The sequence below is a fragment of the Canis lupus genome, chromosome 12, assembly GCF_003254725.2.
Source record: "Canis lupus dingo isolate Sandy chromosome 12, ASM325472v2, whole genome shotgun sequence".
In the NCBI taxonomy this organism is placed as follows: domain Eukaryota; kingdom Metazoa; phylum Chordata; class Mammalia; order Carnivora; family Canidae; genus Canis; species Canis lupus.
This window is the reverse complement of record NC_064254.1, coordinates 72,750,881-72,820,849: the sequence shown is the minus strand read 5'-3', so window position 1 is coordinate 72,820,849 and position 69,969 is coordinate 72,750,881. Positions and strand designations below refer to the sequence as shown.

General features: G+C 44.9%; 4 protein-coding genes across 9 annotated transcripts; 3 read left to right on the top strand and 1 right to left on the bottom strand.

Annotated features, from left to right (window-relative positions):
* The first annotated feature begins 21,497 nt into the window (after nucleotides 1-21,497).
* Nucleotides 21,498-27,462, top strand: PDCD2 (programmed cell death 2). Its single transcript, XM_035698018.2, has 6 exons — nucleotides 21,498-21,802; nucleotides 22,264-22,506; nucleotides 22,847-22,975; nucleotides 24,204-24,307; nucleotides 25,982-26,095; nucleotides 26,873-27,462. Exons 1-6 carry the CDS (start codon nucleotides 21,520-21,522, stop codon nucleotides 27,029-27,031), a joined length of 1,032 nt encoding a protein of 343 aa, XP_035553911.1. The 5' UTR covers nucleotides 21,498-21,519; the 3' UTR covers nucleotides 27,032-27,462.
* Nucleotides 27,463-30,824: 3,362 nt separating this feature from the next.
* LOC112658264 (TATA-box binding protein) lies at nucleotides 30,825-50,998 on the bottom strand. Of its 6 annotated transcripts, none has more exons than XM_025444354.3 (8): nucleotides 50,859-50,998; nucleotides 48,314-48,519; nucleotides 44,447-44,844; nucleotides 41,482-41,569; nucleotides 35,479-35,570; nucleotides 33,689-33,856; nucleotides 32,682-32,776; nucleotides 30,825-31,586 (listed from the first exon to the last, which is right to left on the bottom strand). In XM_025444354.3, the coding sequence occupies exons 2-8, from the start codon at nucleotides 48,365-48,367 to the stop codon at nucleotides 31,507-31,509; spliced, it is 975 nt and encodes a 324-aa protein (XP_025300139.1). In that variant the 5' UTR covers nucleotides 48,368-48,519; nucleotides 50,859-50,998; the 3' UTR covers nucleotides 30,825-31,506. The 6 variants fall into 6 exon arrangements, with proteins under 6 accessions (XP_025300139.1, XP_025300138.1, XP_025300141.1 ...); XM_025444353.3 differs by having other exon boundaries at nucleotides 48,314-48,516; XM_025444356.3 differs by lacking the exon at nucleotides 50,859-50,998 and adding an exon at nucleotides 50,233-50,352 and having other exon boundaries at nucleotides 48,314-48,516.
* On the top strand, nucleotides 50,088-51,137 carry LOC125752251 (translation initiation factor IF-2-like). Its single transcript, XM_049092294.1, has 3 exons — nucleotides 50,088-50,096; nucleotides 50,155-50,305; nucleotides 50,386-51,137. The coding sequence occupies exons 1-3, from the start codon at nucleotides 50,088-50,090 to the stop codon at nucleotides 51,135-51,137; spliced, it is 912 nt and encodes a 303-aa protein (XP_048948251.1).
* Nucleotides 51,138-53,644: 2,507 nt separating this feature from the next.
* PSMB1 (proteasome 20S subunit beta 1) lies at nucleotides 53,645-69,739 on the top strand. The gene is made up of 6 exons (XM_025444357.3): nucleotides 53,645-53,821; nucleotides 56,094-56,201; nucleotides 59,691-59,772; nucleotides 62,144-62,273; nucleotides 68,345-68,451; nucleotides 69,458-69,739. The coding sequence occupies exons 1-6, from the start codon at nucleotides 53,709-53,711 to the stop codon at nucleotides 69,641-69,643; spliced, it is 726 nt and encodes a 241-aa protein (XP_025300142.1). The 5' UTR covers nucleotides 53,645-53,708; the 3' UTR covers nucleotides 69,644-69,739.
* Nucleotides 69,740-69,969: the final 230 nt, after the last annotated feature.

Sequence of the window (69,969 nt, the reverse complement as noted above, 5' to 3'; positions counted from 1 at the left end):
AACCCTAACCCTAACCCTAACCCTAACCCTAACCCTAACCCTAACCCTAACCCTAACCCTAACCCTAACCCTAACCCTAACCCTAACCCTAACCCTAACCCTAACCCTAACCCTAACCCTAACCCTAACCCTAACCCTAACCCTAACCCTAACCCTAACCCTAACCCTAACCCTAACCCTAACCCTAACCCTAACCCTAACCCTAACCCTAACCCTAACCCTAACCCTAACCCTAACCCTAACCCTAACCCTAACCCTAACCCTAACCCTAACCCTAACCCTAACCCTAACCCTAACCCTAACCCTAACCCTAACCCTAACCCTAACCTAACCCTAACCCTAACCCTAACCCTAACCCTAACCCTAACCCTAACCCTAACCCTAACCCTAACCCTAACCCTAACCCTAACCCTAACCCTAACCCTAACCCTAACCCTAACCCTAACCCTAACCCTAACCCTAACCCTAACCCTAACCCTAACCCTAACCCTAACCCTAACCCTAACCCTAACCCTAACCCTAACCCTAACCCTAACCCTAACCCTAACCCTAACCCTAACCCTAACCCTAACCCTAACCCTAACCCTAACCCTAACCCTAACCCTAACCCTAACCCTAACCCTAACCCTAACCCTAACCCTAACCCTAACCCTAACCCTAACCCTAACCCTAACCCTAACCCTAACCCTAACCCTAACCCTAACCCTAACCCTAACCCTAACCCTAACCCTAACCCTAACCCTAACCCTAACCCTAACCCTAACCCTAACCCTAACCCTAACCCTAACCCTAACCCTAACCCTAACCCTAACCCTAACCCTAACCCTAACCCTAACCCTAACCCTAACCCTAACCCTAACCCTAACCCTAACCCTAACCTAACCCTAACCCTAACCCTAACCCTAACCCTAACCCTAACCCTAACCCTAACCCTAACCCTAACCCTAACCCTAACCCTAACCCTAACCCTAACCCTAACCCTAACCCTAACCCTAACCCTAACCCTAACCCTAACCCTAACCCTAACCCTAACCCTAACCCTAACCCTAACCCTAACCCTAACCCTAACCCTAACCCTAACCCTAACCCTAACCCTAACCCTAACCCTAACCCTAACCCTAACCCTAACCCTAACCCTAACCCTAACCCTAACCCTAACCCTAACCCTAACCCTAACCCTAACCCTAACCCTAACCCTAACCCTAACCCTAACCCTAACCCTAACCCTAACCCTAACCCTAACCCTAACCCTAACCCTAACCCTAACCCTAACCCTAACCCTAACCCTAACCCTAACCCTAACCCTAACCCTAACCCTAACCCTAACCCTAACCCTAACCCTAACCCTAACCCTAACCCTAACCCTAACCCTAACCCTAACCCTAACCCTAACCCTAACCCTAACCCTAACCCTAACCCTAACCCTAACCCTAACCCTAACCCTAACCCTAACCCTAACCCTAACCCTAACCCTAACCCTAACCCTAACCCTAACCCTAACCCTAACCCTAACCCTAACCCTAACCCTAACCCTAACCCTAACCCTAACCCTAACCCTAACCCTAACCCTAACCCTAACCCTAACCCTAACCCTAACCCTAACCCTAACCCTAACCCTAACCCTAACCCTAACCCTAACCCTAACCCTAACCCTAACCCTAACCCTAACCCTAACCCTAACCCTAACCCTAACCCTAACCCTAACCCTAACCCTAACCCTAACCCTAACCCTAACCCTAACCCTAACCCTAACCCTAACCCTAACCCTAACCCTAACCCTAACCCTAACCCTAACCCTAACCCTAACCCTAACCCTAACCCTAACCCTAACCCTAACCCTAACCCTAACCCTAACCCTAACCCTAACCCTAACCCTAACCCTAACCCTAACCCTAACCCTAACCCTAACCCTAACCCTAACCCTAACCCTAACCCTAACCCTAACCCTAACCCTAACCCTAACCCTAACCCTAACCCTAACCCTAACCCTAACCCTAACCCTAACCCTAACCCTAACCCTAACCCTAACCCTAACCCTAACCCTAACCCTAACCCTAACCCTAACCCTAACCCTAACCCTAACCCTAACCCTAACCCTAACCCTAACCCTAACCCTAACCCTAACCCTAACCCTAACCCTAACCCTAACCCTAACCCTAACCCTAACCCTAACCCTAACCCTAACCCTAACCCTAACCCTAACCCTAACCCTAACCCTAACCCTAACCCTACCCTAACCCTAACCCTAACCCTAACCCTAACCCTAACCCTAACCCTAACCCTAACCCTAACCCTAACCCTAACCCTAACCCTAACCCTAACCCTAACCCTAACCCTAACCCTAACCCTAACCCTAACCCTAACCCTAACCCTAACCCTAACCCTAACCCTAACCCTAACCCTAACCCTAACCCTAACCCTAACCCTAACCCTAACCCTAACCCTAACCCTAACCCTAACCCTAACCCTAACCCTAACCCTAACCCTAACCCTAACCCTAACCCTAACCCTAACCCTAACCCTAACCCTAACCCTAACCCTAACCCTAACCCTAACCCTAACCCTAACCCTAACCCTAACCCTAACCCTAACCCTAACCCTAACCCTAACCCTAACCCTAACCCTAACCCTAACCCTAACCCTAACCCTAACCCTAACCCTAACCCTAACCCTAACCCTAACCCTAACCCTAACCCTAACCCTAACCCTAACCCTAACCCTAACCCTAACCCTAACCCTAACCCTAACCCTAACCCTAACCCTAACCCTAACCCTAACCCTAACCCTAACCCTAACCTAACCCTAACCCTAACCCTAACCCTAACCCTAACCCTAACCCTAACCCTAACCCTAACCCTAACCCTAACCCTAACCTAACCCTAACCCTAACCCTAACCCTAACCCTAACCCTAACCCTAACCCTAACCCTAACCCTAACCCTAACCCTAACCCTAACCCTAACCCTAACCCTAACCCTAACCCTAACCCTAACCCTAACCCTAACCCTAACCCTAACCCTAACCCTAACCCTAACCCTAACCCTAACCCTAACCCTAACCCTAACCCTAACCCTAACCCTAACCCTAACCCTAACCCTAACCCTAACCCTAACCCTAACCCTAACCCTAACCCTAACCCTAACCCTAACCCTAACCCTAACCCTAACCCTAACCCTAACCCTAACCCTAACCCTAACCCTAACCCTAACCCTAACCCTAACCCTAACCCTAACCCTAACCCTAACCCTAACCCTAACCCTAACCCTAACCTAACCCTAACCCTAACCCTAACCCTAACCCTAACCCTAACCCTAACCCTAACCCTAACCCTAACCTAACCCTAACCCTAACCCTAACCCTAACCCTAACCCTAACCCTAACCCTAACCCTAACCCTAACCCTAACCCTAACCCTAACCCTAACCCTAACCCTAACCCTAACCCTAACCCTAACCCTAACCCTAACCCTAACCCTAACCCTAACCCTAACCCTAACCCTAACCCTAACCCTAACCCTAACCCTAACCCTAACCCTAACCCTAACCCTAACCCTAACCCTAACCCTAACCCTAACCCTAACCCTAACCCTAACCCTAACCCTAACCCTAACCCTAACCCTAACCCTAACCCTAACCCTAACCCTAACCCTAACCCTAACCCTAACCCTAACCCTAACCCTAACCCTAACCCTAACCCTAACCCTAACCCTAACCCTAACCCTAACCCTAACCCTAACCCTAACCCTAACCCTAACCCTAACCCTAACCCTAACCCTAACCCTAACCCTAACCCTAACCCTAACCCTAACCCTAACCCTAAACCCTAACCCTAACCCTAACCCTAACCCTAACCCTAACCCTAACCCTAACCCTAACCCTAACCCTAACCCTAACCCTAACCCTAACCCTAACCCTAACCCTAACCCTAACCCTAACCCTAACCCTAACCCTAACCCTAACCCTAACCCTAACCCTAACCCTAACCCTAACCCTAACCCTAACCCTAACCCTAACCCTAACCCTAACCCTAACCCTAACCCTAACCCTAACCCTAACCCTAACCCTAACCCTAACCCTAACCCTAACCCTAACCCTAACCCTAACCCTAACCCTAACCCTAACCCTAACCCTAACCCTAACCCTAACCCTAACCCTAACCCTAACCCTAACCCTAACCCTAACCCTAACCCTAACCCTAACCCTAACCCTAACCCTAACCCTAACCCTAACCCTAACCCTAACCCTAACCCTAACCCTAACCCTAACCCTAACCCTAACCCTAACCCTAACCCTAACCCTAACCCTAACCCTAACCCTAACCCTAACCCTAACCCTAACCCTAACCCTAACCCTAACCCTAACCCTAACCCTAACCCTAACCCTAACCCTAACCCTAACCCTAACCCTAACCCTAACCCTAACCCTAACCCTAACCCTAACCCTAACCCTAACCCTAACCCTAACCCTAACCCTAACCCTAACCCTAACCCTAACCCTAACCCTAACCCTAACCCTAACCCTAACCCTAACCCTAACCCTAACCCTAACCCTAACCCTAACCCTAACCCTAACCCTACCCTAACCCTAACCCTACCCTAACCCTAACCCTAACCCTAACCCTAACCCTAACCCTAACCCTAACCCTAACCCTAACCCTAACCCTAACCCTAACCCTAACCCTAACCCTAACCCTAACCCTAACCCTAACCCTAACCCTAACCCTAACCCTAACCCTAACCCTAACCCTAACCCTAACCCTAACCCTAACCCTAACCCTAACCCTAACCCTAACCCTAACCCTAACCCTAACCCTAACCCTAACCCTAACCCTAACCCTAACCCTAACCCTAACCCTAACCCTAACCCTAACCCTAACCTAACCCTAACCCTAACCCTAACCCTAACCCTAACCCTAACCCTAACCCTAACCCTAACCCTAACCCTAACCCTAACCCTAACCCTAACCCTAACCCTAACCCTAACCCTAACCCTAACCCTAACCCTAACCCTAACCCTAACCCTAACCCTAACCCTAACCCTAACCCTAACCCTAACCCTAACCCTAACCCTAACCCTAACCCTAACCCTAACCCTAACCCTAACCCTAACCCTAACCCTAACCCTAACCCTAACCCTAACCCTAACCCTAACCCTAACCCTAACCCTAACCTAACCCTAACCCTAACCCTAACCCTAACCCTAACCCTAACCCTAACCCTAACCCTAACCCTAACCCTAACCCTAACCCTAACCCTAACCCTAACCCTAACCCTAACCCTAACCCTAACCCTAACCCTAACCCTAACCCTAACCCTAACCCTAACCCTAACCCTAACCCTAACCCTAACCCTAACCCTAACCCTAACCCTAACCCTAACCCTAACCCTAACCCTAACCCTAACCCTAACCCTAACCCTAACCCTAACCCTAACCCTAACCCTAACCCTAACCCTAACCCTAACCCTAACCCTAACCCTAACCCTAACCCTAACCCTAACCCTAACCCTAACCCTAACCCTAACCCTAACCCTAACCCTAACCCTAACCCTAACCCTAACCCTAACCCTAACCCTAACCCTAACCCTAACCCTAACCCTAACCCTAACCCTAACCCTAACCCTAACCCTAACCCTAACCCTAACCCTAACCCTAACCCTAACCCTAACCCTAACCCTAACCCTAACCCTAACCCTAACCCTAACCCTAACCCTAACCCTAACCCTAACCCTAACCCTAACCCTAACCCTAACCCTAACCCTAACCCTAACCCTAACCCTAACCCTAACCCTAACCCTAACCCTAACCCTAACCCTAACCCTAACCCTAACCCTAACCCTAACCCTAACCCTAACCCTAACCCTAACCCTAACCCTAACCCTAACCCTAACCCTAACCCTAACCCTAACCCTAACCCTAACCCTAACCCTAACCCTAACCCTAACCCTAACCCTAACCCTAACCCTAACCCTAACCCTAACCCTAACCCTAACCCTAACCCTAACCCTAACCCTAACCCTAACCCTAACCCTAACCCTAACCCTAACCCTAACCCTAAAACCCTAACCCTAACCCTAACCCTAACCCTAACCCTAACCCTAACCCTAACCCTAACCCTAACCCTAACCCTAACCCTAACCCTAACCCTAACCCTAACCCTAACCCTAACCCTAACCCTAACCCTAACCCTAACCCTAACCCTAACCCTAACCCTAACCCTAACCCTAACCCTAACCCTAACCCTAACCCTAACCCTAACCCTAACCTAACCCTAACCCTAACCCTAACCCTAACCCTAACCCTAACCCTAACCCTAACCCTAACCCTAACCCTAAACCCTAACCCTAACCCTAACCCTAACCCTAACCCTAACCCTAACCCTAACCCTAACCCTAACCCTAACCCTAACCCTAACCCTAACCCTAACCCTAACCCTAACCCTAACCCTAACCCTAACCCTAACCCTAACCCTAACCCTAACCCTAACCCTAACCCTAACCCTAACCCTAACCCTAACCCTAACCCTAACCCTAACCCTAACCCTAACCCTAACCCTAACCCTAACCCTAACCCTAACCCTAACCCTAACCCTAACCCTAACCCTAACCCTAACCCTAACCCTAACCTAACCCTAACCTAACCCTAACCCTAACCCTAACCCTAACCCTAACCCTAACCCTAACCCTAAACCCTAACCCTAACCTAACCCTAACCCTAACCCTAACCCTAACCCTAACCCTAACCCTAACCCTAACCCTAACCCTAACCCTAACCCTAACCCTAACCTAACCCTAACCCTAACCCTAACCCTAACCCTAACCCTAACCCTAACCCTAACCCTAACCCTAACCCTAAACCCTAACCCTAACCCTAACCCTAACCCTAACCCTAACCCTAACCCTAACCCTAACCCTAACCCTAACCCTAACCCTAACCCTACCCTAACCCTAACCCTAACCCTAACCCTAACCCTAACCCTAACCCTAACCCTAACCCTAACCCTAACCCTAACCCTAACCCTAACCCTAACCCTAACCCTAACCCTAACCCTAACCCTAACCCTAACCCTAACCCTAACCCTAACCCTAACCCTAACCCTAACCCTAACCCTAACCCTAACCCTAACCCTAACCCTAACCCTAACCCTAACCCTAACCCTAACCCTAACCCTAACCTAACCCTAACCCTAACCCTAACCCTAACCCTAACCCTAACCCTAACCCTAACCTAACCCTAACCCTAACCCTAACCCTAACCCTAACCCTAACCCTAACCCTAACCCTAACCCTAACCCTAACCCTAACCCTAACCCTAACCCTAACCCTAACCCTAACCCTAACCCTAACCCTAACCCTAACCCTAACCCTAACCCTAACCCTAACCCTAACCCTAACCCTAACCCTAACCCTAACCCTAACCCTAACCCTAACCTAACCCTAACCCTAACCCTAACCCTAACCCTAACCCTAACCCTAACCCTAACCCTAACCCTAACCCTAACCCTAACCCTAACCCTAACCCTAACCCTAACCCTAACCCTAACCCTAACCCTAACCCTAACCCTAACCCTAACCCTAACCCTAACCCTAACCCTAACCCTAACCCTAACCCTAACCCTAACCCTAACCTAACCCTAACCCTAACCCTAACCCTAAACCCTAACCCTAACCCTAACCCTAACCCTAACCCTAACCCTAACCCTAACCCTAACCCTAACCCTAACCCTAACCCTAACCCTAACCCTAACCCTAACCCTAACCCTAACCCTAACCCTAACCCTAACCCTAACCCTAACCCTAACCCTAACCCTAACCCTAACCCTAACCCTAACCCTAACCCTAACCCTAACCCTAACCCTAACCCTAACCCTAACCCTAACCCTAACCCTAACCCTAACCCTAACCCTAACCCTAACCCTAACCCTAACCCTAACCCTAACCCTAACCCTAACCCTAACCCTAACCCTAACCCTAACCCTAACCCTAACCCTAACCCTAACCCTAACCCTAACCCTAACCCTAACCCTAACCCTAACCCTAACCCTAACCCTAACCCTAACCCTAACCCTAACCCTAACCCTAACCCTAACCCTAACCCTAACCCTAACCCTAACCCTAACCCTAACCCTAACCCTAACCCTAACCCTAACCCTAACCCTAACCCTAACCCTAACCCTAACCCTAACCCTAACCCTAACCCTAACCCTAACCCTAACCCTAACCCTAACCCTAACCCTAACCCTAACCCTAACCCTAACCCTAACCCTAACCCTAACCCTAACCCTAACCCTAACCCTAACCCTAACCCTAACCCTAACCCTAACCCTAACCCTAACCCTAACCCTAACCCTAACCCTAACCCTAACCCTAACCCTAACCCTAACCCTAACCCTAACCCTAACCCTAACCCTAACCCTAACCCTAACCCTAACCCTAACCCTAACCCTAACCCTAACCCTAACCCTAACCTAACCCTAACCCTAACCCTAACCCTAACCCTAACCCTAACCCTAACCCTAACCCTAACCCTAACCCTAACCCTAACCCTAACCCTAACCCTAACCCTAACCCTAACCCTAACCCTAACCCTAACCCTAACCCTAACCCTAACCCTAACCCTAACCCTAACCCTAACCCTAACCCTAACCCTAACCCTAACCCTAACCCTAACCCTAACCCTAACCCTAACCCTAACCCTAACCCTAACCCTAACCCTAACCCTAACCCTAACCCTAACCCTAACCCTAACCCTAACCCTAACCCTAACCCTAACCCTAACCCTAACCCTAACCCTAACCCTAACCCTAACCCTAACCCTAACCCTAACCCTAACCCTAACCCTAACCCTAACCCTAACCCTAACCCTAACCCTAACCCTAACCCTAACCCTAACCCTAACCCTAACCCTAACCCTAACCCTAACCCTAACCCTAACCCTAACCCTAACCCTAACCCTAACCCTAACCCTAACCCTAACCCTAACCCTAACCCTAACCCTAACCCTAACCCTAACCCTAACCCTAACCCTAACCCTAACCCTAACCCTAACCCTAACCCTAACCCTAACCCTAACCCTAACCCTAACCCTAACCCTAACCCTAACCCTAACCCTAACCCTAACCCTAACCCTAACCCTAACCCTAACCCTAACCCTAACCCTAACCCTAACCCTAACCCTAACCCTAACCCTAACCCTAACCCTAACCCTAACCCTAACCCTAACCCTAACCCTAACCCTAACCCTAACCCTAACCCTAACCCTAACCCTAACCTAACCCTAACCCTAACCCTAACCCTAACCCTAACCCTAACCCTAACCCTAACCCTAACCCTAACCCTAACCCTAACCCTAACCCTAACCCTAACCCTAACCCTAACCCTAACCCTAACCCTAACCCTAACCCTAACCCTAACCCTAACCCTAACCCTAACCCTAACCCTAACCCTAACCCTAACCCTAACCCTAACCCTAACCCTAACCCTAACCCTAACCCTAACCCTAACCCTAACCCTAACCCTAACCCTAACCCTAACCCTAACCCTAACCCTAACCCTAACCCTAACCCTAACCCTAACCCTAACCCTAACCCTAACCCTAACCCTAACCCTAACCCTAACCCTAACCCTAACCCTAACCCTAACCCTAACCCTAACCCTAACCCTAACCCTAACCCTAACCCTAACCCTAACCCTAACCCTAACCCTAACCCTAACCCTAACCCTAACCCTAACCCTAACCCTAACCCTAACCCTAACCCTAACCCTAACCCTAACCCTAACCCTAACCCTAACCCTAACCCTAACCCTAACCCTAACCCTAACCCTAACCCTAACCCTAACCCTAACCCTAACCCTAACCCTAACCCTAACCCTAACCCTAACCCTAACCCTAACCCTAACCCTAACCCTAACCCTAACCCTAACCCTAACCCTAACCCTAACCCTAACCCTAACCCTAACCCTAACCCTAACCCTAACCCTAACCCTAACCCTAACCCTAACCCTAACCCTAACCCTAACCCTAACCCTAACCCTAACCCTAACCCTAACCCTAACCCTAACCCTAACCCTAACCCTAACCCTAACCCTAACCCTAACCCTAACCCTAACCCTAACCCTAACCCTAACCCTAACCCTAACCCTAACCCTAACCTAACCCTAACCCTAACCCTAACCCTAACCCTAACCCTAACCCTAACCCTAACCCTAACCCTAACCCTAACCCTAACCCTAACCCTAACCCTAACCCTAACCCTAACCCTAACCCTAACCCTAACCCTAACCCTAACCCTAACCCTAACCCTAACCCTAACCCTAACCCTAACCCTAACCCTAACCCTAACCCTAACCCTAACCCTAACCCTAACCCTAACCCTAACCCTAACCCTAACCCTAACCCTAACCCTAACCCTAACCCTAACCCTAACCCTAACCCTAACCCTAACCCTAACCCTAACCCTAACCCTAACCCTAACCCTAACCCTAACCCTAACCCTAACCCTAACCCTAACCCTAACCCTAACCCTAACCCTAACCCTAACCCTAACCCTAACCCTAACCCTAACCCTAACCCTAACCCTAACCCTAACCCTAACCCTAACCCTAACCCTAACCCTAACCCTAACCCTAACCCTAACCCTAACCCTAACCCTAACCCTAACCCTAACCCTAACCCTAACCCTAACCCTAACCCTAACCCTAACCCTAACCCTAACCCTAACCCTAACCCTAACCCTAACCCTAACCCTAACCCTAACCCTAACCCTAACCCTAACCCTAACCCTAACCCTAACCCTAACCCTAACCCTAACCCTAACCCTAACCCTAACCCTAACCCTAACCCTAACCCTAACCCTAACCCTAACCCTAACCCTAACCCTAACCCTAACCCTAACCCTAACCCTAACCCTAACCCTAACCCTAACCCTAACCCTAACCCTAACCCTAACCCTAACCCTAACCCTAACCCTAACCCTAACCCTAACCCTAACCCTAACCCTAACCCTAACCCTAACCCTAACCCTAACCCTAACCCTAACCCTAACCCTAACCCTAACCCTAACCCTAACCCTAACCCTAACCCTAACCCTAACCCTAACCCTAACCCTAACCCTAACCCTAACCCTAACCCTAACCCTAACCCTAACCCTAACCCTAACCCTAACCCTAACCCTAACCCTAACCCTAACCCTAACCCTAACCCTAACCCTAACCCTAACCCTAACCCTAACCCTAACCCTAACCCTAACCCTAACCCTAACCCTAACCCTAACCCTAACCCTAACCCTAACCCTAACCCTAACCCTAACCCTAACCCTAACCCTAACCCTAACCCTAACCCTAACCCTAACCCTAACCCTAACCCTAACCCTAACCCTAACCCTAACCCTAACCCTAACCCTAACCCTAACCCTAACCCTAACCCTAACCCTAACCCTAACCCTAACCCTAACCCTAACCCTAACCCTAACCCTAACCCTAACCCTAACCCTAACCCTAACCCTAACCCTAACCCTAACCCTAACCCTAACCCTAACCCTAACCCTAACCCTAACCCTAACCCTAACCCTAACCCTAACCCTAACCCTAACCCTAACCCTAACCCTAACCCTAACCCTAACCCTAACCCTAACCCTAACCCTAACCCTAACCCTAACCCTAACCCTAACCCTAACCCTAACCCTAACCCTAACCCTAACCCTAACCCTAACCCTAACCCTAACCCTAACCCTAACCCTAACCCTAACCCTAACCCTAACCCTAACCCTAACCCTAACCCTAACCCTAACCCTAACCCTAACCCTAACCCTAACCCTAACCCTAACCCTAACCCTAACCCTAACCCCTAACCCTAACCCCTAACCCTAACCCTAACCCTAACCCTAACCCTAACCCTAACCCTAACCCTAACCCCTAACCCTAACCCTAACCCTAACCCTAACCCTAACCCTAACCCTAACCCTAACCCCTAACCCTAACCCTAACCCTAACCCTAACCCTAACCCCTAACCCTAACCCTAACCCTAACCCTAACCCTAACCCTAACCCTAACCCCTAACCCTAACCCTAACCCTAACCCTAACCCCTAACCCTAACCCTAACCCTAACCCTAACCCTAACCCCTAACCCTAACCCCTAACCCTAACCCTAACCCCTAACCCTAACCCCTAACCCTAACCCTAACCCTAACCCTAACCCCTAACCCTAACCCCTAACCCTAACCCTAACCCTAACCCTAACCCCTAACCCTAACCCCTAACCCTAACCCTAACCCTAACCCAACCTATCCCTAACCCTAACGGGGCAGGGTTGGTGTTGTTCTGGTTGCTGGCTCACCACCTCTGCAGTGTGTCTTGAGGAAGCTGAACTTCTGTCAACGTGTAGACACGGACCCACCCCCTCACAGGGGGGCCTGAGGAGGCTCCTGTCATTGTGGACTCGGACCCACCCCCTCACAGCGGGTTCTTATGGGGGCTCCTGTCAGTGTGGACGCGGACCCACCCCTTCTCAGCGGGTCCTGAGGAGTCTCCTGTCAGTGTGGACCCGGACCCACCCCCTCACAGCGGGCGGGGGGGGCGTTAGAAGGGCCAAGTTAGGGACGCGCGGGTCGCCCTGGCCGGGAAGCTGGGCTCGGGCGCCCCCCGCGGACGGCGGAGGCCGTGCAGGATGGGGCACCCTCCATTCCGTGGAGGCTCCTTCCCGCCCAGGTCCAGCTGAACCCATAACATTTTGAAAATTCAAACTGAAATGCAGCCCAGTATCCCCTGGCATCTCCAGAAAGAGGAACAATTAACTGGAAACTATATGGAGTTAAGTGAAATGCAGATGCAAACTTTACAACTTATAACAAAATTCATTCAAAATTGTGGATACACTTAAAATGGAAAACTTTCAAAATGTCTAAAAGAAAACATAAAGGACATGACCTTGGGTTTGGCGAGGAATTTTAACACACAACATCAAAAGTCAATCCACAAAAGAAAACATTGATAACATTAACTTCCTATAATTAGAACTTGTACTCTGTGAAAGACCTCGCTCAGAAAACTAAAAGACAAGCCACACCCTGGGAGACAATATTGGCAAAATTTACAAAACACATATCTTATAAAGGATTTGTATTCAAAACATACAGAAAACTCTCTACTCAGTAAAAAGGAAATAAGCTAATCGATAATGGGTAAATATCAGAGTAGATGCCCGGACAAGGAAGATGTACAGATAATAAATAAGCAGACAAAATATGCTCAACGTCCACTATCATTAGGAAATTACAAATTTAAACAACAGTGAGATAATGCTGCACACCTATGAGAAATGCTAAACTACAAAACAAACAAACAAACAAACCCAAGAATACCGATTGCTGGAAGGTGAGAAATGACAGCAAGTGTCCTCCACGCTGGGGGAATGCATGTACACCACTTTGAAAGACAAATTGGTACATTTTTTGCAAAGCTAATTAAGTCGCACCTTAGGATCCAACAATCGTGCTTTTGGTATTTAGACAACTGCTTTGAAAAGCTATTTGCAAGCAAAACTTGTGTGCAGTTATGAACAGCAGCTCTGTATCTAGTGGTTAAATTCTTACAGAAATCAGGATTATCTCAATAGATGAATCTCTAAGCCAACTGGGGTGCATCCATGTTAGGTAAGCAGAATATGCTGCCCCAAATATGCCTCTTTGGCACAAGGATTATTTGAGGCTGATTAATCTTAAGACACAGCAGTCATAGGAGAATCTCTGAAAACAGAGCAGAGCTTGCCACTTGGTGAGTGAAATGTACCCTCGTAGAGGAAACTCCGTTTCTAAGCGTGTCATCCTCTCCGTACCAGGGACAGAAGAATGACTGAATCTCAGACACCCTTTTACCAAAAGAGAAGGAACAGACTTATATCTGCATAACAGCCACACTCTCCTTTACTGTGCTTGGCCTGTTAATGTCCCCTAACTGGCCTTCCCACCACCCAAAATCTTTTTGTCTTTAGCTGAAGATGGCATTTAGGGTGGAGGCTTGGGCCACTTTGGAGAGTTACTCAGTTTCCCTGGAATGTATGCATTTTATTAAACTTCCATTTGTTTTTCTCAAGTTTATTCAGCAATAACCATCACTCTCTAGATGGATGAATCTTAAGTGCATTTCGCTAAGTGAAAGAATCCAGTCTGAAGAGGTTAAATACTTCATGACCCCATTTACAGGACATTCTAGAAAAGGCAAAACTACAGAGATGATCAGGACATAGGTGTTTGGAGTATTCTGCACGATACTTTAGTGCTGGATACCTGCCACTGTGCAAACATTTTCACATTCCAAAGAGTAAGCCATAATCTACTCGAGTTATTTAGGATGTGCACAGTACAGTGTAGCGGCCAAGGGCAGGCTGCCCCAAATGTGCACTTTGCCATACTGATGATTTTGAATAAAGGTTACTTAAGAGACAGTCTCTACAATGAGGACACTTAGACCCTCTTCTTTCCGCCATGCAAGGAGGAAATCAATCTCCCATATGAGGATCCCCCTGTACCAGGAGGTAAAGAGAAAATGGGAAATTTAGAGGAGAGAAGGCTGCATAAGCAATCCTTACTTTTTACTAATTTACCACCCCAGCCCAAATTCTGTTTAGAATTCCTTACTAACTGAAGTCCTCAAGGTTGTTTTCTTTCTCCTGTGAATTCCTCACAGGTTTATTTTCTCTTTGTCCACAAAATGGAAAAACTGTCTGTCTTGGGTCGTTTCTTTGGGTCTTGATTTCATGGTTCCATGGGCACGTGATTAGACTTTGGTTTTTCTTCTCCTTTTCATGTATCTCAGGACTTTTTAATTCTTAGCCCAGCTGCAAGAACCTTGGACTGAGGAAAATTTCTTTGTCCTCTTCAGTGGAATACAGGATGTGACAAATAATATAACTGGACAGGAAAGACTCACTGTAGGTTGTGTGGCAAAAGGTGTTGACCTAAGTAACTCTGGAAATCAGTGGAATCTGTAGACTAAAGGAAAAATGTACTGTACATAAACAGTGGATTTTATAGTTCTTTCCCATCAGGGTAGTAGCTAGCAGTTCTGAAAACACCACATCTGTAATCTGGACAATGAATTAAATCAATGAAAAGTGGTGGGAGCCAGGTTTCTCAATGCTGGAATGGGAGTTATACAGATCAGCAAAGGGACAAGATCACAATATCCATGACATGATGGGCCAGGTTGGAAACATCAGTATACACTTATCTTTAGTTTAATCTGGATATAGACAGCTCCACATAGAAACCTTCACAATTAGGTGTGTTTACATGGGTCGGAATACATGCATATATTTCCTTGCATTGTCTGCTGAGCATTTTTGGCTCCCATGTAAGACTTTAATACCTTTCTCTAAAGAAGGAACCAGGGTCTTTGAAGAAATTGCTGACATCAGGACACAGACAGAAAATACAGGATCCAGGATAATCTTGAAGTAACAGAACATAATGAAGTTCCAAGCAAAAAACCCACAAAGATGGAATGATATCAAAGGGAAAGTGAAGCCAATGGAAAGCCCTCTCAACAGCCAAGCAGGAATGAACCGGTGACCAAACACAGTAGAGCTGGAGTTTAACCAACAGCCTAAAGTGACCACCCTGTTGTCCACACTAATAAATGATTAGTTAAAAAGGAAATCATAGGCCCCAAAGTAGAGTCTCTTACGTTGAGACCTAGGTCAGCAAACCAGGACTTACTACCTAACCTAACTGCAGTTTCTCTCTCTCTCTCTCTCTCTCTCTCTCTCTCTCTCTCTCTCACACACACACACACACACACACTCCATGTAACCCTGTAACCACTCAACCTGAAAAATGATTCCTCCTGGTCCCCTCAGGATGGTGACCTTGCCTAAAACAATGCATCCTTTGCTAATAATATCCTTTTTTTAAATTCCCTCTCTGTCTTTAAAAACAGATCAGAAACAAAACAAAACAAAACAAAACAAAACAAAACAAAACAGAGATCAGGTCACAATCTCTGGGTCGTGAGACTGAGCTCCATGGCGGGCAACACGTTCACTGCAGAGTCTATGTGAAAGTCTATCTCTCACTCTTCCTCTGTGCCTCTCCCCTCTCACATGCACTCTCTCTCTAAAAATAAACAAATCTGCAAAAACCTTGCCTTCCCTGCAGCTCAAAGGAACTCCTTTCTATTTGCTAGATAAGATGCTACTGATTCATTAATTGTTCAATGAAGCCAATAGGATTGAGATCTTTTAAATTACTTGGTTTATTAACAGATCACATAGGATTTTACAAATGAATTAAAAAGACCTTGCCTAACAGAATTCCACATAGCAGATGCAGACACTCAGCCATCCACCAAGGGAGAGGCGCTAACTTCCTCTCCGCCAATGCGGGCTTCGCGTGGTGCTTCCTGCTCAGGACGACACGTTGCGAGCCCACGGGAATGAGTAAGTCGCGGCGCGGAGTCCTGACCAACACTGCCGCAGCCAGGTGACCGTCGTTAACATAGACAGTGGCGAGTGGCTTCCAGAGCATGCTCCCCTGGTATCAAGTGATGACAGAGGACTTGACCTCTGTGACCTGCTTCCTCAAAACCCATAACTGCAGTCTAATCATGAGGAAAACATAAATCCCAGTGCAGGACTTTCTATCAAATACTTTACCTGGTCTCAATACTGCCAAGGCCATCAAAACAAGACAAGCCCCAGGGCCTGTCCCAGCCAAGGAGAGCCTAAAGAGACACCATGACCACATGTCACGTGGTGCCCTGTATGCAACACTGGAGCAGGAAGAGTTGGAGCAGAGGGAACCTGAATAAAGTAGGGACTTTAGTAAATAATAACACACCAGTATCTGTTCATTAATTGTGACAATTCTGTAGAAAAACAGAGTAGAAATTAAAGGGCAAATAAGACAAACCAATTGCAACAGACTGGAAACCCAGAGGAGATGAGTGGTTTCCTAGTAAAAATACACTTTAACAAAATGGACACTGAAATAAGGAAATTAACTACCCAGGGACCTCCTGCTGCTGCCGGTTCTCCTCTCACTGTTCTGGAGTTTTCCTTTCCAGGGACAGAGAAAGAACAGGGCCCCGGAGACCTGACTCCCCCAAACTGCCTCTGCCCCCCACCCCCTGAGCCATGGCCCACCCAGGACACCGTGCACAGGGAGCCTCAGAAACTGTTGATCCTAGTATGTCAGCTAGCATCTTCTGGATGGCAAGGGACTGGACACATTTACTAAAGTAAAACAAGTTAATATTTTTAATGGTAGAAATAAATACTTGTGAGAGGCAACTTAAGACTGTTTTTGGACCTGGCAGGCTCAGGGGCTCACACTCTCACAATATGACCCTGAGCCATCTCCACCCTTCCATCCTGCTAAGTGCCCTAGGGTGGCCCCATTCATAGGCACAGTCTCTCCCAGCATATGGGGTCTCCAGCAACTCCAGGCTGACACCCATTCAGTGTCCATTCTACTGGGAAGAGTTTCTCTTTCCCTTGGGTTCCGTGAAAAGTCATGGCTTTCAGTGTCTTTGGCCTGGCTTGGATCACATTCTCATCCTTGAAGCCATCAGAGCACCCAGAGAATGAGCATGAGGTTAGGCGCACTTGGATCATACGCCCATCTTCAAGATGGGTGGAATGTGCGGTCTGAACCCTGGACTGTTTGGATGAGAGGCCAGTGAGACGTGGTTCCCAAAGGTAAGCTGAGGTGCTGGATGAGGACATAAGAACAGATGCTGGGCTGGAAAAGCAGCAGATTCTGCATCACTGGCGGCTGGCTGCACGGCTGTGGACTCTGAAGCCCAATGAAGGAAGGGGTTCACTTAGGGTCAGGGGCTTCAGCCGCCCATCCAGTGCTCTTGCTATCCTCTCTGATTATCAAGAAGCTCTTCCACTTGCTAAAAAAGCAACTTTGCTATTGATGGGAAACTCAAGGCTCCTACCTTGGGCTTTGGGTCCTTGTGTCTCAGAGATTGGAGCCATGCAGACCTCAGTCATCTCCCTCAGAGGAGGGAACCCAGGAGTCACACCTGCACCCTCCCTTCCGCCACATCAATCACCTATCCCCAAAGAACAAACTGGCTCATTTTCCAGTCTCTTCTCTCTGCTTTACAAAGAGCAGAGACCCAATGCAAGGATGGTTAGGAAATTATTGCTCAGTGAAGCAGTGGGAAGCTCAAAGGTTATTCCACAGCACAGAATCCACATATGGCAGACTTTCTGGAGGCCACAGCCCCTGCTTCATGCATGCAGCTCTCTGAGACCATGCAGCCTGCTGAGAAGACACATTTGCTCCTATATCTGGATTCCTAACAAGTACGCATGTCCAAAGGTTATATTACAATCGGGAGGCCAAAGGACTGCAGGGCCAGTCTGCTGTACGGCTGCTGTGGTCAGGGCCACATTCTATGCTTGGAGGGCTATTAACTCTCTTGATAGGCTAGCAGGCTGTGAGGCAGGAAGCACTTGTCTCAACCACACAGATGTTGGGAATGGCGACATTCAATGGGGCTGTCTACACTGCTCATGGAGCTGTTACATTGCCAGGAGCACAGTCAGCTCAGTAATTGGCCGTGGGGGTTATTAGGACCCAGGCTGGCCAGAGCTGGAGGACCACAGATGCCTGCCTGGATGGTCAGAGGCCAAGGGCTGTCCCATCTGAGACATCGTTGTCTACTGCTGACCACTTGGATGGGATGAAACATCAAGCCAATGTCAGGAGGGTACCCCTAGCACCCAAGGAAGCTGCACACAGGAGTGGGTAGGCCATACCTCACCCTGTATAATCCACGCAGGTCTACTCAGTGCCCTGGGCTGGAACCTGGGAATCCCCAGGCAGAGTGAGGCCAGCAGCTCCCTTTCCGTGATTGGGGTTGAGTTGGAGTCGAAACAATCAGTGACCAGGCACATATTTTACTCTTCTTTTAGAGCCAAACACTGAGGGGGATAAAAATAATGCTCCCCAGACCGACTTCTGATGCATATGTGACCATGAGAGAGTCCTGTCCATTCTAGACACTGCGAAAGAGGAAGATAGGGAGGGGGGCCACTTAGGTTAAAGCCAAAACTTGACCCTAACCCTGACCCAGGCCCTGACCCAAACACTGACCTTAATGCTGACCCAGAATGTGAGGCTGACCTGGACCCAGACCCCATCCCTGATCCTGATACTGCCCAACAAATAAGAAATAGCAAGTGAGAATAACGAGAAACTAGAGTCCAAAGACAAGTCCAATATGGGATGTCAAGCTGAGCATTTGGGGCTGTGATGACTGAGCAAAACCACCAAAGACCATAAACAAAGGTGAGGATATGTAATTTGCCAATTTTTCATCCAGGGCTGGGTGAAGACTTGGCCCAAAGAGTCCCTGTGCTGGGTGGCTTCCAAAGGACAAAGTAGCCATTCCCAACATCATGCAATGACTGTCCTACTGTTGTGACCTGGGGCAGTTCTGCTCAGCCTCATTTTCTCCTCAGTGGTTTTGGGAAAACATTCTTTGCTCTTTATAGACCAAAAATTATTAAGTGGTCCTTGTAAATTCCCTTCCGTGGGTGGAAGATTCTAGTGCCTAGGCAATCTGAGGCAAACAGCAGTGCAGGGACGCATGTGTTCAGCAGCAAAATGACTCATCCTCACTGGGGCTCATTCAATGCAGAAATTCTGCAATATTAGCAACTCATAAGGGACTGAGCTGCCAGCTTGCTCCCTTTACGTGGGGGTGAGGAAGTGGACTCAGAGGCATCGGCTGAACCTCAGCTAAACAAACTCATAAAAAATGCATTGCCTTGAGATGACAGTTTGGGAGGAGCTAGAGCACGTCCAGAGGGGAGGTGTGTACCTCTCAACAAAGGGGTGTGCGGAAAGCACAAGGACCACAAAGGTCACACTGGAGACTTAGTAAGAGAGAGGAGTGGCGGCGGTATCCGTCTCCAAAATGCAAGCCGATGCTTTCAGACTTATGGCAATAAGGACAGAATCGAAAGCTGAGCCACAGGCTACAGCTGATCTGACAGTGAGTTAGGAGAAAGGGCACAGAGCAATTTGAACGCTCGTCCACGAAAAATACGGTAGAACTCATAATAAATGGATTCCAGGTAGAAAGCAGAGGGATCCTAGTAGGAGCCGAAGCAGATTTCCCAAACGAGTTTTAGCTTTGAAGGGGCGCTCTGGGACGCCTGGGGGGCTCAGCAGTTGAGCCTCTGCCTTGGGCCCAGGGCGTGACCCCGGGGTCCGGGGATCGAGTTTCGCATCCGGCTCTCTGCATGGAGCCTGCTTCTCCTTCCTATGCCTCTGCCTCTCTGTGTCTCTCATGAATAAATAAATAAAAATCTTAAAAAAAAAAAAAGAGGCACTCCGGCTTTACCTCCTCTTTACATGTTTGGATTATGTGTGTCATAGAGAAAACAGGATTGCACAGGCTTCAGGTGTGAAAAGTCACTGGATTCTCTAAGAAGTCTGGGATTCCACTGCTGGGAAGGAAAATCTGAGCAAACCAGTGGACAGAGAACGCAATTCACATCCACAATCACCCCATCTGAGAAGGGACGACGTATGTTTACCCAAGTTCCCGAACTTAGTTTTCAAAAATAAATATTCTCATATTGTTTTCCCTTCAGTAAAATAGAACTTACTTTGGTTGCTTAAGAATCTACGAACGGGGGCGCCTGGGTGGCTCCGGTCCTGGCCCCAGGGCCCAGCCCCAGCACCGGGTCCTGCTCATCGGAGAGTCTGCTCCTCCCGCCCCCCCTCCCCCCTGCTGGTTCTCTCTCCGAGAAATAAATAACATGGTAAAATAAATTTTTTTTTTAGAATGATTAACATGTGCTTATGGAAACACCACCAGAAAACAAACACTAAGATGAAAGAGAATGTTACTGTGTTTTAATGCTACGATTTAAGTGAAATTAAAGAAACTTGTTTTCAAAACGAAGGACCTGGTGGATGTGATCCGGGGTAAAACAGATGCGGGAACAGCAGCACGAGGTCCACGTGGGGCCGAGCCCGAAGCAGAGCGGCCGGTCCCGGGTCCTGGGTCCTGGGTCATGACCGCGCGGGGCCTCGGGGCCTCGGGGCCTCGGGCCGGGGCTCGCCCCGCGGCAGGTGCGCGTGCGCGGTGGCCCCGCGGGCCGGGCGGGGGCTGCGGGACCGGCCGCGGGAAGGACGGCGACATCGCCGACGCGCGTCAAGTTTCACTTAGAAAAATAAAGCTCTCAATGTCGGACGTAACGAAGGCTGCCACGTCCACAAGGCGGGACAGGGGAGGGCCCCAAACGAAGGACCCAACTGAAACCCTGGGAAGGGCTGGCGAGTCGCCCCGCCCCGCGCCCGCTCCCTAAGCGCCGCCGCGCCCCCGTGACCCGGAGTTAGGGACGCGCGGCGCCCGCGGGGGGCCGGCCGGTTCCCTAGTCCCGCCCCCTCTCCCTGTAGCCCAATCGCTGCCGAGCCGCCGTCGCGTGCTTCCGGTGGCCGACTTCCGCCTTCCGGCCGCCGAGCCCCGCCGCCGAGCCCCGCCGCCGGCTCGCGCGCTCCATGGCGGCCGCCCGCGCGGGGCCGGTCGAGCTGGGCTTCGCGGAGGCGGCGCCGGCGTGGCGGCTGCGCAGCGAGCAGTTCCCCAGCAAGGTGGGCGGGCGGCCGGCGTGGCTGGGCGCGGCGGGGCTGCCGGGGCCCGAGGAGCTGGCCTGCGCGCTGTGCGGCCGCCCGCTGGCCTTCCTGCTGCAGCTGTACGCGCCGCTGCCCGAGCGCGCCGACGCCTTCCACCGCGGCCTCTTCCTCTTCTGCTGCCGGGCGCCGCCGTGCTGTGCGGGTCTGCGCGGTGAGCGGCCGCGGCCCCGGGCCTGGGGCGGGCGGGGGCGGGGCCTCGGGGTGGGCGGGGCTTGCGGGGCGGGGGGCGGGGCTCGGGTGGGCGGGGCCTCGGGGGCGGGCGTCGCGCACCTGCTCCGGCCCCGCCCCCCGCAGCCCCCGCGTCGCCCTGTGGCCCCGACAGTCCGACAGTCCGAGGGAGCTGGGCCCGACAGCGTCTCCATATCCCTGCGGTCAGTGCGACTTGGCCGGCAGAGCCTTTGCGTTATTCCCGGCGAGCTCGAAGACCGCATTCAGTGGTCGTGGATACCCAACTAGTTTGTTGTTTTCCACGTGGTGTTTTCTCCTCTTTCAGAAAATAAGATCCCTGACATCAAAATTTCCCTCTTTTCAATTCTGTGTGAACCGGAGGCCCCAGTATTTCGGTTGCTATATTGTTTTACTAACGATGCTTCATTTCTCATTTCCTCGTAGTTTTTAGAAATCAGCTGCCCAGAAAAAATGACTTTTACTCCTATGAGCCACCGTCTGAGGATCCTCCTCCCGAGACAGGAGAGTCTGTGTGCCTCCAGCTCAAGTCCGGTGCTCACCTCTGCAGGGTTTGTGGCTGCTTAGGCCCCAAAACGTGCTCCCGCTGCCACAGGGCCCGTTACTGCAGTAAGGAGCACCAGGCTCTGGACTGGAGGTGTGGGCACAAGCAGGCCTGCTCGCACCCAGGTGAGGCACCTCTTCTGCAGTCCGGGCTCGGTTTCATAGTCTCTCTCCACTTCTGAGGTTAAAAGTTAAGATTAGAGAAGGTATCATACTTTTCAAAATTTTGGTAACTGGTAACAACACCTAGGAAGGAGGAACCATGAGGTCTTGCCTGCTCAGTTGTGTCTCAGACTTGCCTTAATACGGACGATTAATTTATTATCTAAACTGCTGAACTCTGTGTATTATATTTACTAGGGAAAACTGTTACTACATAGAATACACTTTACAAATGGAAAATTATTGGACCCTCTTTAAAACTAAAGGATTAGTAATGATGCTTAGTTACCTTTTCTTGTTTCAGATTTAGATGGAACAATTCCAGACCACAACTTCCTTTTTCCAGAATTTGAAATTGTAATAGAAACAGAAGAGGAGATTACGCATGAAGTTGTTGAAAAAGAAAATGAATCCGAAATTGTGGGGAGCATGGGTAAGGAGTTAGCTTTAGAACGTTATGTGATTAAATGTAATGCTAGAAAGAAAAGGCTCAGTATGTCAAGAAGAGAGGAGAAGTATGGCTCAGTATGATAGGAGAAGTCAACTCACTTTGGAGTCTGTAGCCTGTAATTTTCAAATACTGTACCTCCCCACATGGTGTATTTATCAGATAGTGGTTCTGATGAAGACCTGTCTGGGCAAGTATCCAGTATCCGGGTGGTCGTGGGATAAGGCTCCTCCACTGGATAAGCTCATCTGGACCCAAGATCTGTTTCTCAGTTGTAGTTGGAGCATGTGAGTGTGTGTAGTGTAGTGTTGCGGGGGTGGGGGTGACAAGGGCCCTTTAAATGTTTCATTTAGCTGGTTTCAGATTCCCAATTTTACAGGTTACCTGGAGATGATGGTATGGGACTCTAGTCCCAGGGTCAGCCAGGTACTTAAGAGAAGGATGCGTAGACAGCATTTATCCAGCAAAGGCTATTTGTGCATGATCTCCTCTCAAGCAGTACAGTGAGTTAGGAACTACCTCATTTTGCAGTGAGGAACTTGAGGTTTTCTGTGTAACTTGGTCATGTAACCAAAGTTTTAGAACTGCAGTTAGAGCTCAGTGTTGTTGACTGCAGAATTTCGGTTCCTAACTGCTACAAAATTAGGTTTGAGAGTCTAAATCAGACTTCAAAATAGGTTACCGTCAAGTGCTGTCATAAATATGCTTTGGTACATGTAACACAGACTAAATCCCATTGAGGACAGCAGTGGTTTGGAGCTGGGATTCCAGGATGGGAGTGTGCAGAGAGAACAAGCCAGTGGGTCTACAGGGAGTGAGCGTACCAGCCAGGAAGGGACGTGTGAGACAGGAGATTGGTGGGACGGTCCAGGCAGCGGAAGGGCAGTAGTGAGAATAAAAGGCTGTGTTTGCTGGGTGTCCTTGCATCTACTGGGCACAAGTCCTAAACCCAGGACTTGCGTCTGTGCTTTTAATTGACAGCTTTCAAGAGAAGCACTCACTAGGAACCTGCCCAGCAAAGTGGGGTACCTGGAAAATAAGATGGTCCTGAAGTACTAACTTTAATGAATTAAAATAGGGAAAGCCTACGGGAACATCTGACTGATTTAACTCTAAGTTGGTGGTTTGAAATTTCCTGCCCTCAGCACATGGGGAATGTCAAGTCATGGGGATTAGTCCTCTTGCCTTAACAGTTACGTTGATGACTTTTCAGGTGAAGCACCTGAGGAAGAATTGGATTCTATGGCCAAACATGAATCCAAGGAAGATAAAATTTTCCAGAAGTTTAAAACTAAAATAGCGCTTGAGCCGGAACAGGTAAACTAGAACTCTTACAACTCCTTCTTGTGTTCTTTTCAGGCCGTGTTTTCCGGGTACAGTCCCTGAGAAGTAACTACAATAAAGCTAGTCTCTTGTTACAGGAATCCTTTCACACAGTGGTCCTGCTGATCCTGTCAGTAGTTTCTGAGACTGCAGGTTATACTGTTTATCACCTAGAGGGTCCGTGTTTTAAAGAAAGCATTAGAGACCGATGAGTAAGGTGTGTTGCCTATAATACAGGAAGTTTGTACCAGTTGAAGGAAGGAGGGAGGGAGGAAGGAAGGAAGGAAGGAATAGATATTTTTGCCCATTTATCCAACAGGAACCTTTTGCTTATAAAACCAACATGACATGTTACCGCAGACACTAGTTTTGTGAAAAGAAAAATGGGCTTTGGTATTGGGAAGAATCCTGGATCCTGGAATTAAACAATGAGCTTTGATGTCATTGTATCTGCAGTGTAAAAAAATCAGAGGGTAGTTGTGAGCATGAAGGGAGAATGTAGGCACATAGTAAGTGCTCAGCAAATGTTTCCTGTCTTCATCTGTTTTGTTTTTTTTTTTTTTCCATCTCTGTTCTTCCATTAACATCATTCCCCTTAAAGACACTAAATCAGGGCAGCCCCGGGACTCAGCAGTTTAGCACCACCTTCAGCCCAGGGTGTGATCCTGGAGACCTGGGATCAAGTCCCGCGTCAGGCTCCCTGCATGGAGCCTGCTTCTCCCTCTGCCTGTGTCTCTGCTTCTCTCTCTCTCTCTCTGTGTCTCATGAATAAATAAATAAAATAAAGACCCTAAATCACTGCAGAAAGCTCAGCTAAACTTCTATAAAGCAGTCACTGAATCAAATAAATATCCCGAGCAAGAACATTATAAGGATAGACGTAAGCACTAAGCACTGAGAAGGTAGTTTTTAGTAATGTGTATGCTTTTAACAAAACACAGGAAAGCCATTCTGTTGATGCGCAAGATCTTAACAATGACATTTATCTCTGTATTATTTATCTAAACTACTTGGCATTTGTATCTTTAAAATGTTTTTCAAAAAACTTGAGAGCGAGCGAGACTGTGCACAAGCAGGGGTGGGAGGGCAAAGGGAGAGAGAATATTTCAATTTTTTAAAGGTTTTATTTGAGAGTATGCAAGAGAGAGCAAGCGAGCAGCACACCTGTGTGTGTGTGGGGGGGGGGCGGTGCAGAAAGAGAGGGACAAGTAGACCTTGTGCTGGAGCTTGGGCTCCATCTCACAGGCCTGATATCATGACCTGAGCTGAAACCATTCAGGTGCCTAACCAGTGGAGCCATCCAGACGCCCCGTCCCTTTCAAAATCTTTTAACTGAGGTTCCTTTTATCTGATAGCACAGACTCTGGGCTGCATTCTGGATTCAGAAACTGGTAATGGAGAAACAGGATTATGTGGGACCCTACTCAGGATTCAGATTCTAACCATATTGTCATCTATGAAATATGATTTTGGTATCCAGAGTCAGATAAGCTAAAATAACTGACTTGACATTTTATTAACAGTGCCAGGTCTGAGGTGGGGAATAGTAAAACTGTGTTTCAGATGAGTGTTCCATCAGGGTTCTCCAGATGATTCTGCAATCACAGGCTACCACTGGTAATTTAGGTGACATGTTGGCGATCTGCACATGATCCTGGTTGATTTTAGGTTCTCAGATACGGCAGAGGGATTGCACCCATCTGGATCTCTGGTCAAAATATCCCTCAAGAAAAGGATATTCCACATTGCCCCTGTGGTGCCAAGAGGATATTTGAATTCCAGGTATGACTTCAAGAGTATTTTAACATATGATCACCCTAAGTTATCTTATTAAATGCTATAAAACTTTTCCAAAGTAACACATACACACGGATCCTGTTGTTGCTACAGAAAGTGCCTTGTCTCACCTAAGAGCTTATTCCTTGGAGGGGATTAGGTTTGATGGTCTTATCTGGTAGTTATTTCTCTCTCTAAATAACATGCTTTTTCTGGTAATTTGTCAGTTTACTAGTTTTTAGACATTATCCATTCACTGACATGTGCAGTAATGAGGATTTAAATGTAGTTTCTTATACCATCTGGACCATCCTCCCCCCTCCCAGTGCGGTTACAGCATCATTTTTGGTGTCTCCATTTTGTTACCTTTGTAATTTTAAATATTCCTTCTTGTTACAGCAATTAAGGTCTTTGTACTTTGTGACAGGAGTGTTTTATTAGAGGTGCTAAACTGTTTGGTGTTAGCTTGTGGATTTGTTAGGAAAACAAATGGACATAATCATTAAGACATATGGTTTTTCAAAAGGATCACAATCCATTTGGGTTGGGTAGAAGTGTTCTTCCACAGCCGATCTGCTAACCTTACAGTGGTAGTAGGTACTATTTGTGGCTTAGGGGAAAAGAGGAATTGTGAAGACTGTATCCAACAGTAATTGGTTCTTGGTGTCAAAGCTAGAGACTGAGAGACCAGCATCCCTGTAATCACCCTGGCACAGGCCTGTTGAAAGCAGACAGTGTTCCCTGCCTCGATGCAAGGCTCTGATTGAGTCGTCCTCTTTGCAGGTCATGCCTCAGCTGCTCAACTACCTGAAGGCCGACAGACTGGGCAAGAGTGTCGATTGGGGTGTCCTGGCTGTCTTCACCTGTGCTGAAAGCTGTAGACTGGGGATTGGCTACACAGAGGAATTTGTCTGGAAGCAAGATATAACAGATACACCCTAAAGACACTGTAAAGCCTCACAGATGCTCTTAATCTCTTAGACCTTGCAAGACCACTTCTACACTTTATCCTAAGAGACAAAAGTACAAAGATGTTGTTTTAGGCGAGTTTACAATGTGTAAATATTAGTGAAACAATAATGCCCAGTGACAGGTAATTAAATAAATGTTGGTAAATACCTACAGAGGGTAATGCAGTCTTAATGATGTAGACTTGTACGTACAAGATACAGGTTTAAACTGACACCAAGATCTTCATGGCATGTTCATATCTTTGTTAAAATATTTATACATGTGTATGTCCACAGAAACCTGGAAAGATACGTACTTGGTGGGAACTAGTTAACTAAGGATGGTGAGACTAAGTGAAATAATTGTTTTACCTACGTGTTTCTTTCTACAATAAAAATGGGTTAATTGCCTAATTAAGACAATCCATTACTCAGAACATTTTTCCTCCTAAAATATGCAATGTTAAAACCAAGAGAAAACTTTTTGGGTAAAACCCAAAGAGACTTGACTGGTAATCAGGTCACTGTCACCGGCTCTAGGATACACAGAAGCCCAGAACAATGGAAAAATACAGAACTCACAGGCTGGTGAGTGTTATGAATAACTGACTTTGGAGAGAAGCTCTACTTCAAAACTGACCTTGATCAGAGACTGCTGCAAGGCAAGAATGAGGTCCTCCCACCCCCATCTCCTAACCAGCGTACATGTGGGGAGTAAACCCAAGTAAGGAGGCAGGAATCAGCCACTGGGAAATGTGGCCCTGAGGTCCGCTAAACCTATTAACCGTGCTAAGGCTCCTTCTGGCCGATAGTGTTTCTCAATTACGTTGTGACGGTTCCTGGTTCTATCAACACCCAGTGACGCCTGCCAAGTGCTACAGCAAGCCTAAAGGGACACTGCTGTTGACGGAGTGCTTGAAAACCAACAGCTAATCTAGGTTGGTCCATATTCTCCCAGAAGTGTGTCTTTTTGGATGTTACACCATATGTTAACGTCACTGACTACTTGGCTATCTCCCTACACTTTTATATGAGAAACTCGTGGCCCATTAGCCCACATTCTATGTGTACCTATGTGTATGTGTACCTATGTGTATGTAATTCATAGAAGTGTGTGTATAAAATACAGTGAAGCAAAGTGCCACATGGGAATCCACTAGGGTACTTTTAAATACCTGTCAGGAAGGAGGAAGGTGTCACAGCTTTCAAGCTGAGAGAGCAAAGTCAGAATCACCTACAACTATGGTGATAATGTGTGGCTTCTGGAAAACTGGACTAGTGGCGGGGGTGGGGGGGTCTTCACATTGCAAATTATAAATGATTCCTGAAGTCGGGAGATGTTACAGTTTTCCAATGCAGATCAGCACCCTGACTGCCAAGGACTTTAAGCAAATCCATTAGGGTTTGGAAACCTCACCAAATGATTGTAGACATTCTCGCAGGTGTGCTGGGAATAACCAGCCGGGCTGCCCTTTACGTGTGCATCCCTGCCAATTTCTGGGAATCACAGTGAAGAGTTCACAGGGTCTTTGCACTTACAGACTAGTCCAAATTACCAGAAAGTGTCCATGTCAACTGGCATCCATCTTAAAAAGATGACCGTACAGAAAATAATACTAAATAAAAATAACCTAAAACCAAAAATTTAAATAAAAACATGAAGCAACTCAGTTGTCTCTAGAAATAGCAAGATGCATTTAAAAACACCATAAAATATTCACATCTCACCCAGTAACTTCCTGTGGAGGATGTCCCTCACTACTGCTAATCTAAGTACTCCACTGTCCACCAAAACACATTTGGCTCAAACGCTGCCTGACCCAACCGCTCATCCTACTACGACAGCAATACATTCGTCCTGTTATTTTAGATACTGAATGCCGTTCTCATGATCCCTTGACAATTTGGATATCACAGCAAAATAAGTATGTTTAAGTGCTTTTGATAATCACGCTGGTGGTAATATTGTAAACTAAGACTGTTTGCAGGTATAATGTAAGGTAAAGTAGACTTATCTACTAAAAACTGGGGTTTTCTAACTCATTTCATGTATTTTTAAAAATTAAGGATTCTCAGTGTAAAAAATATGTAAATGATCAAATGAAACCCCCATAGTCCCGAATTTGAATTCGATATATTGATATGAACTCATGAGGTATTTTATCTCAAAAGCTTTCGAAGGGAAAGAAGCAAGCATTTATCCTGCTATATGACGTGTATCACTTTACAAAAGAATTCTAATGAATGACTGGAAAAGAAGTAATTGGAATTCATCATTTGCACCCCATAAACGCAATCATAGATCAATGAGAAGAGAGACAACTAGGCATTTGGTTCCTAACAACGAACATACCACTTCCTTAGTCTTTACAAAGGGACCAAGACTCTGGATGTAGGTGCTCGTTTGCATACAGGAAACAACACAGGAACATGCTGAGCAATACCATGTGTTTGAAAACAGCAAAACAAACTAGGAAACTACCAGCTGTAAATGTGGCTTGTAATGTTTTAAGGAAAAGAGAGGGAGGAGAATATAAGGCATAAGGAGACATAAAAACATTTTTTTTTTTTAATGGAATTCTAACCCGTATTAGTAATTTAGGTAATGACTATACAAGACCATGGCTGTTGTGGGGGAGGGGGAGCGGGTGTTGTACAGGCTGGACTGGAACAGAAAGAGGAGCCCCCGGGACACGGACAAAGTTGTGAGTGCTGGTTACAGGGATGTCTACTGACTACCTCATGAGTTCATAGCGACTCATCCAATTCAAATTCAGAATTCAAAATTCAAAAACTACGGTTTTCTGTGTGTGCTGTATTCCACAGGGAAAAGCTTTTGAATTCAATAGTCATTGGGACTAAAAGACTTATGTCACCGAGAACTGAAATGTAATGAAATATTACATGAACAAAAGGGACCATAGAATACTTAGGAATTAACTTTTATGAAACGCAGAAGCCCTATACGAAAACATTATAAACTACTAAAGAATCTAAGAGAAGATCTACACGTGGAAAAACACTTCTTGGATAGAGGAGAGAATATTAGACTGATGGACGGCAGGGCCTCCTCCACTAGGCACGTCCCCTACACAAATACTGCCCTGAACCACAAGCAGGTGAGCAAGGGCCTCCTATGGCACGGTTTACGATGCTACCAATGATCACGGAATGTGGGAGAGGAAGCCGTACGTCTGTGATGCTATCAGATTCCAGGACATACTGACCGAAAAAAAGCAAAGCTATAAAAATAATATATGCTTTAGTATTTTCTAAATATGGGCTCAAACGCTGCCCCAAAGGGCAGAATATGCACAGAAGGGGCCTGGGAGCCCCGGGGGAAGTCGGCAGAAGAGAGAGAGTTAGGATCCTGATAATGATTCTATGTGCCTCTGAACTGCCTGAAGATACACTTTGACACAGTAGCCCAAACAATAAACCCAAGAACTTACATATTTCCAGGTAACAGTCATAAGAAAAACCCCTCCCCCAGCTGTACACGAAGCCCAGCGAGGACACTGGAGGACACGAGCGCGCTGGCTCTGCGCCCTGGGGCAAATCCCACAGCTCAGGCCTGAGTCTCCGCACCAAACAGGGAACAAACCTGATCACGGGTTTTGTGAGAATTGCAGGCAGCGTATCTGGGAACAGGCGGTACTCCAGATACGGAACGTAGCAAGTTTGTGTTTCAGGAGCAACCTTTCGTTTGCAGGTGGTTCATCTGCTGTCACCGTGACATACAATGAAACATTGATTGAAACAAACAGCAAGCAAGCACACACTGAAACGGTTTCAGGCAATTATATCTAAAATACAACTTTAACAGTTATGATCACATGAATCTTACAAGGTGTCATTTATAACATCAAGCTAACACTTTTATAAACAGCATTTATTGTACAGAGTACTCTGAGGAAGAAAAATATGTACAGCATTCGTTCCCATTAATACGGCCACTCTGTCCTGCAATACTGAAAAGGCGGAATGTGTCTGGCACAAAAATAACCCCTAAGAGTCACGAATTAGAAAAACAACACTTTTAAAAAAGATTTTTACTTTTCTGGTAGAAATATAAAAACTGTGGTTTATGGGGAAGAAATTAAACAAAAGAAAAAGTCCAATCAACTGTAGAGGTGGCTTTAACACTTGAAGTTTTGTACCTCAAACCAACTTGTTGACAGCAGTGTGTCTTTAAAACCTAAATATAAATAACTGGGCAGCGCTGCCCAAAGAGCAGCACAGTACGGGCGACTTACATAACACTGCGGTGTTCTCTACGCAGAAGGAAGACCACTTCCCGGCATCCCCATGGGGAACACGTGCTGGAGAGCTTCACCAGGTGCTACAACCCACAGAACATCCATTTTCTCACCAAATTGGGGCCATCCACACCACCACCATTTAAATGTACCAAAACTGATTTGTTTTAAAAACAAGTGGGTGCAGAGGCAGGAGGATGCACAGCCATTACGTTGTCTTCCTGAAGCCCTTTAGAATAGGGTAGATGTTTTCAAATGCTTCATAAATTTCTGCTCTGACTTTAGCACCTATGAAGACAAGTCGGAGGAGAGAGTCAGAAATAGCTTTTCTTAATGTGTTAAAGAGGTAAAATTACTTTAAAACAAAACCATAGGGCAGCCCGGTGGCTCAACGGTTTAGTGCCGCCTTCAGCCCAGGGCGTGATCCTGGAGACCCGGGATCGAGTGCCGTGTCAGGCTCCCTGCACAAAGCCTGCTTCTCCCTCTGCCTGTGTCTCTGCCCCCCCCCCCATGTCTCTTATGAATAAATAATTTAAAAATCTAAAAAAAAAAAAAAAAAAACCATAAGCACAGTTCTCTCCATTACCAGTTAGACTAATAGCTACAGGCATTCAAACATAATGAGGGAATCCCTTATCACAAACCTGTTTTTGTTTTTATAGTATGTTCTCTTTTTTAAAAATTAAATTATTCATTCATTCATTTATTCATGAGAGGCAGAGACATAGGCAGAGGGAGAAGCAGGCTCCCTGCAGGGAGCCCAATGCAGGACTTGATCCCAGGACCCCGGGATCACAACCTGAGCTGAAAGCAGATGCTCAATCACTGAGCTACCCAGGTGCCCCCAGGAAAAAGTTCTTAAAATAGCTTTTTTTAACCACAAAAACAGTGCCCTGGGTGACTCCAGCTCCCTCTGCAGTTTGCCACAAGTGACCCATCTTGGTCCCTGCATCAGCTTCTGACCTGAGCAGTTTGTGACCTACGCAGCGCAGAAGGAACACCACATCATATTCCCCCACTTGCCTTCAAGCAAGCTCTTCTGAACCTTCCCCACTTGTTTCCAAGTGGCACTGCTGACAAATCCCAAAGCTTTACAGGAGCATTTCCAACTCAAAATGCCACCTCTCAGCCAATGTCAAGGCCACCTTCCCTGCTCTCCCCACTGGGGGGTCTTGCTGTGGTCTCATTTCCCTGCTCTCAACCCCCACCCCCGGATGGTATGTTTCTCACTAGTGCTACACAGTGGAGGAGAGAGGGTCAATGGCATCTACACCGCATACTATCCAACTGTCCCCACTCTGGGAAATTACTTCTCAGCACTGAGAAGAATCTGTTCGTGAAACTCTTTCAAACCTTTGGACACTACTTCCTGTTATAACTTACCTGTTAGTACAACTTTTCCAGAAACGAAAATAAGAAGAACAATTCTGGGTTTGATCATCCTGTAGATTAAACCAGGAAATAACTCTGGCTCGTAACTAGAAGGGAATGGCACAAACAGTTTAGAAATCAAAAGCTACCCGTGCTTTAGGTAAAATACTACTAACCGAACCGCAGACTCACTGGGAGGTCAACCCAAAGGAGAGAAAACTAAAGGCCAGTGAGGGTGATCTATCGTCAGTACCTGAAGACCAACAAACTGTGTTTCTAATGAGACTGGATTTTCTCACATGAGAACAAGACCTTTAGATTTATGCTCTGCAGTGTCTGACCCTTATCAAGGGTCATGAGTGGCATGTCCGATTGGAATCCCAGCAGCCTCATTTTCCCAGTTCAGATAGACGGAAACCAGTTACGACATGTGTAATTACCCTAGTGGGAAATGCATGACAGGCTTCTCTGACAAAGGGACACTTGGGTGGATATCGGAAATGTGAGTGGAAGTTTCCTAGGTGAGAAGTGAACAAGAGGGATGTACAAAACCTGGTCCAAGAGGGGCAGGAGCAGAGAGGCTGGAGCGGTGGACAGTGGCCTTGTAAGTGGCAGGGAAAATAAGAAGAAAGAAGATTCATTTCACTCAAGTTTATACTTTGCTGGCAGAGCTCATATAATGTTCACTAGAAAAAAACAATTCAAACAACTAGGAACAAAAATTGATATAAGAGCTTGTGGATTTAATTCATGCATTTAAAATGCACTTATTGAGCAATAAAATAATAGGGAATCAATTTCATCCCAGTCAAGGGGAGTTATAGATGTCAATAAATGAAATGGGAAGTAGGAGAATGGTGAGAATAATACATTTTCCAAGACATTAGGAAGAAACTTCAACATTAAATACATCTATTGCTATATCATTTGTGCTTACATACTGTTTTGCATATGTTATGAACTAGGTTTACACAGATTGTAAATGAACTGTTGCCACAGGTAATACATTTCAGACTCACCTGCTAAACTGTTGGTGGGTCAGCACAAGGCCTTCTAACCTTATAGGGAACTTCACATCACAGCTCCCCACCATGTTCTGAATCTTGAAGTCCAAGAACTTAGCTGGAAAACCTAACTTCTGTACAACTCTGGCATATTTCCTCGCTGCCAGTCTAGACTGTTCTTCACTAGGAAAAGGAAAAAGTGAGATAGTTACAGTCAAAGCCACCTAAAATAATTATTTAAATGAGTAACTTATAAGAAGTCCAAACTAGAAAAGTTATTTTTTCAAAAAAGGCAAAATGTCACCCCCACTTCCAGTAAGAGAACAACAGACATTAACAATTTTATCATAAAGTACTCCTGTGTCCTTGAGAGAAAACTGCAGGCCTACACCAAATTACTAATACACCCAGGTTTTACAGATGTGGAGTATCTCATCAGCACTATCATTACTATTACTGTATTTTATAACCTATATATTCCTAAAATGAAAATTAACAACTTCATTTTGATAGGAAAATATTGATAGGATTTAGACTTGACTAATGCATGCACTAATTCTACTCATTATCCATTCTTATAACACATCTGCTGGATAAACCTATGGCTTACTAATGTAGAACTTAGTCAGGAAAAGCAAAATAAAAGCAATAATACCATCCTGAGCAAAAGACTCAAGTGTAGGGGTCAGGAATGACAAAAATTAAGCATACATACATGAGATGCTTTCTTTTCCTTGAGGAAAATAAATTTATTTCTAGTTCCCTATCTTAATAAAATAATGATGCAACTAGATACAGACTACTCAATGTGTAGCAAATGGATAAAGAAAGCTAAACAGTACACATGAAAAACATGTCTAGGAAAGATAAAACCAACCAGCATTTATCGATAAACCCCAAGTTTTTGATACTTATCCAGGGAAAACAAGCAAGTCCCCTACATGAAGACTTCTGTGAAAGCTGGGGGATAAACCCATGTCTTGCCTTCTGAAAAAACTCAGAGACCATGAATCCCAATGTCCACACCAATAGCCTTCCCTTCATTAAATAAGCAAAAGCATCCACAGCCCCTTCTGTGAGTGAACAACTCCAAGTCTTATATTAAGTATCTTTTATTTTAAAGTTTAATTTACTTAATTTGTTCAAACTTTATGAAGCTGATGTAACTAATCCCCCCCCCCCGCCACTTTTTTTTTATTCATGAGAGACAGAGAGTCAGACACAGAGGGAGAAGCAGGCTCCCTTCAGGCGATGTGGGACTCGATCCCAGGACCCTGGGTTCACACCCTGAGCCAAAGGGAGGCCCTCAACCACTGAGCCACCCAGGTGCCCCTGATGTAACTAATCTTTCCCAGACCTTTGCCTTCTACCAATTACGCAGAGTCTATTAGACAAAGTTTACAGTCAAGGCCCCAAAGTGTTAACCTTCATAAATAGGATCGCTCCAAACAGACACAGAATATAGACAAGAGCATTTTATGAAAAGGGTACACTCCTTAAGACCTGCATAACCCCAACCCTCATGAGGCAGACTATTTACAAGAGGCAGCAGTGATCTGTGACAACACACATGGTGCTGCCCCGCTGCAGATCTATATATACACTCTCACACCATTAGCTCTAAAATTTTGTGATTCCTGACCAATTCTTTGTTCACTCGGGGAGGAATCTGTGTTATATATAAAACTTTTTACATAAAGGGATCCTTAATAATAGTTTGGATGTTACATTTTGTCAAATACACATAAAATGCAACTGAATATCGTGGTACTGTATGACCTAGAGAATAAACTCTTTAAACCTACCTCTTGGCTCCCGTACACACCATCTTCCCAGAACTGAAAATCAGTGCAGTGGTTCGGGGCTCTCTTATTCTCATGATTACAGCAGCAAATCGCTAAAATGGTCAGAGACAATCATTAATGAGGTCATGCCAGACTGATTTCTTTTAGGAGAACAAGAAAATGACAAAGAACATCACAACTGATAAGAAGGGCCAGCTACATACAGAGGTCTCATATCTGACAGACGCTCCTAGACAGGATTCACTTACATCACCATGCAGCACGTGTGCTTCTGCACAGGGAGCAGAATCAACAGTGACTACTGAGTAAGCTGAACCTAGATCTATGTATTCTTTCACAGACATTGCAACAAAAAATAATATTTACGGGGTGCCTGGGTGACTCAGTTAAGTGTCCAACTCTTGGTTTCAGCTCAGGTCACGATCTCGGGGTTGTGGGATAGAGCCCCGCATCAAGCTTCGTGATGGGTGTGGAGCCTGCCTGGGGTTCTCTCTCTCCCTCTCCCTCTGCCTCTCCCTCTGCCCCTCCCTCTTAAAAAAATAATAATAATATTTGCAAACATTTTACTTCAATTACATCCTTAATAAATACCAGTGTCTGTTTCTACTTATATTTGCTAGCCTCTAAAACTGTAACTGTTCTTTTAATGATTTTTTTAGCAAATAGATTGATAAACCTTTTCTACCCCCAGCGGTAGTAAATCATATTACAACCATACCAACATGTAGTGAAACGGCCTTAGAAACAGTGTTAAAGTACACAAAATTGCAAATTAGGAAAAAAAATCAAAGTTTTTATCTTTAATTTCTACTTTTTAAGTTTTGTGTTTTTTTTTTTTTTTTTTTTTTAAGATTTTATATTTATTTGAGAGAGAGAGAGAGAGAGCAAGCAAGAGCAAGAGCCCAGGGCAGGAGGCAGGGGGAGAGGGAAAAGCAGACTCCCAACTGAGCAGGGAGCCAAACACAGGGCTCAATCCCAGGACCTGAGATCATGACCAGAGCTGAAGGCGGACATTTAACCAACTGAACCACCCAGGTGCCCCTCTACTTTTTAAGTTTTAGGAATGTTTTTATTGCTAACATTGTAACTGAAGGGGAACATATTTTAGCCATGGATTGAATTAATGGCCTCCGTTACTAGCTTACATGATAAGAGCAAAAATTTGCTTTCAAATAACTCTAAAAATTTTAGTATCTGTAATGACATAAGAAAAAAATTCATGTATTTCTAATCAAGATGACTCTTTAACAAATTAGACTGCTTTAACAATTTTAGTTTTAAAACTGCTCTATGGGGCAGCCCAGGTGGCTCAGCGGTTTAGCTCCACCTTCAGCCTGGGGCATGACCCTGGGGACCTGGGATCGAGTCCCAGTCGGGCTTCCCTGCAAGGAGCCTGCTTCTCCCTCTGCCTGTGTCTCTGCTTCTCTCTCTTTCTCTGTCTCTCATGAATAAATAAACAAAATCTTAAAAGAAAATAAAATAAAACTGCTCTATGTCTTCCCTCAGATTTCACCATCGTGCAAAAATGCTAGCCCTATATTCCAGTTTACACAAGTACCAAGAAAAGCATTCCCTAAATTCCCTCTACTGGTTTTATTGATCAAATGGTATCATTTCACTGAGGATTATAAAATTGTAAAAGCATGTATTCAAAGCAAATAAAATGATAGATGAAAGATTAATTATTTCTAATGCTACACATTATACAGGCTTGCCAACGGATAAATGGTCACTTCCAGACCTTAGTTACCTTGGGATCTTAGACAAATACTTAAAAAAATTTTAATATAGGGATCCCTGGGTGGCGCAGCGGTTTGGCGCCTGCCTTTGGCCCAGGGCGCGATCCTGGAGACCTGGGATCGAATCCCACGTCGGGCTCCCAGTGCATGGAGCCTGCTTCTCCCTCTGCCTGTGTCTCTGCCTCTATCTCTCTGTGTGTGTGTGTGTGACTATCATAAAAAAAAAATTTAAAAAAAAAATTAAAAAATTAAAAAAAAATTTTTTAATATATAGATAATTTCTTAAGAAAAAATAAAAACACTGGTCAAGAACAGTTTTTATTTGGCATTTACTTTCTTTTTAATATGCTGTGTAATAACTTTAATTTCTTGATGGAAGAATGTCGACATATATGTTTATTTTACCACTTTAGACAATTATAGAAGGGATATGTGTATCTGCACTGATGGAGAGACATATTTCTCAGTTATCTGCCTTCTAGTTTTCCTTGTGTCTGTACACAACCACATTGGATTGCTTTGGCTAAAGACAGTAACAAATATAAATGGTTGAGACTATACCAGGCACAACAGGTAATATATACAGTATCTTATTAACGAAATTGTTATTTTATTATTACCACAAATTCAACATTATATATGTATCATTTTATTCAATATGCTGATATTACATTTCAAAGTCAAAGATAAAATGCTTTATATGATGAAAACAGTTAAACAGTTCTGACTTCTCCTTTCTTTCTCTCTCTCTTTTTTAAAGATATTATTTATTCATAAGAGAGAGAGAGAGAGAGAGGCAGAGACACACAGGCAGAGGGAAAAGCAGGCTCCATGCAGGGAGCCCGACACGGGCTCGATCCCAGGTCTCCAGGATCATGCCCTGGGCCAAAGGCAGGCGGTAAACCACTGAGCCACCCAGGCTGCCCCTTTTTCTCTTTCTTAAACTCCAAAAAAATAAGAACTGTTTTTACATCGAGGTGTCTTGGTAATTTCCCAAAAGGCCACTGGGTAACCATAAAGATTTATTCTCTTACCATAAAAAAGGAGGGGTTCTAAAATAATTAGCCATATTTGATGTTCTCTATATTTTAATTAGCTCAAGCAAGCTGACCAAAAAGTCTCAGTAGCTAAATAAGCCATTTTTGTTCTTAGCCAGTTATTACAGCAATATTTTATTTTGGACAGTTCTGTATAGGCTACAGCTTCCTCGCCTGTATATAAAAGACAGGTTACGCTTTAGAGAGCTAGAAACTTGCTCCAAGACCATTACTTAACAATTTTCTCAATGCACAGCTAACATTTATTTATCCAACTTAGCTATCAGTTATAGCTGCTAAACATACCCCTTCCGTTATAGCTGCTAAACATACCCCTACACATCTATCATAGTACTTTGCTTCCTGTGTGACTGTTAAATACTGCTCCAATCTAAACCCAACTACTTTACTGCTCCCTCTTAAAAAAAACAATTTTAATAAACTATCAAAATATGTCTGAACCTGCCTCATTCTGTATTGCTGATACATCCTAGAATGAGTCCTTCAATAATGATTCATAAATTTAACATAATCAAGGTATACTTTATGTTGATATAACATCTAAATATTGTTTTAAGGTTTTATTTATATACTTAAAAGAGAGAAAGCAAGTGAGAGAGAGAGCACAAGTGGGGAGAAGGGGCAGATGGAGAGGGAGGAGCAGACTCCCTGCTGAACAGGGAACCCCAATGTGGGGCTTGATCCCAGGATCCCGGCCAGGATCACTACCCAAGCTGAAGGCAGATGATTAACTGACAGAACCACCCAGGGGCCCCACTTCTAAATATTGTTATAAAATATTATTACAACAGCTCATTATCTACTAAAATTGCGATCTTACTAGTAGAGGTTCATGAGTAAATATTAATAGTCAATAAGATTTGGGTTTATGTTACGAGGAAAATAAAAGAATTTTCTATCTTCTTTGGATATCTCCAAAACATTAAACATAGTGACTTATTAGAGAAATCATACTTCTGAAGAAAATATCAATTGTAAGATTACAGCCTACTCTAGGGAAAATGGCTTCACTAACTCACGTAAACAGCAGCTCTTACTAGGTTTAGGTGCCACTAACAATACAATGATATAGTTTTCAGGCTGAGGAGGAAGGAAGAAACTTAGTCATTGTCTTTCTCTTGGTTTTATTTAATATCTCAAAATGGCTTGGTGTCACTCAAAATCATCTTCCAAGTTTTAATACTCAGGTATGTGCATATACACGTTGAGTATAAACAAAAGGCCAGAAAAAAAAAAAGAGAGAGAGACACACACACACACACACACAAATATGTACATAGATTCAAACTTCACAAGAATATTGGTGAGGACAGAGGAAGACACAGACATGGCCAACATGCACATGAGAAAATGCTCTGCATCACTGGCCATACAAAATACAAATCCAAACCACAATGAGATACCACCTCACCCCAGTGAGAATGGGGAACATTAACAAGGCAGGAAACCACAAATGTTGGAAAGGATATGGAGGAAGGGGAACCCTCCTGCACTGTGGGTGGGAATGTGAACTGGTGCAGCCACTCTGGAAAACTGTGTGGAGGTTCCTCAAAGAGTTAAAAATAGACCTGCCCTACGACCCAGCAATTGCACTGCTGGGGATTTACCCCAAAGACTCAGATGCAATGAAAAGCCGGGACACTTGCACCCCGATGTTTCTAGCAGCAATGTCCACAATAGCCAAACTGTGGAAGGAGCCTCGGTGTCCATCGAAAGATGATGGATAAAGAAGATGTGGTTTATGTGTACAATGGAATATTCCTCAGCCATTAGAAACGACAAATACCCACGATTTGCTTCGACGTGGATGGAACTGGAGGATATTATGCTGAGTGAAATAAGTCAATCGGAGAAGGACAAACATTATATGTTCTCATTCATTTGGGGAATATAAATAATAGTGAAAAGGAATAGAAGGGAAGGGAGAAGAAATGGGTAGGAAATATCAGAAAGGGAGACAGAACAAAAAGACTCCTAACTATGGGAAACGAACTAAGGGTGGTGGAAGGGGAGGAGGGCAGGGGTGGGGGTGAATGGGTGACAGGCACTGAGGGGGGCACTTGACGGGATGAGCACCGGGTGTTATTCTGTATGTTGGCAAATTGAACACCAATAAAAAATAAATTTATTAAAAAAAAAAAAAGAAGCTGTGGTCTATGTATACAGTGGAATATTCCTCAGCCATTAGAAACAACAAATACCCACCATTTGCTTCAACGTGGATGGAACTGGAGGGTATGATGCTGAGTGAAATAAGTCAATCGGAGAAGAACAAACATTATATGGTCTCATTCATTTGGGGAATATAAAAATTAGTGAAAGGGAATAAAGGGGAAAGGAGAAAAAATGAGTGGGAAATATCAGAAAGGGAGACAGAACATGAGAGACTCCTAACTCTGGGAAACGAACTAGGGGTGGTGGAAGGGGAGGAGGGCGGGGGGTGGGGGTGACTGGGTGACGGGCACTGAGGGGGGCACTTGACGGGATGAGCACTCGGTGTTATTCTATATGTTGGCAAATTGAACACCAATAAAAAATAAATTTATAAAAAAACAAAAAGAAAAAAGAAAAAAAAAGAATATTGGTGAGGATATTTAACTTGAGAAGTTCAAAAGGCTACTTCATAAGCCAAGAAAAACTACAACAAGAAAAAATTCAGCAAGATGCTGAATTCTTACTTAGATGTGATCTAGTAGTAGCCAAACCAAAATCTAGATGTGCTTAATAACAGCATATACGTAGTTCTGTTGATTAAGCTTTTCTTTGTTAAAAGGGCCAATGCTAAAACAGCCCAAGTTTCCAAAAAGAGATTCATTATTTATTATTAATTTATTATTAACTTCTGGCCAATCCTGTTTCACCCAAGTACCCTTCCCCAAATCTCCAACTGGGTTATTCTGAAGTAAAATCCAGATAGTATATCATTCCATTCTATATAGATTTAAAAACATAAACGGAATCATACCACATATTCTGTTCTTTAATGTCACAGGATCCCATCACAACGGGCAAATAAATTTTAGTTTATGGCATGCAGACCGCCCTGACTCTAGGGTCTCTCACATGGTAGCTACTCAATAAAAAAAAAGATACAAATTTTGCTGGCATCAACAAACCTAAGCATGACGCAAACATTTTGTTCTAAGGACCTTTACCAGTAAATTCCTGTATTATTATAGTTTGAAATACATTATAATTGCTCTGACCTTGGGATTATATTCAGCATTTCGGGCACGAAGTGCAATGGTCTTTAGGTCAAGCTTACAGCCAAGATTCACTGTAGATACAATATTTCTGCAAAAAATTTGAAAAGAAAACATTATTTATTTAACTTTTACAGGTTGAGATGTTTGATATTATCTAGAAATCTGATTCTTTTACTAGAACAAATTTATTTACATTGGTTTAATTTAAACTAATTTAAAAATTTTTTAAATATATTTTTTTCTTTATTTATTTATTATAGTCACACAGAGAGAGAGAGAGAGGCAGAGACACAGGCAGAGGGAGAAGCAGGCTCCATGCACCAGGAGCCCGACGTGGGATTCGATCCCGGGTCTCCAAGATCACACCCTGGGCCAAAGGCGGCGCCAAACCACTGCGCCACCCAGGGATCCCCAATTAATTTAAATTTTAAATCTTTAAAAATTGTTGACATTTATTACTTGTTTAGTACACACCCTTATGAGCATTTCACATAGGTTACCCTACTTAATATTTAACAATGCACTAGGAAGTAATAACTATTAATATTCACACTTTCAGATGAAGAAGCTGAGGCTTAAATGGGGCAGTACCTTGCTCCAGGTAATCATGGTTCCAAAGTGGTAGTGTTTGCATCCATCTATCCCCATCTATCCCCAGAGCCACGCCTTAGCCCTTTGAATGAAACTGATTGCCCATTAACCATCATGCATGAGCATGGAACATCCCTGTCCCGTGAATACTGATTCCAAATTGCGAACACATCTCCAATTGTTTCTAGCTCACTGCTGCTTTTGGTTCTTTCCCATCCTGTCAAAATGCAATACTTTGAAAACTTGATGGCTCACAATTTGGTTGGATAAGAAAGAAGATAGCTGCATACTTTAATATACAATATTAAGGCCAATTAGAATGATCAACCCAATGACTGTTTTTTTTTTAATATTTTATTTATTTATTCATGAAAGACACAGGTAGAGAGGCAGAGACACAGGCAGAGTGAGAAGTAGGCTCCTTGCAGGGAGCCCGATGTGGGACTCGATCCTGGGTCTCCAAGATCACACCCTGGGCTGAAGGTGGCGCTAAACCGCTGAGCCACCTGGGCTGCCCCCAATGACTGTTTTCATTTCTACATCCTTCCAGGGATCCGTGGGTGGCTCCGCGGTTTAGCACCTGCCTTCCACCCAGGGCGTGATCCTGGAGTCCCAGGATTGAGTCCCAAGTCGGGCTCCCGGCATGGAGCCTGCTTCTCCCTCTGCCTGTGTCTCTGCCTCTCTCTCTCATGAATAAATAAAATCTAAAAAACAAAAACAAAAACAAAAACTGTTTCTTTTCAATCAATTTTATATACACACTTGCCTTTAGCATGTCTTTACTTACAAACTGAATCAAGTTGTGGTGCATCCACCACAAATTTAGTCATACAATTGCTACGCATACTCATTTTTCTTTTTTTTTTAACAAACAGTACATAGGGTTCAAATTTCTCTGTATCCCCAAAACTTGTTATATTCTGCTTTTGGCAGCTGTCCTAATGAGTATGAGGTGGTATCTCATTGTAGTTTTGATCTGCATTTACATGTTTAGTGATGTCGAGCATCCTTTCATGTGGTTATTGGCCATTCGCATATTTTCCCTGGAGAAATGTCTATTCAAGTCCTTTGTCCATTTTGGAATCAGGCTGTTTGTTTTTTGTTGTTGGGTTTTAGTAGTTCTCTAAATATCTAGATAATAACCCTTTATTGGATACATGACTTGCAACTATTTTCTTCCATCTTGTGGGTTGCATTTTTACTCTGTGAACAGTGTCTTGATAAAAATTTTCGCGTAGTTCAGGTTATCTGCATTTTCTGTTGTCACCTGTGTCTTTGGTGACACATCCAAGAAAACATTGCCAAGTTCAATGTCGTGAAGCTTTTGTCCTATATTTTCTTCACTGACTTTTCCTTTGGATCTTATACTTAAGTCTTTTATCTATCTTGAGTTAGAGTTTGTTTTCATTTTGTTTGTTTGTTTGTTTTTTGTATCCAAAATCTGGTTTATTGGGATATTTTCCCACTCCCCTTGATTCATGGTGCTTTTAGTGCTGCTTCTGCCTAAAAGACCATCCTTCTGTAAGCCTTGCTTTTTCCTCCTGTGGGCTGGCTTCTCATTGACACATATGTGAGAATATTTGTATTTTTTCAAGAATTTTTCTCCTACCCCTATCCACTCTGCACCCATTTCATTTATGTAGAAAAATCCATTTAGGACAAGAACAGACATCTTCAACTTGTGGAAAGGACAGAGCTCTTCAAAGTTATATATAGCCCTCATAATAACCAATGAAGACAAACAAGGACCACCATGAACTAAGACTAAGTAACTAATCTTCCCTTCCCAAAGACTGAAAACATCACAAGGGAGGGAGACTACAAAATGCTTGGTTCAGCAAATCAGCTAGAGGGAAATGTCTATAAAAACAATTTGGTAGCTTGTGTTTATATATTTGGCCCAGGATTATAAACATGAGCTACCAGGTCTGAAGATGTTATGCGAGCCTTTTACTGAAGGGACTGACTCACTAAGGCAGCTTAGTATCCCTTTCTCATGTAAAAGTGAGAGAGAGAACATACATACTTGATATATGATGACTACTATCCTTTTTTTTTTTTTTTTTTTTTTTTTTTAATTTATTTATGACAGTCACAGAGAGAGAGAGAGAGAGAGGCAGAGACACAGACAGAGGGAGAAGCAGGCTCCATGCACTGGGAGCCTGATGTGGGATTCGATCCCGGGTCTCCAGGATCGCGCCCTGGGCCAAAGGCAGGCGCCAAACCGCTGCGCCACCCAGGGATCCCGATGACTACTATCCTTAATGGTATTAAATCCTTAAATAAATCAATCTAGTTGAAAACAAAGAACAGCAGCACCCAGTCCAAAGGACACTTCCAGGGTGAGAGAGAAGACACAACACAAAGTACTCACTGTAGCTGCGGCACGATCCCAGAGCTCTCAGAGGCTGGTGTGGCAGGGGTAATAGGGGTCATGGGGGTCATGGGGGAAGGATAGAGGGGAGTGGTGCCCGGCAAGGGTGCAGTGGTAAGAGTCTGTGAGTGGAAGAGCTGTGGTGTCTGGCCCGAGGCTCCCTGGGTCGCCTGCTGGGATGTCGACTGCTGCACTGCTGTCACAGCCTGCTGCTGGGCCTGCTGTTGCTGCTGCTGCTGCTGGGCCTGCTGCTGCTGGGCCTGCTGCTGCTGCTGCTGTTGTCTCTGCTGTTCCTCCAGAAGAGAAAGGCTGTTGGTGTTCTGGATAGGCTGTGGAGTCAGTCCTGTGCCATAAGGCATCATTGGACTGAAGATAGGGATTCCAGGAGTCATGGCACCCTGCGGAAAGTCAGGAGAACAGTAAGTCAGGCCAGCTGGTATGGGGTGGTTTCTGCACCTGTGTGATAGAAGAGGCGGTGAGATGTATAAGGACAGATGCCTTCTGAATATAAATGGGGTTATGATGCCTTAACAGAAATGCATTTGCTGTTCTTTCTTCTTCACCACTTTCTTCTTCACCATAGCATGGTAGGTAAGAGCTTAGTATTTGGGATTATACCTGGGTGTGCAATCCAACCCTGCTACTTACTACATGTGAAAACACGAGGAAGTTGCTTAGCCCTAATAATAGTGTTAGTAATAATGTTCTAATACATAACTGGAGTGACTGCCCATCGATGTTTAAACTACTACCCTAGCATACAGCCCATTCACTCTCAGTGACTATTATCTGTCCAAGGTTGGGTGATAAATCACATGCTTACCCTAGAGATGCCACTTAACTCATTCAACGCAATGACAAGCACATGGAAAACACTCCGTGTTAACAACAATAATGACAATTGTGAGAATACTATTCAAAAAGGTGGATCATTTGCTCTCCAAAAAGTTTAAATCAAGAAAATCCAATGTATCTATCAGAACAGTCTCAATTTACTTCTCCAAATACTTAACTTTTCCAGACACTGTTACATTTACTAACTTACGAGTCTCAAAACAGCCCTTTGGAAGAAGGAAAAATAGATGCTGTTCTTCCCACATTAAGGACAAGAAAACTGACACCAGGAGAAGCTAAATGACTTCCCTAAGACCACAGATCTCACTAGTAGAGAAGCCATGATCAACGGCTAAGTTTTCTGGACACCCAGTCAGTCCACTGCCCTCACTCAACAACAAAATCCATGGAGCTCATGGAGCCTGCAGAGCTTGCAGTGGTTTTGTGAACCTCTTAAAATTATACCCAATATTTCTGCCTGAAGGAATCCACAGTGTCCAGTAGATCCTCAAATAGGTGCAAGATCCAAAAGAGAGCCACAATCCCTTCCCACTTCTACCACTTTATTTGACAGAAAGCATAAACCAAAACTGTCTAAGGAATTTCTGTTAAATTGTTTCACCAACATGATGGCAGGAAGAATGTGAGGAGGAGGATCAAATGTATACCGCAGCCCTAACTGTATAGGAGTTAGTCTACGGCATCTAACACTCTATAGACATTCAGGTCACATTACTTTGAAAAAGTAAGGTTTTGAAAGGTCTTCCTTTCTTTATGTCACATAAACAGATGAACTCAAAATGGATCACAGACATACGTGTAAAAGATAAAACTATGTTGAGAAAATCCTTAAGACTTTGGGTAAGACAAGATTTCTTAAGATACCAAAGCACTAATCATGAAGTAAACTGATAAATGGACTTCAGAAAAAAGTAAGAGCTTCTACTCTTTGAAAGACACCATTAAGGAAATTATAAAGGAAGCCACACCACAGACTGAGAGAAAACATATATAATACCTATACCTAAGAAAGCACCTGTATCCACAATATATGAGAGCAACTATAATACAATAAAAGACAAATAAGCCAACAAACAAATGGGCAAACGATGCCAAGGACATTCTACAAATGAAGACAAGCAATTGGCCAAAAAGCACTTAACAAGATGCTCAAAATCATTAGTCATCAGGAAAATGCCAATTCAAATCACAAATACTATTAAGCAACAACTAGAATAGCTAAAAGTTAAAACCTCAAGTATCAGTGAGGATGTGGAACAACCAAAACTCTCACATGCTGCTGGCAGAACTAGAACATGGTTCAACAATTTCTCAGAGTGAAACGTATACTTAACCATATGGCCTAGCAATCCCTCTCCTAGGTATTCACCCAAGAGAGACAGAAACAGTAGACACACAGCCTGTTCACAAATGTTTACAGCAACTTTATTCATAACAGCCCTGACCTAGAAACTCCCCCTAATGTATGGATACACAAAATGTGATACAGCCACACAAAGGAGCATTACCTGACAATATAAAGGCATCTGTGGACATACAAGTGTTAAACTGGGCAAAAAACACAGACACACACAAAAAAACACATACTGATATAATTCCATTTGTCTGAAACTCTAGGCTAGGCAAAACTATCTTTAGCTAAGGATCAGATCAATTGTATACACAGGTATATACAATTATCAACACACTTAAAAGGGGTGTTTTTATTTTATGAAAATTTTATCTAAAGGTTATTTTTTTTTTACATTTTTTAATTTAAATTCAATTAATTAACATACAGTGTATTATGTTTCAGAGGTAGAGGCCAGTGATTCATCAGTTGCATTTATCACCCAGTGCTATTACATCAAGTGCCCTCCCCAATGCCTGTCCCCCAGTTACCCCATCCCTCACCCACCTCCCCTCCAGTGACCCTCAGTTTCCTAGCGTTAAGAGTCTCTTATAGTTTATCTTCCTGATTTTGTTTCCCTCCCTTCCCCTATAACCTCCTGCTTTGTTTCTTAAATTTCATGAGTGAAATTACATAATTATCTTTCTCTGATTGACTTATAGATTAAGAATTTTTTAAATTTATTCATTAAAGAGACAGAGAGTGCACGTGCACATACAAGTGGGAGAGGTGGAGGGAGAGGGAGAGGGAGAGAGAATCCCAAGCAGACTTCTAGCTGAGGGCAAAGGCTGACACAGGGCTTGATCCCACAACCAGTGAGATCATGACCTGAGCCAAAACCAAGAGTCAGACACCCAACCGTCTAAGCCACCTAGGTGCCCTGCAAATAATATATCTACTTTTTTAAAAAAATTAACCTTTTGGGGAGCCTGGGGGAGTGAGTCAGTTGAGCATCCAATTCTTGGTTCGTAGGATCCAGCCCCATGTTGGCCTCTGCACTCAGTGCAGACTCTGTGGAAGATTCTCTTTCTCTTCCTCCTCTCACTCTCTCCTCTATCTCTCTCTCTCAAAAAAATCAATTAAATCTTAAAAAATATAAGTAGATATGTTTTCTCCTTAAACATAAAAGAGAAAGGATAAAACCAGAAAATAAGTGATGCCAGGGTGGCTCAGTGGTTGAGCACCTGCCTTCGGCCCAGGGCATGATCCTGGAGACCTGAGATCAAGTCCTGCATCGGGCTCCCTACATGGAGCCTGCTTCTCCCTCTGCCTCTCTCTGTGTGTCTCTCATGAATAAATGAATAAATAAAATATTTAAAAAATAATAATAATTTGGTGAGATTTACTCTCAGAATCAACGACCCGATAATCACCTGGAGCACTTTCATAAATGTTTATGGAAAGAGTAAGATTATAAACAAATACATATTTTAACTTCCAAATAAACTCCCTGAATTTAACACTATCATGCCTACCAAAGTCTAATAGAACTTCTCAACAAAATAGAAGCTTAAAAACATATACATCCATTTTTAACAATACGTGGTTAAATCCCCTTCCTTCCTTTTTACAACCTCTAGCAATGCAGATTCCCATATATGCCCTCCCTCCAGCTGTATTACCTGAGGGGAGGCCAGGCCCTGAGCATAAGGCGGCAAGCTGTTGTTCTGATCCATGATGTTCACTCTCTTCTTGGTAAATCAAATACCTTTGCACGGGAACTTGCCTCGGCATTCAGTCTTTTCCTAGAGCATCCCCAGTACACGCTTCTTAGCGATTTCCTCAACTGTTTGCGTTATCCTCATGCACACCAAGAAATAGTAATCTGCTTTGAAAAAAATTTGAAGTTTAATGTAAAAATACAGGCAAGCTGTAGAGTCTTATAAACCAGTTTCATGATAACACACAAACTAGAAAAAAAAAAAAACAATGAAACTATTTTGGAATATATTTCTTTTAACCTTATAATGCTGAAATGCTATTCTTTTCGTGTGTACTGTGACTGCATGTAAAACTGTCAATAGAACAAAAACTACTTTATTACATGTTTAATTTAAAAACTCTTAAGAATGTTCCAAATTAAGGTGTCATAATCAACATTAAAAACTTTTGGGGAGGGGCACCTGGGTGGCTCAGCGGTTGAGCATCTGCCTTCGGCTCAGGGCGTGACCCCGGGGTCTGGGAATCAAGCCCCACATCAGGCTCCCTGCAGGGAGCCTGCTTCTCCCTCTGCCTGTGTCTCTGCCTTGCTCTCTCTGTGTCTCTCATAAATAAATAAAATCTTAAAAAAAAAAAAACTTTTGGGGAAAAACACTCAGAGAAAACAAATTCCTAAGCAAACTTATATCTGAGCAGAAATATTGATTGAGCACAGTATACACAGTGCTATTTGATATTTTGTATCCTCCACAACATCTTGGGTATAAGTTCAATAAATACTGAATTGGATCCAATACACTTTAGTGTGATCATTTACTGATCTTCTGGTTTATTTTTTTTAAGATTTTATTTGGTTTGTATCCCAGTGGGGCCTATGTAAATAAATAAATAACTAAATATATATATATATATATATATTTAGTTATGAGAGAGAGAGAGAGAGAGGAGACACAGGCAGAGGGAGAAGCAGGCTCCTTGCAAGGAGCCTGATGTGGAAGTCGATCCTGGATCCTGGGATCATGCCCTGAGCCTAATGCAGACACTCAACGACTGAGCCACCCAGGTGTCCCTGATATTCTGCTTTAATAGAACACAGAAGCTGTACAGACCCAAAAATAAATAGCACGTTTTTATACATGTAATAACTTGATTTCTTTAGAACACATAAACACGAACTGTACTCTATCTAGCTTTCTTTATTAGCTCATCGTCTCTTTACTGGCTACATATTTTTTTATTTCTTTTAGACAAAAGAACCAAGTGACTACTTAAAGACCGTTTGTTGAGTTTAGTTCCGATGGATCCTTAACTTGCTGAGGGTTCTGTGAGAACTGGATCAAACGGGACTGGCTGATTAACACATCAAGAACAAAATCTAGTTATCACCTAGTAAACACAGGATAAATGTTAGCTCCCGTTAGATTTCAGTTTAAACATCATCTACTAAGGTATTGTCACATATTGAGCCTGCTGGTCTCAAAGTTACAAGCTGTACACAAAAGGCACGCAGGACCTTCCAGCTTGTACAAAGCAAGCACTCAGTCGTTTGTTGGACGAATGAGAGAACCGGACAGTCGCTTTGGGAGGACAAGGGAGCCAAAGACTACGCACCCTACATACTCGTCACTGAAAAAGGCCAAAAAAAGGAAGAAAGAACACTCTGCTTCAGAAAACGTCAGATATAAGAAAAGTGTATTTTTAAAAGTGTTTTCCTGTAATAATAGAAGTGCTGACACCATGAAATCGGTGAGAGCAAGGCCATTCGCATCCGACTTCGCTGTGCCGGGAGCGCGGGATCCCGCAGCGCGGCGGCCCTGCCCGGCGGCCGGCGGAGGAGGACGGCGCAGCCCCCGCCGCGGCTGGCAGGGCAGCGGGGACTCACGGGGGGCTCCGGTCCCGGAGGCGGAGAGGCGCGGAGCACGGCCCTGCGACCCGGGAGCGCCGACCGCGAGCGAGTAGGCAGGGGCCGCCCGGGCCGCGGCAACAAGGAAGGGGGCGGGGTTGGGAGCGCTCAGTACCGGAGACTCCCCGGAAGCTGGGGGCTGCGCGGCCCGCCCCTCCCCGCCCCTCCCCGCGGGCCCCCTTAAGACCGCGGAGCCCACAGCCAGGCCGCGCCCAGACGAGCCCTGCAGAGGGGGCTGCTCCACGTCGGGCGCCCGGGGACGGAGCCGTGAGGCCCGCGCGGCCCCCGGCGCCCGCGGTAAACCGAGAGCGGAGGCTCCCGCGCCGCAGTCCCGCTCGGGGAACCCCAGGAGGACGCGGTGCGGCGGGCCGGGCAGGGCAGCCGGAGGGGCCGGAGGGGCGGCCCCGCGCCCGAGCAGGGCGGCTCCCCAGCTCTGCCGACGCGGGCGGCGGGTACCGGCCCGAGCGGCGCTGCACGAGCGCAGGAGCCGCGTACCCCCCGCGGCCTGCGCGCCCCTCGGCGCCCCGCCGTCGCCCCACGGCCGCGCCGCAGGCCTCGCCTCCGCGCCGGCGCTCGGACGACGAGAAGGCGACCGCGGCTGTTACCTGCGGTCCCTGCACGGTCCCCCGCGGGCTCGCGAAACCGAAGTTCGGCCGCAGGCGGCCCAGGCGCCCGCCACGGCGACCCTTTCCGACCCTACTGAACTCCGGGCGCGAGCTGATCATGTCACTTCCGCCAGGACCGCCCTCGGCTTCAGCAGGCTACGGACGCCGGAGCGGCGGCCATGGGAAGTGTTGGCGCCCGGGCACTTCCGCTGTTCGCCCGAGCGCCGGGCGGAAGGGCGAGGAGGCGCCGGCGGAGGCCCCGGCCGGAGCTCTTCCTAATTGGTCCCTGCTGCGGGGAGGCAAGATCGGGATGTTCAAACGTTAACTTTTTAAACCGTCCAGCCGTGTGACCTTCGGCGAGCTCCCCGAGCTCCCCGCCTCCGCTGGGAGAATGGAACGCGAATGGCAGGAGCCCTCCGAGAAGCTGCGAGATTGATGAGGGCCCGGCACGTGGGACGCCCTCGGGGCCTGAGAGCCCCGGACACGAAGATAGGAGGAAAACAGCCTGGCTTAGACTGCGGTCCGCTGGGCTTGTGCCACGGCCTTCTCACCCGTGCCGCAGACTAGGACGGAACCCCAAGCTCGGCTCCCTCCCTGGGAAAGCCGATACTGCAGAGAGTGGAAAGGAACGGGAGCTTCAGCAGGAGGCCGACTCCGGTCCGAGGCCACCTCCAGGGTTTCTGCCTGGCCCCGGGCTCCCAAGGGAGTTTAGGGCAGCCAATGAGTAGGAGTGCAGCGGTCCCTAACTCCTTGATGAGGTGCGGACTCCTGGTGCCGCCTCCAGCGTCATCACAGTGCTCGGGATTGGACCGGGGTCTGGTTCCTTAGGGGCCAGACTTGTGCAAGAGAGTCTGGTTTGTTTCCTGCCGTCGGAGGTGCCCTGCTCCTCCCAGGAAAGCATGCACGGGGCACAGATACACACAGAAAGGCTACTCATGTGGGCTAAGGCTGCTTGCCGAAGCGTAAGGGATACCAGATGGGCCGGGGGAGCCAAGGTGGCTTCAAGGGTATCAGTAGTTTTTTCTTACTCTGTTCACGTCCTCATGCGTGGGACCCCAGGGTATCTCCGTCTCCCCTACGGTCCATATAAGCACATTCATATATTGTACAGTAATCCACTTCCTTCGTAGTGTTAGCCCTTGAACGATGCAGGGGTTAGAAACTCGAACCTCCCCAGAGATGAAAATCCACGTAGAACCTTTGACTCCATTCAGCCTTTTGTTGACTGGAAGCTTTGCTGATATCGTGAACAGACGATTGACACATATTGTGTATGTTATATGTATTATATGCTGTATTATCATTGAGGTGGAGAAAAAATTAAAATTATAAAATACATTTACAGTACTGTATTTATTGGGGAAAAAATCTGCATGTAAGTGGACCTGTGCAGTTCCAACCTGTGTTGTTCAAGGGTCAACTCTATTATACATATCAGTAAGGTTGTGAACTCCTTAGGGATAAAGAATGTTTTATACCCATTTGTATTCAGGACAGAACAGATTCAGAATAAGTATGATTTTCTGTCCATAACCAATAATGAAAATCCTGTTTTATCCTTTGTTTACAGTAAAACATGGGGAAACTGTTAAAACAAGTACTTTTCAAAAATCTTTTCTGGTCCCCAAATCACACACATGTTATCGGGTAGTCCATCCTATAGGAGCCAATTGCTTCTTTGCTTGTTGTTTGAGATGATATTTTTAAGCTCCTAAAATTATAATATTTCTATAAGGAAGTGCATAAACACATCTGGAGATTAAAAGATGGTGAAACATGAGGAAATCTCCCACAGTCCATCCAGGGTCCATCACAGTCCTTCAGGGTCCATCCATGGTCCACTTACGGCCCAGCCATGGTCCACTCAGGGTCGGGCCGCAGTCCATCCATGGTATGGCCAAGGTCCACTCAAGATCCATCATAGTCCATCCACGGATGGTCACGGTCCGTCCACGGCCCATCAGGGTCTATCTACAGTCCATTCACGGTCCATCGCGGTCCATCACGGTCCATCCACAGTCCATCCACAGTCCACCATCGTCCATCACGGTCCATCCACGGTCCACCATAGTCCATCCCAGTCCATCCACGGTCCATCACGGTCCATCCACGGTCCACCATAGTCCATCCACGGTCCATCCCGGTCCATCCACGGTCCATCCACGGTCCATCCAGGTCCATCGTGGTCCATCACGGTCCATCACGGTCCATCGTGGTCCATCACGGTCCATCCTGGTCCATCGTGGTCCATCACGGTCCATCCACGGTCCATCACGGTCCATCTAGGTCCATTCTGGTCCATCCAGGGTCCATCCAGGGTTTATCCACAATCCACTCATGGACCATCACGGTCCATCTCGGTCCATCCTGGTCCATCCCGGTCCATCCAGGTCCATCTTGGTCCATCCAGGTCCATCCCGGTCCATCCAGGTCCATCCTGGTCCATCCCGGTCCATCCAGGGTTTATCCACAATCCACTCATGGGCCATCACGGTCCATCCACGGTCCATCCTGGTCCATCCAGGGTTTATCCACAGTTCATTCACGGCCCATCCACGGTCCATCCTGGTCCATCCACGGTCAATTGTTTTGTGTGTGGTCAGACTTTAAATTCCTTGTCCATCAGGCGTGAATTCGAACGATTCTTCAGGAAAGAAAAACCGTCCTTAGGAAAAACAACGAGTCGGCCTCCTCGGAATAGGGGGCGCCCGGCTATCCAGAGGAGCAACGACAGGCGCGAGACAGAGCGGCCGGAAGGCGCGCCGCCGGAAGCCGGAAGCCGGAAGCCGGAAGCGCGAGGACTTCCGGCCGGCGCCATCTCGCCGTGAGACAGCAGCCGCCGCCGCCGCGATGCTGTCGACCGCCGCGCGGGGCTGGGGACCCGGCCGAGACTTGGCGATGGAGCCCGACGGCGCCGCGGGCCCCCAGCAGCTGCGCTTCTCGCCCTACGCCTTCAACGGAGGGTGAGCCCCGGAGCGCCTGGGCCGCTCGGCGCGGGGGTCGGCGTGGGAGCCGGGGCTCTGCCGGGAGAGCGGCGGCGGGGGCGGGGCGGGCCGTCCTCCGGGGCCGGCGCCGGCGTTCGGGGGGGACCCAGCGGTCGGTGCCCCCGGCTCTCACGGTGTAGACGGGGAACCCGTAGGGACGCGTTCCCTACCTTGTAAGCAGTTCTCTCTCTTTTTTTTTAATTTCCAGAACGACTGCTAGATGGCATTCGCTCCGTTTTCACGGACGGGCCGGGGCTCTTAGAGGTTGGGCCGCTCCGGGCACGGCAGCTGGAGGCTGAGCCGGGCGCGGGTTCTGACCCCGCGTCCCGGGCGGGCTGCTGGCCCATCGTGAGGCGGTTACAAAGCAGGAGGCTGCGGGGTGCTGGGGACTCCGTACCTGCCGCTCCAGCTCCTTGCGATCCAGCTTACGATCCTGTGATCATCAAGTCACTTTTTTCCAGTCTTTTCTCCTTTTTCTCTAGCGCTTATTGCTGCCGGCTCTCGGGCAGCCTTTGTCTCTGCAAAACAAGGCTCGGTTCCCCATCTTCTACTCTGTCTCTTTTAAATGTAGCTAAACCCCATTAACATTCTCACGTCTCATTCGGGGTAGGATGATTCCCGAATGTGTTTCTCCAGGTTTACCTCTCCCCAGTCCCTCTTTTCCAGCTTCTTAAATGAAACATTTCTACCTGGATTTTCTTCTGTCCCCGTAACTCGAGGTACTAGAACAAAAATCAAGCTGATCCTCAGTCATCTTTCCTTCTTGCTCAGAATTATCCATCAGCTACCCAACCGCGTGTGAAATCCTGGACATCACAGTTGGCTCTTCGTGCTTCTGCTGCTTTTGGTAGTGACGAAGACTTGCACGATTCGTGCGTTCATGTTCCCCAGTATCCCGGTTTCTTCCAGTTCACCCCGCTACCTCACTGCTGCATTAATCTTTTTGGAACAGTGCTTTGATGCCATTTCCCATATTGTGTGTTATTGTCACGGCAGTCTTCTTAAAACTCTGCTGCATGTGTATATGGAGCTGATCTCATTTCACAGTCTTTAGTGTGGGATTTTCTGAGGTCAGACCCCTGTCCACTGCATAAGCTTTATGTTCCTCCACTAGCTTACACACAAAGAAACACCCTAATAAGTTGTTTGTGTTATTTTGATCATTACCTGACTCTCTTTATCCATTGTCCATATTTGGAATGCCATCCTTTTGTAGTTCAGAGCTTTAGTGCACGTCCCACCTTAGTAAAAATAATGGATAATGTTTTCTTAGTGCTTATATTCTATTTCTTAGTACTTCTTTCTTAGTGCTGTGCTAGGTACTTTTGTGGTTTGTGTCATTCGACAGTCAGTCATCCTCTTAACACAGGAACTGGTATTACCAGCAATGAGAAGGTGGATTATTTGTGGTCACAGAGCTAGGAAGTGGCAAGGACAGGTCCAGTAAACCCCGAGCCCAGGTTCTCACATGTAAGCCACGTGATCATAGCTTACATTGCAGGATCAGTTATGTCCTTTGGCAAAGTAAAAGGGCTTTACAGTTCTTAGTGCATTTAGTTCTTGCAAAATCCTAGTAAGGGTAGTTACTGTTAGGATCTCTGATCTATATATGAAGACATTGAGGCCTGGAGAAATTAAACAGCTTACCCAGGGTCTCCTACCTGGTGAGTGAGAGATCCAGAATTAGATCCAGAATTAAACTACTCTGGGAATTCATGCTTTAGACCTTTTCAGAACACAGCATAAATTATACAGTCACAAAAGAAAAGGTTTGTTCTTTGTTCATTTCCAAGATATTTGGGTGTTTACTGAGTGGTAGATAAGGGCTTGGATATGAAGACATGAAAAACATTAAACCCTTCTTTGAGCACAGAAAACTTGATTTGTGGTGTCTATACCTGATCCCCTTGGCAGGGGTTATGGCCCTGTTTTGTGATATCAGTATCTTGCTCAAGGTTGGTATTTCATTTTTGATAATGATATGATAATTCAGTGGTTTTTCTGGTTACCTTCTGCCTAGTGACCTTTGCTCTGATTTAGGCTTGTGTTTTTTAGGAAGTACCTACATTTTTTCCCCCGGACAACTTGTAGCCAGGAATCATTTCCCTTTGATTGTTCATCTGAGCCCTACTCTTGGTCAAAGCTATTGGGTTTTGTCTCAACATATGCTATGGACTGTTCTCTAGAGAGAGATGCTATTGCCATCCACAAATATTCATTAATTTTTGTGTCTCCTTTATTTTTCCCTCAGTACTGTATTGGCAATCGCTGGAGAAGATTTTTCAATTGTTGCTTCTGACACTCGATTGAGTGAAGGGTTTTCAATTCACACCCGGGATAGCCCCAAGTGTTATAAATTGTAAGTAAATATTTCTAGGGTCACATTTCTTAGTGCCTTGTGATGATTTCATGCTGTAAGAGATTCCACTTCTAAACAATTTGTTTAATGAGTTTTTAGATTGCATATTTGGAGCTTAGTTTGCATTTTTCTTAGAAAACTGTTTTCTGAATTAGTATTTCCTAATAATTCAATATGCAGTCTTAATGATATTTGCTGTACTAGCAGGAAATATTTTTACCTTAATGTTTTATCATGAACATTTTCAAATACATAAGAAAGGTAAAAGAATTTTGTAGTGAATACCTCTATGCTATCACATGGCTCTTGCTGTTAGCGTTTACTGTAATTATTTTATCATATAGCTTTGTATTCTTTTTTCTGTTAATCCATTGCATGTTTAATGTTAGGGTTAAAGCTCATAGGTATAGCTGCTTAGGTTATGGTTAAATTAAATGTTTTGGGTAAAAAAAAAAAAAGCCACAGTCATAATGGGCTAGCTATATTTTTTCTAAGACGTGAAAATGAAATCTGCACTGATGAGCAGTGGTTTGTAACTAAAGATTTTTGGAAACAGTTACAAAGGGTGGTTAATTCCTCAGTCCACAAAGAGCCTATTTAAGCCTGAATTGTAATAGGAATGAATTGACGAGGTTCAAGGACCTTGTGTTGTAAGGAGGAGGGCTCCACCTTTCCTTGTCGAGCTGGCCCACACCCTACTCTAGAGAACAGCTGATGTTTGTTTGTCGTCATCGTCCCAGTTCTCTTCGTGTACTTTTTTAAAAAAATCTAAGATCTTATTTATTTATTAGAGTATGTGTGCACACGCACAGGAAGGGGAGAGGGAGAAGACTCCCCGCTGAGCAGGACGCCAGGTATGGGACTCAGTCCAGGACCCTGGGATCATGACTTGAGCCGAAGGCAGACACTTCACTGACTGAGCCACCAGGCGCTCCTCTTCATGTGCTTTTCCATCTTTCAGTATTCCTTTCTCCTCTCTAATTCTTAGTGCGTGGATACTACCTTTTTTCTTCTTCTAAGATGTTTTATAATTTGAAAGTAGTAAATGTCACAGATAAAATTGAGGACTATAACTACAAATAACCATTCTCCTACAAGGTTCTGCTCATCTTCATAATGTTCTACTTTAATGTATGTGTTGCTGAAGGGAATACCTGTTCTTTCTTCTTTTTTTTTTTTTTTTTAAGATTTTTTTTTTTATTTATTCATGAGAGACACAGGGAGGGAGGCAGGCAGGCAGGCAGGCTCCATGCAGGGAGCCTGATGTGGGACTGGATCCCAGGTCTCCAGGATCAGGCCCTGGACTGAAGGCGGCGCTAAACCGCTGACCCACCGGGCTGTCCCCCATTCTTCTTTCTTCTTATGAAATAACTGTAGGCATATAGATGGATAGAGAGAACATTAACAACTTCCTATGTCCTTCTTATCCATCTTCAGCACTAAACCACACATAGGGTTGAAGCCGCCTATGTACACCAAGCCCTTTGGGGCTGACTTAGACCCAAACCTGCCTCTTCCCCACCTGTTTGAGACTCTACATTTAGTCTTTATTCTTTGCATGCATACTCCCTTTCCATTGATATATCTGAGTATTTGGTATAAAGCATCCTAAAGCTCCAACATTTTGTCTTATTCTATTGGTATTATTCACCCATCTTGGTAGTAAAGGTGCTGCAGCCTTATGGGAGATTGGAGCTCTTTAACTCAGTGCAGTGAGATTGGTTATAGGGATAGTCGGGGAAATGCTGGTGATGCCCCCAGAGGTGTCTTAGTGGTCTCCCTACCTGGACAGGTATGGTTTGTGTAAATTTCTGAAAGGAAGGGTTTATCTTGTGACCTCTGCTACATTTCTTGATGAGATTGGTGTAGGTTTCCTTATAGATTGATATTAAAGTTTAGGAATCTTTGAGACCTGGTTAAATTTGTTTAACTCTATCAAAATTTAATCAGTTCCCCAATGGTGGGCATTTAAGTTACCTTTTTTTGCTTTGTTTTGAAGAGTCATTAGCATAACATGTATACTTTCACAAGTAAGCCTGTAGTATATATCTTTGCAAACTTACTTGAATATATTTACAGGTAGAACTTCTAGCAGTGGAATTATTGAGTAAAAGTAATGTTCACTTAAACTTTTACTGGATACAGCCAAATGACCCTTCTAAAAAGTTAAACTGCTGTATATTCTTGCCCAGTTATTTATTAAGAGTACCATTTTCCACAACCTCAGCAGCGTTATGTATTATTAACCAGTCTAATAGGTTGAAATAATCTCCTGTGTAGATTTGGATTTGTGAACAACATGAAGGCACTTTTCATATGTTTATGGTGACTTCTGTCTCTTTTTTATGTGACTCCTGTAACTATACCAATCTTTCTGTTTGAGGTTGTTTTTTGTTTTTTTTTTTTAGTTGAGATATAATTGACATGACTGGTTTCTGGTATACAATATAATGATTATGTATATTGCAAATGATCACAGTAAGGCCAGTTAATATCTGTCACCATACATAATTACACATTTTTGTTGTTGAGGACTTTTAAGATCTCTGGCAACTGAAATACTCGATACAGTATTATTAACTGTAGTCCCCATGCTATACATTACATCCAGTGAGACACTGTGTCGATGCATTTGATATTTATAGAAGCCCTTTCAGACTAAGGAAATTAACATTAGACTTTGATCAAATCTATGATTTTTTTCTTTATCATATTTTTCTCCATGTTTTAATTTGGGAGTTGCTTAGGGGCTCATTCAGTTGAGTGTCCCAACTCTTGGTCTTGGCTCAGGTCATGATCTCGGGGTCATGAGAGCTAGCCCTGTGGAGGGCTCCATATAGTGGAGAGTCTGCTGGAAATTCTCTTTCCCACTCTTGCCCCTCCTGCTTGGGCACACGGATGCTCACTTGTGCATGTGTGTGTGTGTCTTTCTCTCTTTCTCTCAAGTAAATAAATCTTTTTTAAAAAGTTTTAATTTGGGGATCCCTGGGTGGCGCAGCGGTTTGGCGCCTGCCTTTGGCCCAGGGCGTGATCCTGGAGACCTAGGATCGAATCCCACGTCGGGCTCCCGGTGCATGGAGCCTGCTTCTCCCTCCGCCTGTGTCTCTGCCTCTCTCTCTTGATCTCTGTGTGTGACTATCATGAATTAAAAAAAAAAAAAAAAAAAAGTTTTATATTGGTACATAGGTTGATGAAGCTATTCTGTGTAGATACTGAATGTATCATATTTAAATAGGTGGCTCTCAACCCAAGATTGTACCACCTGTGTTTTCTTTAGGCCATTCTTTCATTTGTCTCTAAGTCCTTGATCCACCCACAATTTATTTATTGTAGGGAATAAGATGATTACCCCACCCCTCCAACGGGTCTAACTGGTCGCAGTACCATTTGGTGAATAATGGAAATAGGAATTTTAAATTTAAAATTGCCCAAAGCGTGTTTTATTTTACTGTCTAACCAGCTCAGTTTCCTGAAATATGCTTTTTACAGAACAGACAAAACAGTTATTGGATGCAGCGGTTTTCATGGAGACTGTCTCACCCTGACAAAGATTATTGAAGCAAGACTAAAGGTAGACACTTTTGTGTAAAGTTAATAACAATTTCTTTGATTGATTGAAGCATACGACAGGACTGTTGTTCAGAATACTTGGAGAAGCTCTAGGTTAGCAGGTGAAATTACAGTCTATTCTAGAAATGAAAAGAAACTTAATATAGACACGTGAAAGTAGCATAATGTGAAACTGCAGGATATTCCCTTTCTTAAAATCTCTGTACGATATAAAGATTCTCTACCTTTTCCAAGGTAGCCTGGGAAGGGTTTCTCCTGAAGATAATCTTCCTTCAAAAACAAAAATTCTGTGGTGGAGGCAAGCTTGTAGACGGGTGCTTGGTTTTGGATACCATCAGCTGACATGCTTTCCCTCCTTCCAACGTTGAATTCTTAGTTGACAGGATGCATAAGCAGAAACAGGAGTAGATGTGGCAGGAGTTTGGATGAAAGATACCATCTAAGCTGTCCTCACCTGATTCCTTGATTGGTTTTAGTTGACTGCCAGCTGAAGAAGTTGTGACACGTGATAGGTGGGGGTGAAACAGTAGGAAAGGGTGGTCCGAGGGGGAAGTGAGAGAATGAGCCATTCTAACCTGTTCTGCAGGTTTTAGAGAGGCTGACAGTGTCCCTGCCTGCATGTATTTTGTGTGTGATGGGTAGGAATGAAGAACAAAGGAATACTGACTTAATGAAAGCAAATGCATGTCTGGATTTTTATTAGGACCTGTGTATATTAAGCAGTATGTAACTTCAAATAATTTCAAGGAGAGTAGACCAGGAATAATTTAGACTGTATTAAAATGGGTTTTAGGGGCACCTGAGTAGGTCAGTTGGTTAAGTGTCTGACTCTTGGTTTCAGCTCAGGTCGTCATCTCAGGGTTGCGAGGTGGAGCCCCATGTCAGGCTGTGTGCTCAGCACGGTGTCTGCTGGAGTTTTTTCTCCCCATACCTTCCCCCCCAAGTGTGTGTCCATGCTCTTTTTCTCTAAAGTAAATCTTTAAATTAAAATGGATTTTATCCGTAATAGTAAATACTCTTCTTAGCTGGCAAACAAGATTTGGGCTGGAGTAGGATTTAATTTTGTAGGATATGTGTCCCAATTTTTATAAGTTGGTAAGGCCACCTGATGTGTGAAGAACTTAGCTATAATCACATCCTGTCTTTGCCTATTTGTGAATAACATTTGAGATTATATGCACTTATGAATGATGTCATAGGTACTAGAGTATGTAATAAGTTTAATATCTGGTTTTGAAAAAATTTGAAATAGCTCATTAGAATATAGAAATTATTTCATTCAATGTTTTATTGTTATTTGAAATTTTTACACTGAAAGCTTCATTGGCATACATTTATTGACGTATTTATATGTTTCCTGGTATACATGACTAGCAGAGTAAGCATTGTGTTAATAAAATATAACAAGGAACAGTGAATTCAATTTAATCATACCATCCTTGAAATTTTTCTTTCATACATTATTACATAAATGGTGTGGTGATTAAAATGTTGATGCTTGGTTTTGAAATGAAATGAAGATTTTTTCCTAATCTGTTTTCAGTATTTTGACTTGTTATTTTGCCCTATATTCTTAGGTAAATCTTTAGAGATGCTTGCTTTGTGGGTGATAAATTGGTGAACTTAAATTTATGTTTGTAATTTTTTTAGAATTTCTCGGATAATTTAGAATTCCCTAAGAGTGCAGTAAATCTAGGTTTCAAAATCACAATGAGATTTGCTTTGGATACTTCAGTTCTCCATTATAGATGCTTTAAGGAGTAAGACCATTTCCCAGAGTAAGGGTTCTGCTCTCATACCTCCTGTTCTCACACGTATCTACTTTGCAAAGAGAAGGGCTTGTATGTGGGTCTGGTCAAGGGTCAGCAAACTGACCAGAGAGTAATTATTTTCAGCTCTATGGGCCATTTACTTTGCTGTTGTAGTGCACCAGCAAATGTAGGTAGATAATATATAATGAACAAATAGGACTCCGATCTGATTCAGCTTTCTTTGCAGAAGTAGTTGGTGAGCTGGACTTGGTCCACGGGCTCTAGTTTGCTGCGGCCCTGGTCTAGAGGCAGAGTAAAGGAGAGCTGGACTTAAATCATCCTCCCATGCACTACTGATGCCTGATGTGTGGCATTTGCTCTTGAATGAGCCGTTCCTGAGATAAGGGTGGCATGGAAAATAGAGAATTGAGGACAAATTTAACTTCCTTTCCCTTAAAAATGTGTATAGCCCCCCGAATGGTGTGGTAGTATTGTGTGTGATGATGAAAGAACAGTAGGCACCCTTTCACCAAGATAAGTGTTCACCCTTTAACTTTACTTTGCTGGTTCTGGTCTGTATTATATTTTGCCTCTCCGTGCCTGTTTTGTTAATACTTGCAGATGTATAAGCATTCTAACAACAAAACCATGACTACAGGGGCGATTGCTGCGATGCTGTCTACAATCCTCTACTCAAGGCGCTTCTTTCCCTACTACGTTTACAACATCATTGGGGGACTGGATGAAGAAGGTAGAATTCTTTTTTCTGGAAAATGAAGGGAGGGGGGTGGCATTTTTTAGATGTGTGTTTCCATCTAGATTTCAACCATAAACACCATCTTGCCTAACAGTTTTATTTTCTGTTAATTAAAGCAATACGAAACTGAAGCTAAAAGGGAAAGAGATGATCCGAAGGCACATCACAGATTATATACTAAAGCTCTAATAAGGACTATTGGGCAGGCTGTTATTTTACTATTTTCTGCAGATCTCGTATGAGTTCAGTAGTTAGATAATTAGCATTTCGGTCTTTCAGAAAGAGATCTGATTTGGAGAAGCTTGACTTAATTATGATTCTACATAACAAACATATTTGCTTAAGTTTTTGAAAAGTGATGCCTTCAAAGAAGTGTATGCATACCCTGCAGTGTTTTCTGAAGCACCACTGATTTCCTGTCAGAGTCCGATGAGAAGGGCCTGAGAAAATGTCGTGTTACTTGATATGTCCTCTTGTTGTGTTTCTTTTTTTAAAGATTTTTTTTATTTATTCATGAGAGACACAGAGAGAGGCAGAGACACAGGCAGAGGGAGAAGCAGGTTCCATGCAGGGAGCCTGAGGTGGGACTCGATTCCAGGACCCCAAGTCACCCCCTGGGCCGAAGGCGGTGCTCAACTGCTGAGCCACCCAGGGATCCCCTGTCCTCCTGTTTTAATCCAGTGCAGGGACACTGATGGTTTTCACTGGGTTTCATTTGGACTGACCTTTGGTTGCTTCCAAAAAACCAGGTACTTTCTCTCAGGACAGATCTGTGCCACCATTTACAGTAGTCCATTGAGTAAAGAAGTTACAGAAATGTCTGGCTGATAATAGTATGTTGAAATACATCTATCTCCTGAGAGGGAACATTTCTGGATAATGAGTTCGGCTCCTCTCATCCCCTCACTCTACTTTGTATCCCTGTCTCTTCTAGTCCACTGGCTTTTCCTTTGTTTTCCTTCTATCTTACTAGCTTACCCATATGTGGCCTCTGGGAGCCTTCTAGTCATAGTATCGACTGTGGTTTACGTGTAGACAGGTTATGTTAACACAGTGTATTTCAAGGCTTTCAACCTACTTGAAAACTAAGAAAGTAAGTGTAAAGCATAGAAATGGTCAGTAGAAACAAATTACCCTTAATAAGGTAATTCAATCCTAGCCACAGATTAGCTTGCATACCCAGCGTGCTCATGGGCACTTTTTCACTTAAATTACGTCTGACTTGAATGTCTGATAAATAAAGTCATGTTTTAGTCACATTTGTAATAGCTACCATTGAATTTAGCAGAACAAACGGTGTCCTTTGAGTTTTGCTGAGAGATAGGGAGACTGGGGTGTGTTTTGAGTTAGCCCTGTTCTTTAATGTTTTGGTGGTATTCTCAGGCATTTCTTTCTTTCCTTTTTTTTTTTTTTTTTTTTAAGATTTTTTTATTTGTATTTATTCATGAGAGACAGAGAGAGGCAGAGACAGAGGCAGGAGGAGAAGCAGGCTCCCTGTGGGGAAGCCCGATGTGGGACTTGATTCCGGAACTCCAGGATCATGCCCTGAGCCAAAGGCAGACGCTCAACCACTGAGCCACCCAGGCGTCCCTCTCAGGCATTTCCAATTGTCTTTTTAAATCTTCTCTGGTCTGCTTTGGTTATCCTTTAAATTTGTTTTTATTTCTTAGAGCAATTTATGTGTGTCATAAAGCAGTCCTGTCTGTTCCCAAGGTACTCCAGCTTTTACCTGTGCTTTCTTTCCTCTTCTTGGTTTATTTCCTTGCTTTCATGGTGTACAAAGCCAAGAGACCTTTTATGTGACTTAGGATCTAATCCTAAGATTTTATAATGTTCTGAGATTTTATAATGATGCTCCTTCTACAGAGTGTCTTCTAGATTTCCCCCTGTTCCCTCCTCACTGTCTCCACAGCCACCTGCATTGTGATCTTTCCTTTATAATGTTCCCCTTGCCATATTGCCCACTAGTCCTTTTCTTCCTCTCTGAAGATTTCCTCAGGTTTAGATTCTTACCTTTGGTACAATTTTTTTTTTTTTAAGATTTTATTTATTGATTCATGAGAGACAGAGAGAGGCAGAGACCCAGGCAGAGGGAGAAGCAGGCTCCATGCAGGGAGCCCGATGCGGGACCCGATCCCGGGCCTCCAGGATTATGTCGTGGGCCAAAGGCATGCTAAACCGCTGAGCTGCTTGGGCTGCCCCTTTGGCCACATTCTTATTTTTGCTGTCATTCACTTCCCAAGAACTTTTTTTATTCTCTGGCTTCCTAAATTTTTTCTTAAAGTATGTTCTTGTTATATTTTTTGTACTTTCTTTGACATTTTCTTGTGTTCTTTGCATTGCATTTTATCAGACTTTTTTTTTTTCCCATTTGGTTTGTTTATTCCTGACTTCTATGTCAGAGGCTTCAAATTTCTGTTGATTTTTGACAGTTCATACTGAAGGTTGATATGCCAAAATCTGAGTAAAGGTGGCATGGTATGTCTGTTTTCCATTTGCTGCTTCTGTTTCATTCCCTTACACAGCCTGCATATAAGCCTGGTGCCCCCAAGTCCAGAGTCTCCACTAAGGTCTCAAGAGACCTTGTTTCCTGTTTTGCTCTCTTGAGGAGACAGAGACCTGGAGGGCAGTGCTCCTTCTTGAGATCTTCAGGGTAGTTGGGTCCCTGACTGTCCTTCAGGACACTGGGGTCAACAGGTGAACTTTGGACAGTGGGATCAGTGATTGTCTTTAGGACGCTTGGTCCACAGCTGCCCTTGAGGCTCACAGGTTCAGTAGCCATCTGCTTTAACCTCTGCCTTTGACTCTACTTAGAGTCATGCTTTAAAAATATTTCCACGAAATTAATAATGAATTTAGTTTCTCCTTAACAAAAACAATGGTACTGTAGAGGTTTCAAAGAGTACAGGAAGATACAGAGGTAAAGTAGTCATCACCCCAATCCTTATCTCAGAGATAATTAGTATTAAACTTCTGGTCAGCATGCTTCTAGGCATCTTGGTGGTCACATGTGCTGGTGTGATGAATAAGTGGAGTATATAATGTGAATGTCTGTGGTGGGATGTACTGTCAAGGAGTTGTTCTGTGCTCCTGAGTAGACAGACTCCTCAGGATTCAGGGCTGATTTACATGGGGTGTAGCTATGCCATAGTTTGCCTGCCTGTCCTTTGAAGGTCATTACGCAGTTTCCTTAATATAAACAATATGCTGAACAGTCTTGTACAGTTTTGTATACTTCAACCATGTGTACCTCCCTGGAAAACATTCCCAGAAATTGAGTTGGCTGGGTCAGAGAATATATATTTTTGGCATTTCGATGCCACCCCTGGCTTGCCCTTCAGAAAGGGTCACCAGTGCCCCTCCTACCTGGGGCACTGGGGTAGTTTTTTGCATCCTTACCACTATCAGAATTAACACATTTTGGAGATCTTTACCTAATAAATACTTTATGGTTTTGATTTATATAAGTGTACTCAAGTTGGGCGTTTTTTGTGTTTATTTACCTTTTCATTTCTTTGAGACTGACCTATGTGCTGACCTTTGCTCATTTCCATGTCTGCACTGGTATGTCAGTTTTCCATTTTTCCATGAGTCTTTTTAAAAAATTATAAGAATGCCATCCAACTGTGTCAACTCTGTAATGTCAGCAGTGGATGCCTCCCAAGAATGTTTCTGTCTCCCATCTTGAGGAGTGTCTGGGTATCCAGAATTTTCAGAATTTCGTACAGTCCAATCTGTTGGTGTTTAACTGCTCTGAGTGTCCTCTTCTATTAGAAGGGAGGGTTTACCTTTATTTCTTTCTAGGACTTGTTTTGACTTTATTTTTACATTGAAGCCAGTTTGCTTTTTTTAAGGTTAAGAATTATTTTTGATGAGGAAAAGCACTCTGTAGTCAAGATTCATGCCCTTCTCTGATGTTTTGCCTTTGCTAAGGGGCGGGGGGCGGGGGGAGCGGTGGGGGGCGGGGGGGGGGGAAGGTCATTGAATCTCTGGTCTTCAATTTATCCCACTCTTCTCTTCCTCACATCTCTTGGTTTTCCTGAGATTAGTTCTGCCTTCGGTAAAAACTTTTGGGCCTCGTTGTACTTGTGTCCTGTTGGCCTCCTGAGAGATACATTGTTCTTTTCGCTTTGTATTTCCTGTCCCTTTTTCCTGTGCTGTATATATAGTTCGTGAACTGCCCACTGGGATCTCGATCTTGTCCCACTTTTCCCACAAAAACACTTCCCTGGGCAGCCTCAGCACCTAGATGCTGCCTTCTCAGCAGAGAATTGTAAGTAATTCTGCATCAGGAAAAGCACACACAGCTGGGGGTAGCGGAGGTCCATGGATAGGGAGACAACTGTCCTTAATCTCCCATCTCCCAGGTTAATTACTGAGGTGTTTCAGTTCTGGGATGATGTGCTAAAAGGTCAGTTATATCACTTCTAAGTCCTAGCTCATAAATGACCCATGATTTCTCACACCCAAAACACAGTTGTTTTTAAAAAAATTACAGTGGCAGGTGTGCTCTGTAACAGATCCAGTATGGAAGCACACGAAGTGATTCCCTTCTTCTCTTCCCTCCAGTCCCACAATCATGACTAACTGCAGTTTGCAGTTTATCTTACATACTTTTTTGTGTGCCTTATACAAATACATGTTTTTCTTATGCTTTTAAACAAAATAGGACTGTGTTGTACATATTACAGAGCTCTTCATTTTACGTTGTCTTGTGGTTGTGGGCCTGGGGGCAGTCCCGTTTTTCTCTTCCATACCAGTTTGGGCTAACAGATTTTAGGGTGTTTGTATATTTTTGCTCTTTTAAGAGATGCAGAATAAGCCTTCTCATAGGTAGATCTGATTTATAAGTGAGATTATTACTAGGTCATAGGGTATGTACTTTTACACTTTGATAGATTCTACTGCCAGATTGTTCTTTAACAAGGCCTAGCAGTTTGTGCATGCTTCAGGTGAGCCTCAGAGCCCCATTTATCCTTCTGCTCTTAGTGCTCTGTGACTTGTTAAGAATTCAGGGGCTCCTGGAGGGCTCAGTTGGTGAAGCATCTGCCTTCAGCTCAGGTTGTGGTGAGTCTGCTGCCTCTTCTGCCCGTCCCCCTGCTTATGTGTGGGCGCATTCACATGTGCGTGCTCGCTCACTCTTTCTCTCTCAAATAAGTAAATATAATCTTAAAAAAATTTTTTTTAATTTTTATTTATTTATGATAGTCACAGAGAGAGAGAGAGAGAGGCAGAGACACAGGCAAGAGGGAGAAGCAGGCTCCATGCGCCGGGAGCCTGACATGGGATTCGATCCTGGGTCTCCAGGATCCCACCCTGGGCCAAAGGCAGGCGCTAAACCGCTGCGCCACCCAGGGATCCCAATAAATATAATCTTAAAAAAGAATAGGTACATTCAGATTCTGGTTTAGTGTTTCTGTTTTTTATGTTTTGTTTTTGCAAAAGTGATTCTTAAATCTGGTAGCACAAAGCAAGTGATTACATCTTAGGCACAACTAACCTTTTGCATGTGACATTTGTGTTTTTCCAAAATTTCCCCTTTATTAAAACAGTTTTTTATGGTGTTGATGCTTACTATTAAGTTTAAAAACACAGTAAATCTTCCTTGTGACTATTCACATTCAGCAGTAGGAGAATTTTAAACTCAAATCTATGCTAGAACTACACTCACTCGTTTTTGAGGAACATCGTGAAGAGCTTAGTGCAGAACTCAGCCCAGGACCTGTGACTGCTAACCAGCAGTATATGTGACTGCTTCCTGTCCACATATGTATCGGAGCCACTGGGCGGTGATGGCTGATGTCAGCTTGATGAGAGCGTGGAGCTGAGCTCCGGGTGGCAAAAACACCATGAGACAGGAGTGGGCAGGTGTGCCTCTGATCATGTTCTGAGGGTAGGTGAGCAGACTGCTGAGGATAACAGAACATGCTTCTTACTGAAATTTGGCTAAAATTTTAGCTAAGTTCATAGTTCACTTTGTGTCACATTTGGACTAGATTTAGTTTTACTGTGGCTTGGGGTTATGGTCAGGATGCACCCTTATGGCGACTGTATTATTCTTTCAGGGAAGGGAGCTGTGTACAGCTTCGACCCAGTAGGGTCCTACCAGAGAGACTCCTTCAAGGCTGGAGGCTCAGCAAGTGCCATGCTCCAGCCGCTGCTTGACAACCAGGTAATGACACCGCATCCAGGCTGGTCATGACGTTAACACAGAGTGCTTCCCTCTGAGTTCCGTTCACCAGCTGAGGAGAGTGGAGAAATCGAGGCTTGCTTGTATGTCCCTGCTGAGTTTGTGTGGCTGATTTTCCCTACCCCAGTCTACAGTCTCTGTGTTCTGCTGGCTCTCTTGTGGTCTCTCACCTTCTCCCAGGGCTTTAGTGTCTTCTGTGCTCTCGTGATTTCCAGGCCTCTTGTATCTATAATACTCGGTCTGTGTTTTCAATTCTCTTGCCACCTTTACCAGAACATCTTGAAAATTCTTTTCTCCACATATTCACCATTTTTGTGTCCCCTTATTTTGTATTCTAACTTCCAAGTACATTTTTAATTTGCCTCCTTTTCTGTTACTGTTGCCTAAATTCAGGTCTGCATTTCCCAGCATCCTTTCTGCCTCCAAACTTACTTCCTTGTGTTTCTGAAATATATCATAAACGTGTAGTCACTTGTGTGTATTGCTTACCTGCCTCCTCTCCCATCCATGTGGTGTGCTTCTGCACAGCACACCCTTGGTCTGCGTTGTCACTGCCGTCTGACTCTGCTATATCCTTCGTGCCCCCATACTCAAGTGTGTCTTCTGCCAAAGGAGATTTAGTTAATAGCTGCTGGGGCTCTCCTGGCTCTTTTCTCTTAATGGTAACATATTGTATAATGGTATGTGTGCTTCTCAGGAGCAGGAGCTTTGTCTCAGTGAATATTTGTCAGGCTTTAGGAATGTTGTGAGAGCTTGGTGCAGAACTGGGACTGCTAACTGGTGCAGAACTTGGTGCAGGACCTGGGACTGCTAACCAGTCTGCTTGTGAGACCTTCAGTCAGCTCTGGAAGCTTCTCAGTTGAGAGACATTTTAAATTTGTGTGTGATCTATTCATTATGAGTCCCCAGACTTGTGAAGGCATTGGGGAGGCTGGAGCCACCTTTGTACTGTCACATGATGCCTCAACCATGTTTCCTGTCCCACCAGGTTGGTTTTAAGAACATGCAGAATGTGGAGCATGTCCCGCTGTCCTTGGACAGAGCCATGCGGCTTGTGAAAGACGTCTTCATTTCTGCAGCGGAGAGGGATGTGTACACTGGGGATGCACTCAGAATCTGCATTGTGACTAAGGAGGGCATCAGGGAGGAGACTGTTCCCCTGAGGAAGGATTGATTGGTGTGCTGTTATTAATCACTTTAGAACTGGTTAATTTTGTATCTTGGAACTATTGGTCTATGTTTCATTAAAAAATAAAAGCTGAAGTAATCATTTTGTTGTAATTTGTGTTCTTTAAGCAGGATGAACCTAGAAAGTAGAATTTCATTTTCCTTTCATTTTCTGCTATTTTTTTGTCTTTCAGAGCTATTTTTGCATTTTAATTTTTTTTAGCTCTACGTCCAACATGCAGCTCAAACTCAAGACCTCAAGATCAGGGGTCACATGCTCCACTGACTGATCCAGCCAGGTGCCTGTTTTTGTATTTTAGAAATGACAAAAAA

Bases quoted from the DNA above. Each gene is read 5' to 3' on its own strand.
- PDCD2 (XM_035698018.2), top strand. From the start codon at position 21,520: ATGGCGGCCGCCCGCGCGGGGCCGGTCGAGCTGGGCTTCGCGGAGGCG. The intron at 22,507-22,846 runs GTGAGGCACCTC...TTCTTGTTTCAG, and splicing joins GCAGGCCTGCTCGCACCCAG to ATTTAGATGGAACAATTCCA. The intron at 24,308-25,981 runs GTAAACTAGAAC...GGTTGATTTTAG, and splicing joins TAGCGCTTGAGCCGGAACAG to GTTCTCAGATACGGCAGAGG.
- LOC112658264 (XM_025444354.3), bottom strand. From the start codon at position 48,367: ATGGATCAGAACAACAGCTTGCCGCCTTATGCTCAGGGCCTGGCCTCC. The intron at 41,570-44,446 runs GTGAGTACTTTG...AATTTTTTGCAG, and splicing joins GGGATCGTGCCGCAGCTACA to AAATATTGTATCTACAGTGA. The intron at 33,857-35,478 runs GTAGGTTTAAAG...TCCTTTTCCTAG, and splicing joins GTGTGTACGGGAGCCAAGAG to TGAAGAACAGTCTAGACTGG.
- LOC125752251 (XM_049092294.1), top strand. The intron at 50,306-50,385 runs GTAGGCAGGGGC...ACTCCCCGGAAG, and splicing joins GGAGCGCCGACCGCGAGCGA to CTGGGGGCTGCGCGGCCCGC.
- PSMB1 (XM_025444357.3), top strand. From the start codon at position 53,709: ATGCTGTCGACCGCCGCGCGGGGCTGGGGACCCGGCCGAGACTTGGCG. The intron at 59,773-62,143 runs GTAGACACTTTT...TAATACTTGCAG, and splicing joins TTATTGAAGCAAGACTAAAG to ATGTATAAGCATTCTAACAA. The intron at 68,452-69,457 runs GTAATGACACCG...CTGTCCCACCAG, and splicing joins AGCCGCTGCTTGACAACCAG to GTTGGTTTTAAGAACATGCA.